This window comes from Phalaenopsis equestris, unplaced genomic scaffold, assembly GCF_001263595.1.
Source record: "Phalaenopsis equestris unplaced genomic scaffold, ASM126359v1 Scaffold000054, whole genome shotgun sequence".
Classification (NCBI taxonomy): Eukaryota; Viridiplantae; Streptophyta; class Magnoliopsida; order Asparagales; family Orchidaceae; genus Phalaenopsis; species Phalaenopsis equestris.
This window is the reverse complement of record NW_018164496.1, coordinates 1,938,114-2,000,995: the sequence shown is the minus strand read 5'-3', so window position 1 is coordinate 2,000,995 and position 62,882 is coordinate 1,938,114. Positions and strand designations below refer to the sequence as shown.

General features: G+C 35.3%; 2 protein-coding genes across 3 annotated transcripts; both read left to right on the top strand.

The window, feature by feature from the left end:
- Nucleotides 1–3,128: 3,128 nt before the first annotated feature.
- Nucleotides 3,129–29,969, top strand: LOC110019232. Its single transcript, XM_020716819.1, has 4 exons — nt 3,129–3,476; nt 28,999–29,079; nt 29,419–29,814; nt 29,894–29,969. Exons 1-3 carry the CDS (start codon nt 3,318–3,320, stop codon nt 29,803–29,805), a joined length of 627 nt encoding a protein of 208 aa, XP_020572478.1. The 5' UTR covers nt 3,129–3,317; the 3' UTR covers nt 29,806–29,814; nt 29,894–29,969.
- Nucleotides 29,970–39,949: 9,980 nt separating this feature from the next.
- Nucleotides 39,950–60,554, top strand: LOC110019219 (protein GIGANTEA). Of its 2 annotated transcripts, none has more exons than XM_020716802.1 (15): nt 39,950–40,231; nt 40,684–40,806; nt 43,467–43,538; nt 43,699–43,753; nt 43,878–44,020; nt 44,174–44,436; nt 46,714–46,772; nt 47,568–47,808; nt 47,918–48,068; nt 56,103–56,309; nt 56,420–57,934; nt 59,096–59,164; nt 59,280–59,498; nt 59,647–59,739; nt 60,037–60,554. In XM_020716802.1, exons 2-15 carry the CDS (start codon nt 40,720–40,722, stop codon nt 60,331–60,333), a joined length of 3,471 nt encoding a protein of 1,156 aa, XP_020572461.1. In that variant the 5' UTR covers nt 39,950–40,231; nt 40,684–40,719; the 3' UTR covers nt 60,334–60,554. The 2 variants fall into 2 exon arrangements, with proteins under 2 accessions (XP_020572461.1, XP_020572459.1); XM_020716800.1 differs by having other exon boundaries at nt 40,616–40,806.
- Nucleotides 60,555–62,882: the final 2,328 nt, after the last annotated feature.

The window sequence follows — 62,882 nt, the reverse complement described above, 5'->3', positions numbered from 1 at the left end:
ACTTATCGAACGAAATTAACGAGCCAAACACGAGCTTCTTAACAAGCCGAATACGAGCTGTTCGCGAACAACGAGCCGTTTTGACAGCCCTATCTATGTGTTACATCTCCAAACCTCCACTAAAATTTGGAAAGCACTTGGGAAATACCTTCAAGTTACAAATCGATCAAGGGTAATTCAACTTAAGAATGAATTACATCATATCTCACTAAAGAAAAATACAATGACATGATACCTATTGGAGGTTAAGGCATTGAATGAGAACATTAGAGCAGTTGGCTCCTCTATTAATCACGAGGATGTCATTCTCCACAATTTTAATGGATTTCTATCCACATATTAAGCCTTTAATGTAGTTATTTACACTAAACTTCATCCTATCCGTGTGTGATCTCTATTTACTTCTTTGTAGTGAACAAATCAATTTAGAGCTACAACATAATATATCAAAAAATACAAAGATTATCATGTAAAAGAACTTATGAAAATCATACAAATTTAATGAGTAGATAGAATAAAAACATTAAATAATCCAAAATGTCAATTATAAAGGGTAAATTAAGTATGACTTGATCTATGAACACTATCTTAGAAAAGAAAAGAATTGGTAGTCAAGCATCTACCTTATACAACCTAACATAATTCAATACAAAAAAAATTTAGGCATGTAGTATGGGTATTCAAGTTTGGCCTTTAGAGTCCTCCTCCTTTTAAAGATTATAGTTATCATGTTTAAGTTTCATCCTAATTTCTTTTATTATCTCTTGTTTTAATCCTATAATCCTTTCATATCCTTACAAAATAACAAATTATACTATACAAATATCCTTATAAAATAGTGATTAGCATAATAATTTATATTTAAAGTGCATTTAACAAACATAGTCCAACACATAATAAAGTGCTAAAGCTATTTTCACTATTGTTTATAATTAAGGGCTTTAACATTATTAAACAAGCACATGAAAGAAAATATTATTAGTTTAAGCAAATTCAATGATTTAATTTTAGCCCATTTTTAAGCATGATCACCTAGAAGAAAATAAGTATTATATACTTATTTAAATTCATTCATAAACAAAATTTTTTGCAAGCCATATATTACATCACAACCAAAGCAATCACCATGTTAAAATATCCAAACAAGAAAAACCTAACTTGTAGGTTCTAAGGCTTGTGTCATGTCCAACATCTAGTATGTGTTAAGCAGTGTCGGTTTCTCCCTATTAATTTTCCTTCTTTTTGTTTTTCTAAATTATTATAAATATTTAATTTGTCTAGGTGTGATTTAAATTTGAGAGGTTAACATGTTAAGCATTTGGTTTTGATTTTAGTGTTTGATTGTTCCATTTAATTTTAAGATTTTATTTAAAGAAATGGAATAAATGCAAAATTCATTAGGTAATGAATCTCCTCTCCACCCTCGTACCCTTTTTGTTGAATGTTTCCAAAATATTAAGAGATATATATTTTAGAAATAAGAAAATAATATCTCAAATTAATCTTGAACTTATAATTAATATTTTAATGACTTAACTTATTTAAGTCTTTTACATCTGGTTTTTGAAACTCATATAGCTGACACACCAATTAAAATCCAAACTTAAAAAAATTTGGTCCAATAATTAGGAGTAATTAGTGGACCAATCTCTAATGATTTAATGTCAATTTGGTATCAATAGAATTTATTTAAGTATAAATACTTATTTAAAAATTAATTTAGGGTAAGATAAGCTATTAATTTCTAATTTTTTTAAGTAGTTTTCATAATTTTTGGTTTCATTAGGAGTTTGCTTTATGCTCGTTAAACTTCGATTTCATTTGAAAATTGGATAAGAATTATAAAATTATAGTTTAATTAAGGTTACCTAGTTTACTTAGAGTTTGGATTTTCTAATTTTTTTTTATCAAATTGGTACCAATTGAAATAAAACTTGGACCATAAGTTAATGCTAACCCAATGTCCACTCATTACAAACTTGGGGCAAATTGGCATTAATTAGAGCTATTATTTACATTATGCTTAATTCAAGAAGGTTAATTAAGCAAATAACATTAAATTTATAAACCTTAATTACTCTAGATGTACATAAAAATAAGGTTATGTTTCTTAATTTCATTGAAAACCTATATATTCATTAATTTCAAGGAGGGTTCATTTGAATATTTTTATTTTTGTTAATATATTTAAAAAAATTGATTATTTTTCTACGTTTATAAATTCCTGTTAATCTCAAATTTCCATTAAACTAGTCTTTCTTGTGGGACATAGGATTTGGTTTTATGGTGTGGGATTTGTACTCACGGGACATCAATCATAGAAATTCCATAGACTTATTAGTTTCATGGCCTTGTGTTTGTGGAGTTAGGTTTATAATTGATATCCTAAGCTAATAATCATTTATGAAGTGATCTCACTGATTGATTGTGCAATGATATAGAGCTTGTCAATATGATGTGTTATAACTATTAGTTTACACTTGCAACAATAGTTTTATTCATAATTATTTCAATAATTTTTTATTATGCTATAACTATTGGATCACATGTTGAATATGTACTACATTATATAGATTATCTTTTAGTTATTGTAGTATAAATTTATTAGAATGAGTTTTGTTGCATTTATTAAGAGTAATATTTTTTAATCCTTTAAGAACAATTTTTAAAAGGTCTATTCAAATACAATTTTAACCTCATTATTTTTTAGAATTTATTTTGGATCAAATTAATACTATTTTTAACATTGAACAAAACTCAATATGGTTTAAATCTACACATTTAAAAATATTTTTAAATAAATAGTTTATAATAAAAAGGTCAATTTGGGTTTGCTGCAGAAGAAACTGTTGTTCAAAAAACTAACGGGACCAGGTTGCAAAATATAATTTTCCATTATAGTTTTTGAAAAAAAGATAAAACACAATTTTGTCAAACACAAAAAAGTATGATGCTACACGACATCACACAGCTGCCCAAACAAACCCTAAATTTGAAATTTCCATAAAATTAATTTTTAGCATGTCCTAAAAAAAATAAAAATAAAAATAAAAAAGCTTATCCATACAATAAGGAAAAAAAAAAAAAAGAAAAGAAAATTTTCAACCCCATTTCGGTTGTTGTATGAGAGGCATATAAGCTCTAATTTCATGGGGGTGCGGCTCCTCCGGCTGATTTTTTCCTTGTTCTCGCGTCTCTGTGCCCCTCACCTTTTTGTGCAATCAATCGTCTGAGGGAGGGCGAGAGAGCGTGGACTCCGTTGTAATCGCCCCTTGTTAGACTTTGGTGGATCGGCGAGTAGCGGCGGTGCGGTGGCGATGGCTAAGAAGAGGAAATCGGACGCGTCGAGATTGGATGAGGTTGATCGGACCATGTACTCGACCTTCTGCAGCGCTGCGAACTCTCTTTCGCAGATTTACACGCAGGCGATGAGCCAGCAGAAGCTCGCTTTCCAGGCCGGCGAGCGCCACGGCTTGGTCCGTATTTTCACATTTTAATCACACTCTCATCCCTATTCGGTAATCTCCCGTGAGTTTGCTTGGATTGATTGGTTATTCGGTTTATTCGCATCAGATTTTACTAGGAATTAGCTTGATGGTTTAAAAAGGTTTCTTCTCGTTGTATTTCTACGGCCTGCGCAGATTTGGTCGATGATGCTGCTTCCGGTTGCGTTGCATCTGTTGGTGTTACTGTGGGTTTGATTAGGTTGATTATCTTGTTGGCGATAATGGTGAGATATTTTGGCAGTACTGAAAGCCAGAAGTTACCTGCCTCAATACGTTAAAAAAGTTTATTTGCAAGAATCCATGAAGGAAAAAGATGAAAAATTGGGAATATAAGATTGTATTCCATGGGCGCTTATTGGCTTATGTTGCTCATCCGTGCAACATCTTTCTCGTGACTACCATGATCTATTTGACAGGAGTTCCTTAGATGGCTTGAACCAATGATGTTAAGCCATGTGTAGCAGAAGTGCTCAAAACAACTCATCAAGATGAACAAAGATTATTAGGATCATCCCCCCCAAAAAAAATAATAAATAAAGAAGACTAAGACAATTTACAAGTACTATGGAGAATAATAGAAGATGACCACACAAGTAGGAATAGTAGCATTTTTGTGGTTTAGTCAATAATGAATTACATTCATGGCCATAGAGCTAGATAAGCTCTAATATGGGAGTAGACTTGGGCATGTAGGTGCTCATGAGGGCACCTAAGAGCCAACTTTGCTGGCAAAAAACAAAAAATGAATCCTTGATTTTGCCACCTAGATGCCCATCATTGTTTTCTACTATCATTGTCCTTGTATTGGGCACAAGGTAATGTTGTCACCAAAGCTCATCTGGGCTCCTACAACTAGAATTTCTTCATAATTCATAACTTACTAGTGCGAAGGCCTGTTGTATTAGCTTTTAATGTCATAATTATTTTCCTATATTTTATAGTATCCAATTTTGTATGGATTGATGAATGATTCCATTTGTGTTGTTTAAAATTGAGAGCACTTTTTTGTTGTTATAGTGGAGCTTTTTAACTTTACCAAGATTGATTCTTATTTGCTGTTATGGCGAAGTTTATAACTTGCCATGATCAACTTTTTTCTACCTTATTCTTTTATAATCCTAGATCTGCTCTATCTCTTGGTTTTCTTTCATTTCAGTTTAATATAGAGTATAGGATTGAAGATGTCGCTCTGAGTGAGTTTTCATGCAAGAACTTATCATAAATAAGATGCAATGTGAGATCCAATTGCTTCAGTAATGCCTCCCAGTCTGTGAGCATAACCGTGTAGAATGGGCATAAAAGTTTGAGGAGGATGAAGGGAGTAGGATATTTGTTTCACCAAACGGTTTATGAAGAAGAGGAAGTACCTTATCATCACTACAAACCAAGGATAAATCCATGATTTCAGCATTAAGGTGGGTATTTCAAATTATAAAGGGAAATCGACCTTGATGATTTGTTTAACTGGATGCATGATATCAAAAGTGCCTTGTAATATAGAAAAGGTTCCCCATGAGTGCAAGGTGAAGCTTTTCACTATCAAACTTTAAAAGTGCATCTATATGGTAGGAGAAATTTGAAGCAACAACGCCTATGAAAAAGGACATGCAATAATAGATGAAGAAAATATTTCACTGAATGTATCAATTGTATTATTATCAACATTTGGTGTTCTTTGACTTTCATATCATTTACCATAAGGAAACGCTCTTGGAGAAATGCCGTTGCTTTTGAGCAACTCTTGATCAAATGCTATGATTCTGATTTGGAAGACCATATAGTTGGGCTATTCCTTTGAGGATTGCACTAAGTCAAGAATGTTACCCAATTAAAGACATTCATAATACAGTTAAGTTGGCAATCAAGGTAAAGCGTTTCAATAAATCTCTAGATTTTATGTCTCAAGATCCAACAACGAGGGCAATGGCTTCAAGTTTGGGCCAATAAAACTGGCATCAATGTTTGTGAAATTAAAGTTCAACGTTAACAACTAGAACAACGCATCATAAGTGTTGTGCCATGGATTTGGGCACATCGCCCTTAGTTGTTCCAATTAGCATGTAATTGCAATGAATTAATTATTAGTAAAAAACAAAACATGATGCTTGTGCTTTGGCATCCAAGCAATTGATAATCTTACATAATTTACTAGTTTCCAATTCCTCATTTGAATTTCCCGTTCAACCAATTGAACACATCATCTATCTTTTCGAAGATTGATTTCAAGGGTTGATATCACTAGATTCACATAAGATTTGGCGATAAATGGAAAGCAAAAATCAAAGTAAGAGATGAGTTTAAGGAGTAGAAGGTTATGCTTTCAGATTCTCCAATCCACCCCAATATTATGTGGCTCATGAATTAAATTTTCTTACATTTAGCTATAAGTTTATTGTTTTCTACTTTGAGAATATTGTATCTTATAGTCATGACCTGTATTAACATCTATTACAACAATAAATTTATGGAACCTATGAAAACAGATTCCAAGTGTCATTTTCCTACAAACAATGTAAATTTTATGGGCTATGCCATTTCATATGCTGATATCGAGAAGTCATCATTGATTGGCCAATTCTTGGGTCTTTAATCTAATTGAGGAGTTTTATGGTTTATTGTCTTTTTACCGATGGTTCAAAAAGTTTTGCAGCTCTATAACTATTTTGATAATTGAGCTATTTAGTATGACATTTTTGATTGGTCATCAATTACATGGTTAAGTTCAGAAATTCTAAATTAGTGGATTACCTAAGCCAAATGTTGGCCCTACTTGATTTCAGCAAAGCTTCTATGGTGGATTGTGATGCTTTTAAGTGATAGTGACATGTGAAATGTATTTGCTCCTAAGCCCAAGATTTCATGGCTTATTTTAGTAAGCTTGGCTGATGTATTTGCTCACAGTACTATTGACATTGTGTTAAAATGTGTGTATACCATAAAATATATAATTCTTTTATTTGTACTGGCATAAGACACTCTAGTCATATATTTCTCTTTTTGTGGCTAAGGTGAAGTTTCTGACAAATAAAAATGACTAGCAAGTGGTGATGTGATGGGCTTTGTATCCAGTTAGTCAGGTCCTTGTAACAGTTTTTCAACATATCTCTATTGTCATACCAAAAATATACCCATCTTTTGATTTCAGCTTATCTTCATTCCCAGAATCTGTTTAGTAGCGCCATGTTCTTTCATTTTAAAAGTTCACTCAATTGATTTTCTTAAATTTTTAAATATATAAGGACTTCGGTTATAGTGCATGCATGCGTTCATGCATTGACTACCATTGGCTATATATACTTTGTCAGTTGCACACACATGATACTCTTTTCTTATAATTTCAAATCTTGCTGCTTATTTCATGTCAATTTGTTGATTCAAACCATCCTAGCGAAAAGTTAGAGGCTATTCCAACTCGCATGTCTTGTATTGCATAATAATGATGAAAGTATGTATCAATGGCTAACATGTGAGAAAATCTCCATGAAATATACACCTTATTTCTAAATAATGCCTTCGTAATCAATCATGCTTTACACATGAAATTGTTATGTCCTTTCATTGCGCTGAAGACCCATTTGTAGTCAACAATTCTTGTTGTTTTAGAGAGTTAAATTAAGTTCACTTCACATTGTTTTGCAAATTCTTCAACTCATTTGACGTATTGGTGGTTTAATTTTCTTATTTCCTTCCACCGCTCCCTTAAAATTGATGGCTCTTAGTTTAAAGCAAAAATTGCAACAACTTAAGAGCATATGAGACTATAAGGAACTCTTATAATCAGATGTTTGAGACTGTAATATGTATTTTGTTTTGGGTTTATGAGAAGCAATAATTTTTCCTCTTTTATTACAACTTTTTTGTGTGTGTTGTGCCATCTTTCTCCTGAAGTCCAAGCATAAAATGTTGTTGTGTGAGCTATTGTCTAACTTTTTGCACTCAACATCAGATTAAACATGCTTTCTATAATTTGTTCCCCTCCAAATCATCAATCTGTACTAACTTATACTAAACTATGGCTGACAGTGAACTTTGCATATTTGTTGATCAAGATTAGGGCGACTTGGCATTAGCCTACTAAAGCATATATCCCTTCACTCCATTTGCATACCCAAAAAATATACAGTTCTTCTCTAGTGTTTAGAATTTTCTATTTGACATGAACAAAAGCATGACATAAAGACCCTTAAAACTGAATAACTTATAGGGTAAATTGATCACAACTCTTGAGGAGTCCTCAACTTCATAATAGTACTCGGAGGTCTATTTACCTAATATAATGCAAATTAACTCCTGTCCTCAGACCATCTTTAAATAACATAAATTTGACCCTCTTTAACATTATGTTCATTTTTTTTTTGTCACTTCCTTTTGATGTGGTGGACTTGTTATAGTCTTGTGTTTCATAATACATTTCTTTTGACAATAGTCTAATAGTTAAGCGAACAAAATTCCAATCTATTGCTAGGCTCAACCTTCCAAATTATTTTTTTTATTTTCATCAATGGCATACATGTTGTTCGAATGGTAGAGGTTTTAGAATTATTCATGGGGCTATGGTTTTTTAGTGACTAATGAAGAAGATAGAGTCATATTAGATTTTGCTTTAGCTTATGATTTTGTTATCAGTAATACTTTATTTAAGAAAATAGATGAGCATATTATCAGTTTTAAATGTAGATCTAATAATTCTTATGAGAAAAATTGATCGTCGAGATTGTAAGGATTGAAAGGTCATTCCAAGTGAAAATTTTTTGGATTTTAAGATGAAGGATTGAAAGATATAAATATATGAAATATTATCATAAATTTGATGGGGCCACTTAAAAATACAAATAAAATTAATTTTGAGTAAACTACAAGAACTCAAGACCTAAGATTTTCATGAAGAAGCTAATACTATGTGAAATAAAATAAAAAGTATTATTAAACAAGTTGCAAAAAATGTGTTTATAAAACCAAAAAGAAAAACTCTTATGAATAAAAATAGTTGGTGGTGAAATCATAATGTGCAAGAAAAGATATAAAATAAGAAATTTTGTTGTTAAAATTTGTTTAAATATAAAAGCTTAGAGAATTGGAAAAATTTTTAGTTGACTTGTAGGGAGTCTATGTGATAAATATGTGAAGCTAAGAATTCTGCTTTTAATTATATTTATAATATATTAAATACTAAAGTTTTAATTCAAATAAAGTGTATTAAAGATGAAAATTAGAAAAATATTTTTCTTAGATGTGGATATTCAACATAGGTGGGTAAGATATTTAGATAAAATTTTTAAGGATGATTGTGAAAATTTATTTCCCTCGCATTAGTAAAATAGAAGTTATTGAGGGTTAAAAAAAATAAAGTGTGAAAAAGCAGTGAGACCTGATAATATTGCAATAGAAAGTGTGAAATTGTTTAGGAGATTTGAGAATTTTTTGGATTACTAAACTTTCTAATATTATTTTAAAAACTAAAAAAAGATATCTGATGAGTGGAGAAAGAGTCTATTGATTCTTATTTTTAAGAATAAAAAACATGCACAAAAGTGTGTAAATTATAGTAGAATTAAGTTAATGTGTCATACATTAAAGTTATAGTAGAGAGTAACTGAAAATAAGTTATGACGCGAAACAAAAATTTCTTAAAATCACTTTGGATTCATGCCGAGCAGTCTACTATGGAAGCTATGCATTTATTGAGAATTTTGGTGGAAAATTATAGAGAGAATAAGGACTACATATGATTTTTGTTGATCTAAAAAAATTTACGATAAAGTTCCAAGAGAAGTATTTTAGAGAGTTCTAAAAAATAATTATTTTGATTTTGCTAGATCTGTTACTTTCAAAGTTGTAATAATGGGTGATCAAGTTATTAAAAGGAGTGAATGTTTAAATGAGTCTATTGTTCAAAGTGATGGTGATATAGATGGGGATGTATTAGTAGAATTTGAGTTGGATGTTCGAAGTGAAGGGATGCATCGGGCCTATTCTATGATAGAAAGTACCGTTTAGACCTAAAGGAAAATTCTATAAGATGACAATGTGACCTGTAATGCCCTATGAGACAGAATGTTGGCCTGTAAAAGAGAAACATAAAATTAAGTGTTGCTGAGACGAGTGCTCAAGTGGATGAGTGGTTTTATAGTAAGAGACAAAATGCGAAATGAATATATTTTTGAAGGGTTGTGTAGCTCCAGTGTTAGACATGATTAGGGAGAGCCGCCTTAGATGGTTTGCTCACATTAAACATCGATCATTTAACTGTCAACCAGGAAGGACGAAAATTAGACAGCTAAATTATGAGTTTTCTATAATTATGAGCTTCCTTATTTAAATTATTTTCAATATCTTTATTATGATTTATTTCCCTTTTAGCTGAATATTTAGATTAATAATATGTATTATTAAGTTATCTAAAATAGATTATGCACTTTATTATGTACCTAAAATAGATTGTACATACTATTATTTATAGCAATGAAAGCTAAGGAAAAATGACATTCAACATATTTTTCTCAAAATTTTGACATGGTATCAAAGCCAAATTTTTTCCCTAACCACCGGTAGTCTTTGAAGGACCGTCAAGTCTCCCTTCCCGCCGGCCTTCTTGCGGGAGGCGGGAAGGAAGTAACTATTTCTTTGCCTTGATTCTTGCTTGTCTGATTATTTCTTCGCCTACGTTGACTTTATTACGCCTTTGAATGCTTGCTCCGAGCTGTCGGCGTTTGGCCTATGATTTTTACACAGTTGATGCTGCTAATTCGAACTCTGATTGATCAGCGTCTTCAATCTCGAATTATTAAGGTTTGAGAACTACAGCTTGTCACGGAACAAAGGATTAGCCTCTATCAGCTTCTTAAGCTCGGAGAGCATTACGACCCTTGTTGATTTGGTATCTCCATATTTGGATAGCTGCTCATTTTCCCTAAAATTTTCGAGGGTCAGGAGCTGGGTGATCTCCTTAAAGAGATCCTCGTTAAAAGCAGCGAAGTCCTTGAGATCCTTAACCAGTATATCCACAGCCTTCGACCGTTCTTTCTTATCCAAAGCCTCGAGATACTTCTGCTTCCGACTCTAAAAAAAAAAAACTTCATCGAATATCAGTTATCGTCCACTTTGGTAAACCCCGAGAGATACCTCTCTACCTCCTCCCAGTCCCCGCCAAGCACTGTCTCCTCAAAGTGCTTTATATTGAAGAAAAAGCCCGACTCCTGCTCCAACTTATGAGCTGTCTCCTTGAACTTCTCGTCCAAGAACTACAGCAGGAACACGAGCTCCCTGTTGAGAGAACTCATGGCCAGTAGTAAACTGCGAGATCAGGTCCACTTCGGATCGTAGATCCTGTAGTGGTGGTGGTTGAATCCTACCTGGCCGATTCGGAACTAGTGGTGGGTTGAGCAAAACCCTCCGTATAGATCGCAAGAAACTTTTCCGATTAAGGTTTAAGAGACGGAAAACATGGTGGAGGAAAAAAGAGGAAATTGCAGGTGAAAATCGCAAGAAGAAGTGAGAACAATAAGAGAGTTGTTATGTTTGTATTATCATTTGTCCGATTCAGATCTTTTTCGCTAGGCATCGCTGCTTCTGCGACATCTTCCACCGCTTTGTCGGCTTCAGCTTTGGCTTCGGCTTCGACACTTCTTTCTAGACCGACGACTTCGGCTTTGACAAACCCTAGATCTTCGGTTTCGACACTCACGGTTTCAACATCTCGGCTTCAACACTTTTGGCGTGAAGATCAGGGAACAAATCGTCCTCATCGTCGCAGGAAGAATCAATAGTATTTAGGTCGTATAACAAGACGTGGATCTTACTTGTGAACTATGATCGGTAGCATTTGGATTGTGTGACAGGATGCGGATCTTACTTGTAGGTTATGATCTGTAGCATTTGGATCGTGTGACTGGATCCTATTTGTGGGCTATGGTCGACAACATTTGGATCGTGTAACTGGATTCTTTTTGTGGGATATGATCGGTAGCATTTGGATTGTGTAACTGGACGTGAATTCTTCTTGTGGCTATGATTCGAATTTATGGACGACAACGATAGAGGATTTCTTTTTTTTCTTTGCTCAAATCATATTAGGTTCAGGATTTGTCTCTGAGGCCTCAACACTCTTGGCTTCGGCACTCACGGTTTGGGGATTGTTGGTCCCGACAAAGTTTCTATTTGGCAAATTGATGTTTCCTAATCAGTCAGTATCAATTTGAGGGGGATGTCAATCAGGAATGACGGAAATCAGACAGCTAAATTAGGAGCTTTCTTATTTAAATATTTTCAATATCTTTATTCTGATTTATTTCCCTTTTAGCTGAATATTTAGATTAGTAATATGTATTATTAAGTTACCTAAAATAAATTATGCACTTTATTACTTATCTAAAATAAATTGTACAGACTATTATTTATAGCAATGAAAGCTAATGAAAAAGACATTCAAACTATTTTTCTCAAAACTTTGACACTGACGACCTTATTAGGAGAGTAAATTTTTAAATTTAACTTATGCTAAGAATGGTAGATGTAGACCTAAAAAGACTCGGGCATGTTGTATAGTATTTGATATTAATTTATTAGAATTAAATGAAAATATGCATTCAACAGGACACAATAGAGAAGAAAGAACCATGTAGCCGACTGCACTTAGTGGGATAAAGGCTTGTTGTTATTGCCGTTTCATCCATGGCATACCTTTTTCTTTTTAATGCTTCAAATATATATTTCTTTTGCTTGAATAAATTTCGATTTCTTTCTGACAAATCGTCTATAAAACTAAGCATTTCATTGGATTGACCTTTAGATCCAACACCTAGATTTATGTGTGAATAATCATGGTCCAATACATCTTTGGTCCTATGAATGCTAATAGAAAAATTTAAGCTATGATGCTTTTTCGGGTCATAATACTTAAAAAGCTTTAAATGTTCAGATTTTTTTATCATAAATTAAACCTCTCTTACTTGACTCAAATAAGCTCCGTTTTCTTATATGCCTATGTCTCATGTTATAGTCTAATCAAATTATATGAGAAAGAAATGATGCTATTATATCATTTTTGTTGTAATAGGGGAAGCAGAGATTGCTATATTTAAAAATTTAAGCCTTTAAAAGTATATAATACTCCACTTTCAGTATTGTATCTGCACCCAATGGAGTCCAAATAACATAAAGATCTAATATTCTTTCCTAAAGATGGCACATATTAACCTATCTCAAACTCTGTCATGTTTCTTGATTTTTTATTATTCCTATCTTAATAATTTTACAAGTCATATCATTTCTGATAATAACATTTTACACATTGGAAAACCATAAAAAGAAATCAAACCATATTTTGGATCATATGATATAGACCTTAAAATTCAATTTTTGAATCTTCAGCTGAAGAGACAAAAATATCAGGCTCATCTTTGTCCACCCCAGCAACAAATGCTACTCTAAAACTTTAATTGCTTTTCTTCACATTTTCCATTGAGCTTTCCTCGCAATAGCCTACAACAAAATATTTATTGTACAACCTTCTTGCAGTAGTGGCATAGTTCTTCCTTTTTAACTTTGACTTACATCATTCTCATTATTTGTTAGTTGCTTCCATTATGCTTCTACTTGTCCTCACAAAATTATTCTAAGTTGAGCCTTCACCTTATTTATCTCTTCTCATTGATTGAACCTTAGAATTTAGCTCGATCATGGAAATTTTTACTTACCCATACAATAATTGTGTTGATAAAGCTCTTATAAGAGAGTGGTATGCAACAAATCAAAATCGCAATTTATTAAAATTTTATTTGACTCTTCAGCTTGTATATCCAATTTTCTAAAATTCAACATAATTTATTATAGGCATCTAAATGCTTTTATTGTTTTGTATCTTTCTTCATACATAATGAGACCAATTGTTTCAAATAAAGAAGGTTGGCAGGTGACTTCATCTTGTAGATAGATTTTAACATTTTATGTTGATGTAATTTTCAAAGAACCTTTTCTCCAAATTGAGGATGGACAAAGTGACTGCTTTTTTGTCTAACTTCTTATTTATGCAAGTTCAGAAATCATTCCCCTTAAATTTTCGAGCAAACCCATTTTTCAAAAGAAAATGCCCTCATTTGCATGTTTCAATTGTTTAAATCATTATTACTATTAACTTTTTAAACTCATGTTAGATAGAGTTGGCGAGAGATTTTGACCTTGGATAGAAAGGAAAACATGTTGGGTTTGTAAATGGATGTATAGTAGAAATAAATAAATAAAAGAATCATAAGAAATTCCTGTATTCAGAGTCCTACGTAATATGCTAATGCCACCCCTTATGCTGTAGCGTATGTATCTATTAGTTTTATATTGTCATATAAACATTGACAAAGTGGTTCCTTAGAGCTTTGGTGATGATATTATTTACTTCTTTTTAATTGGAGAGGGGAGTAGCAATTTTTATGCTAAGCAACTAGGAAACCATACTCTCTTTAAAAACAAATAACCCGCATAAATTATAATGCAGAATTAATTATAGCTCTATATGATCTTCAATGTTAATCTAGTAAGAACAATCTATTTTTTTCTTTTATCGTATTCCTCCTACAAAAATTCCTCGTGTTAATGTCAACTTCTTACCTTCAATTATGCTAACATAATCAACATTGCATAATGTTTTAATATTCAAATGCTTAGATTTATGTAACTTGCTTTTTTCTAGAGACTTCAGTATATTTGAGAATTCATAAAATATCTTCCAATGCTTTTTTTTTTCTTTTGTGTGTTGATTCACCACTCCAAGGACAGATGAACTGTTTGCTCGTTAACAATAAAATATTGTTAGCTTACTAGCTATCCTTTGATATTGGTATGATGTAGTAATACAAATTATCTGAATTTCCATAGAGAGATGCCTGTTTTTTTCAAGGAGGTTTGTATGGTGGTTTTTTTTTTTTTAATTTTATTTATTTTTATTATTTTATTTATGTGAAAGTGATATTTCTTTTTTAGCAAATGCAAATTTTATCTAAGAAAGTGCCTGGGTTTTTTCATATCTTAATAAAGCAACTTTCTAGATAGTGTTTTTCCTCAATGATGTCATGATGGTTACTTTCAGTAAAAAGATGTTATTAACTTGAATAACTAGTATGATGCCTATAAGGAGTTTTATGCCTACTAAAGCCAGAGTAGTTTGTCTTGCTTTCAGAAAGGCTATTCTCATCTAGTATTTTGCAAATTTTTTTATGCCCGTGGACTCTATTTGAGGGCATAGATATCTTTTTTCAGAAGATATTTTGGGTTCTACATTTTAGCAACCCACCTAAGATGACTTTATTTACTTTATCAAACCAGGCTTGGGACTCCATTTGAGGCCATGTATACCGTCCAAACTACATAGTCAATAAATTATTTCATACGAAGAGCTAGTTGTTTGTCACCATAGGAATATACTACTTCTATGCTTTTGTAGATAATTCAATTTTAATTATTGCTACAACTAAAAGAATTTTTATGAAGTCCAGGCTTAAAACTAAGAATGCATTAAAATAATCTCCCTTGGAACTTGGTGAATCATTTAGCAACCAATTGAGCTTTATAGCGGTCAATCAATCCATCTCGATAAATTTGAAGTGAACAAACACCTTCAAGCTTTCAGTTTTAATTTGAGAAAAAGAGAACTAAATCCTAGATATGTCTGTTTTCTTTCCAAAATGTGTTTCATAAGGGAGTTGCAATGCATTTTAATGTCTTGGATTTAGGTGCAATGGCTGAAGGTAAGACACATTCAAAATGAAATGCATATTTGATTAAACGATACTATTGAATTGGGAGAGCAATGTTATCCCTTTTGTTTCTTTGAAGGGAAATAAGTATATGCAGGCTGGGGGAGTCTTTCATGGGGGATGCTTAGATGAATATAATAGTTGGGAGATTTTGTCATTGATGGAGCTTGAGGATGATGATAGTTTACTTAGGAGATGTAAAGTTAAAGAGTAGCCAATGCAAGGATTGATGCATATTTAAGAGTTTGTGGCCGTACAAGTAATAAAATTGTTAGTAAGAATATGTTCCCACAGTGATTGCACATAAATACTAAAATCGAATCTATTAGTTATTATTGAATTTTTAAAACAAGGTTATAAGCAAAGGAAATCTAATCCTATACCTAATAAAGATAAAACTAACTACAACTATTATGCTAATCTTGTTTGGAGGAAATCAATATAGTAAAGGCTTAGGGGTTGGGTTTCAACTATAATGATTTAATTATATAGTTTCACTTCAATCAAAGAAGTGTATCTTGGGTTATTGTCGTCAAACAAATGTGGCCGCTACCTTACTCTCAAAGTTAAAGTTTTTGTATTTTATTGCATAACTTACATATCTCTCGATTCAATATATGGATATGTCATCGACACTTTTTAGAGTTCAATAGGGACTACATGGGTTCATCGTAGTTATCTCTTATATAAGATTCATCACTATCATATTTGGTTCACAATAAGTTTATTTTTCACCTTATTTTTAGATAGAATTCATAATCTACTAACTACTGGCCAAACAATTAATAGAACAATTACGATTTAAAAAAATTACATAGAACATGCAAGATAAAAGGAACTCCAATACTTAAATTAAAATCATGATTAAATCAATACATCATAGGCTAAATTGAACCCCTAAAGATTGGATTAGCTCATATTCTAAAGAAAAATTACAAGTTTTACAATCTTAAACATGATTTTAGTAAAAATAAAATAGAAAGATGAGAAATATCCAAGAGTTAGTTTTGTGTAGGCATGAAACCTGTAGCGATTCTCTAATTTGCCGTGCCCTTAGCCTAAAAATTTCTTCCAGTGGCTTTCATTGGGGCACCCCAAAAAATCCCTAGAGATGACCCTTACAACCACTTGCTTTGAATCCATCAAAAAGTCTTTTTGATCATGCAAACAACTCCTTTAAATATAGCTGCTATGAATTCTCTCAATATGACAAGTATTTTTGTGGAAATTAAGGTCGATTCATAATATGTGCTTCATGATTCTTAGGCATTGAGGGTTTGGTACCTAGGCACTTGGCTCTCCTTTTCCCTGAAACTTCCAGACTGCATTTTATATCAGAAGTGCGGGACTAAAAAATATGCAACTATGCATATATAAATGGACTTTATTCTCCCTAACAAAGCAAAACAAACGTGTTACCCCCATCTATATGATTCCCAATAACAAATACACTGCAAAATATTTTCTGCACAAAATGAGTAGATTTTTTGAATCTTTGGAGTTAAAATGGAAAAAGCACCCATCTAAACTAAGGAAATCAGGTTCTAGGCCGCCTGTTATTAGGTTGGTTAGGCTCTATCATCCATGGTTTGATGGAGCAAATTGATGGCATTGATGTTATGATCTTCAATACAGATCTCTTTCCCTTCAATCCTCCATGGGTTAATGATGTCTTTGATGGAGAGAATAACCATAAGTTCAACCATTTAGTTGTAACTAGGCATTCTCTTTGCTCTTCCTGAATAGTAACCCCTCTTTTTTGGCCATGTGAGAGTGTAGTTGTGCCTCATCGACTTTTTCCTTAATCCACCCAGGAGGTAGAGTAATACAAATAAAGGTAATGAGATTGCATGGATGGCTAACTAGTGTCTCAGTGCTCTAATAGATAATATGCATACATCCAAGTAAGCTACCAAAGTATAATAGTCGCCAAAATGGTGGGTATTCTAAAAGAACTTTTGTGCCTGGTTAAGGAAACAACCAAGGCAGTACGCGTGGTCGTGGTAAGACTCTTGGATAGTAGTTGTTTGCTTCATGGGGAGTGTTTGCTTACTCTTATAAATTTTCCTTGTCATTTTTTATAGTGGCTCATAAGCCATATCTTGCATCTTACTCATGAAAATACATCCTGCTATTTCATTGATAAATATTCAAGTTGACCTAGCTAAGTTATTATAATAGGTCTAGCCTGCATCCACTTTAGCATACATGGTGCCGACGTGTTCACAAAAGGTCTTTAAACCTCTCCCAAGCTTTGTCCAAAGTCTCGTCCTCCATTAGCACAAACTTGGATATTTCTATTCTCATGTGTGTGGGCTTTGCCAACAAAATATGTTTGGATAGGAAATTCTGGGCAAGGTTGTCCCAGCTAGTAATGGATTCGCTTGATAGTGAGTTAAACCAACTTTTGGCTTGATCCCATGATGAAAATGGGAGTGGCCTCAATTTTATTGCATGATTTGATAATCCATGTACTTGAAAGCATAGTTGATCTCCAAAAATTTTGAAATGTCATCATTTCGGTTCTCAGTTGCTAAGCCTCTACATCGAGAGCTTTGGATCATCAACAATATCACTGTTTGTTTTTTCAAAAGTACTTGGTTGGACACTCAGTTTTATGATGGCTTGGGGGATTCTATATACTGTATGCAATGTATAGTCTCGCAAGGTCCTTGCCCCTATGATCAAATCTTCTATTTCATTATGGAAAGTATGATAAAATTTGTTATTAGGTCAGCTGTAAAATAACTCTTCTTGCATACTCTACAGGATATTATAAGAATCCTAGATGCTTAAGGGATGGATGAAGGCCAAAGGGACATATCGAAACCAAGAATTTTTCACTTTGTTGCCGTTGAAACTTAGGATTATAGGCAAAAGGTCTTAAGTAACTCATCTCTTCTACTCTGCATGATGGATAAATTCTTATGCTATGGAGAAAATAGGTGAAAGTAAAATGTATAAACCTTGCTTGCCTTTCTGTTAGTAGATTTGAGAGAATCTCGCATTGTCTTAGTAGTCTCATATATAATGATTATGGAGGCTATAGAATGTTCGGGACTATTTCTCAATTAAGTGGGAATAATATAATTAGAGGTTTACACTTAGAGAAGCTGACGTTATCATTTTCAGTGGGAGGCATCAAAGAAAGTTTGTAATGAAAACTAACGAGAAATCCGTAGAACTTATCATTGAGTGTGATGCGCGTATTATATTGGAATATGACTTTAAATCATGAAGAGTAATCATAAAGGACGTGATAACGTAGGAGCAAGAAGAAAAAATACTGATCTTTGAGTGTAGATCATTTTAGGTGTAGTTGCAAAAGTTGGACAAACATTAAACAAAGGTGGCATGCAAGGCTGCAAATTGATGGTAGACATAAATGAAGGTGCAAGGTTTGTGATTAGTTTCTTGCTTGTAAAGTGTGAGGAGCCAATTAGTCGGAGCAATAGTGTGCATTTGGGTTCTCACATGCAAGTATGAAAGAGTGCTCATGCAACATACATGTGTATTAGTGCATAACATGATGTGAATCGATGCTAGTTGCATAGACAAAATGTAGACAATGGGCATTCACGTTATAGTTTAAATAAAGGTTGTGATCGTGCGAGGGCAGGAGTTGCGCAAATTATAGTATAATTAGTGCTTGAATGTAAGGTTTGGTTTTATATATGATCAAAATGAAATAAAAAGGTTGTACATGATGAATTGAGAGAATGCTTAGGGTTTTCATGCCATGATACTATGTCGGGAGAAAAGGAGGGATTTCTTATATAATCACATTCCAATGTTACAAACTCTATTTAATATGCTAAGATTTTTTCATATCAGGTGTAGTGCTTTGATATGCTAATTTGGGATGAACCTCACCTCCCAGTTTGAGGGTGGGTTGAATTGAGTGCTTTTAGATGCATCACCTCCAAATTTGTGCCAATTAAAAAATCATTCTCCTTTAATGTCATAACTAAGCCCTCTTTACACAAAGATTCTCTCATACTTGGTAATGCTAGCGGTTTTGATTCTAGTTTGCCGCCAATTAAAAAATCATTCTCCTTTAATGTCATAACTAAGCCCTCTTTACACAAAGATTCTCTCATACTTGGTAATGCTAGCGGTTTTGATTCTAGTTTGCTGCAATAGAAGGGGCTCAAAACAAATTTATTGGAGAGTGCTTAATAGAGTAATAGGATTTACCTAGATGAACAAAATTAGCACTGCACATAAATATGATGGAGAATGATTAAAGGCAAACATAGTTAGGAACGATAGATTTACGTGGTTCAATAAAAAACGGCTTACATCTATAAGGTAAAGTATCGAAGAAATCTATCAAATATAAGCACTGAAAAATTATGGGAGTAATAAGTTAGATCGAATTGACTTTAGGTTAATAAGGTCGATGGAGGATATCAAACTATACTTGGAAAAAAAAAATTCTCACTAGAAAGCTGAAGTGAGATGAAGAGTTTCTCTCTTCAAATGCACACGGCAGATAAACCCTAGAAAAAGCCATATATAGTCTCTCCTGATCTCTCTCTTTCATTTGCTTACCTTATGGAAAAAAAAACTTGTTCTCGGATGTGATTTGTAATGATCACCTGTTATGCCCATTAATATTGCATTATTTCTTCAGTCTTCTCCAAAATCTATGTTGCTTTTTAAAAATCTATTGTTCTAATTTTTGTTTGTTAGCAGGTATGGATGTAACACCAAAAATAAACAATTGATTTTTTGCTTTTATTCAATTTGTTAAGTTTTTTCACTTCTCTTCTTTAATTTGTTTTCATTTTTGTTTGATTTTTCTTTGTTTTTGTTCCATTTATTCTTCTTTGACATAATTAGGAACATAAACATACAAATTAATTAGAAGAGAGCTTGTCGTTTTTTGAATAAAAAAGACAGAAAAAATAATTCAAATTAAGACCTCACCATGTAATGTAAATACTGACACCATTTACAACCACTTCATGTGTTGGATCCAAAATACTATGTTGATAACATCTAAATCTTATCAACAATATTTGTGTGGTTAAACCAGTGAAGAGAATGAAAAAATAGGAAAAGTCCAAAGATTGATGATCTAAGAATTCTATTAGCCAAAGCTTATTGCTCAGAGTACTTGATTCAGAGTACTAGATGCCCTTACATGCTCCCTTTGATCTTTTATTATAAGGATTTGGTTCTATAATAAAAGCTATGAAAGAATAATAACTGAATAAATATATGATTGGCCTGTTCAAACACATGAACAAAGTAATCAAGGCTTTGGACCAAACGTGTAGATGAATATTTGGATGAGTGTTTCATAGGCTTTTACTGCCGAGCTTGTGATTTAGTGAGGAAAATAGGCAAGTGTGAGGACAAATGTGTGAAATTACTAAGGCTTATTTACTTCGGACTAGTGTTTTCATATGTTCTGGCAAGTAACTCCTTTTCTAGGATGATTGCTCTTTGGTGTGTGAGTTCGTCCTTGTTGGGCCAATCTTCTTGAGCTGGGCCAGTGCCTTTATAAAAGGCATGTTTCCTTAATTTTGATGAGTTTTCTTGAACTGGGAAGTGTTCTTTTGGGCCTAGCTGATGGTTCTTTGGTCTAAGCTTGTTACTTCTCATCATGTTGAGGAGCACATTTTAGGTATACAATGTTAAAGCATTGAAGAGGTTCTTTGGTCATCCCTACCACGATGTTTATGGTTCAATTTTTTATTTAATGAATCAGTCAAATATGAGCAATTAAACAAGCTGAATTCTAGTTGCTCACAAACATCGAGCTGGATATGCATCCATAATGGGAGAAACGTGTGTTGACAGTTCTTGACTATGCATTCCACCTTTTATGTCTTTACAATCATTATCCATGTTCATCGTGGTAGGGATGACTCTCTTACAACACAATAAAACATTACCGAACCTTGACTAAAATTCCTGTGAAGGTACCTGCAACAGAGAAGCATTTAGTAATGTAAGCGATACCTCATCTTGTTATCTTAGCTTTTTTAGTTTTATGGAAATAGTTTCAAAACGAGCTATATTTCGATGTGTCAATGTCTATTGAAAATGTGTCAATGTATATTGCAAAGACACCTTGTGGACAACGGAAGCGGTGATGCGGCCCCGTGGGGTCTACTAAGGATGATTTCGAAATGCACGCTTAGCCGGCCAACCCATGTGCATCTAAAAGACGAAGCACCTCAGAAAGATGTAAGAGTAACTCATCCTTGAGGAGTCCATCGAATTAGATCTATTCGGATGAACCTGACGCTTCTCGACCTGGCCTGATGGCCGCTCGGACTAGCGAATACCCGACTTGATAGTTGCCTGGCCTGGCAACCGCTCGGACTAATGGCCATCCAGTCCAATAGTCGACCAGATTAATGGCCACCCGGTTCAATAGTCGCCCGACCATATCCATGAGCCCCACTAGTTACATCCATGTATAATACTGAAATATCCCCACCATACCTACGTACTCTAAGGGTACATCATGTAATAGCACCTTGGCCCATTTCGTAGTTCATATCATGAATGAAGGTTACATGAATTTATTGCTTATTTATTACTATGCTACTGCTCCCTATTGCTTATTACTATGCTACTGCTCCCTCTCTCTCTCTCTCTTCCTCCCTCCCATCCTCAAACGCTCTATTACTTATGCAATTCTCTCTGATGATTTGGAATCAATATCCTAAAATGTGCGGTGAACGTGAAACCATGTCGTCAACAAGAAGAGGAGCACAACTATCACAAAGAGAATGGAGTGACCAAAAAGCAGTGGCCAAAGTGGATCCCCCACGAGATGACATTGGGGAATGCACGCAGAAAGAAAGACATGAGATGAGAGCCTAAATTACGAAGTAGGTTTCGAATCAAGTTTAGTGCAGGATCCACACAGGTGAAAAGGCAACATGTAGAGTGCATTTAGGCGCCAACGCTACAGTCCATGCTCGGGCTTGTCCTGACGAATGTCGTCCATACTGTCGGGATAGTCCCGACTATCCTCGGAGGAACAAACACCCCTTGACGAAGCTCCCACCAGGACGGGTGAGTTGTGCAACCTTGCATCCATACAAAGAAGAGGAGGTTGTACCCCTATCACATTCACATACAACAATCTTCCCCTACGGGGAAACCCTTATGACGAGCCTGTGACCATTCGTCGTCTGGGTTTGGGCATTTTTGGACCATTCCCTCCTTTCAAAGGACATCATCACTATCTTCTAGTGCCAGTGGATTACTTTTCAAAGTGGATTGAGGCAAAAGCCCTCGTCTGGATGACAATAGACATCGTCCATAACTTCATATGGACCGACTTGATCTGCCGCTATTGCCTATCACTAATTATCATCACAAATAACGGGGCGCAGTTCGCGGACAAGAAAGTTCAAAACTTTCGCTAAAACCAATGAATAAACCTAAAATTTACGCCAGTTCATCGTCTGCGAGCCAATGGCCAGGCTTTGGCGGAATAAAATCATCCTTAACTTGTTGAGGAAAAAGTGGAGGTGCAAAAGATAGTTGAGCGGAGGCCCTCCTGTCTATTTTGTGGGCTGTTCGCACAACTCTGTCAACTACAATCGACCAAACTCTGTTCATGTTCTCGCATGGGATGAAGGCCATGTTGCTTGTCGAGCACAACCATAACAACCAGAGAGTCCTTGCGGCAATGACGTTCAATGAGGAAAATCTCCGAGAATGGCTGGAAGCAAACAAGAGAACGATACTCACAGTCGACCTTGTAGAAGAAGCCCAGTCACAATGGGCTCTACGACAAAAAGTGGTCAAGAGGAGAGTCGACTGATACTACAACCGATACTTTCAAGAAAGGGTCTTTTCCCCTGGAGACCTAGTGCTAAAAGAGGTCGACCCCGCGGTGCGAATGTAGACAATAAGAAATCTGGACCAAACGTGGAGCGGACCTTAGATCATCTACTGCTAGGCGAGGCCTGGGGCATACAAGCTAAAAACTTACACTGAGAATGAGGTCCCCTGGACTTGGAGTGGGGATGATCTTAAGAAATTCTTCCCATAAATTCCACTCTGTATTCCATAAGGCAATCATAAATAAAAAATATTTCCTCTCCTTGTTTTGCATACTGAGATTCTCTTCAACTAAAAATGTGTATGAAATTATTGAACTCCACACTAACTGAAGGTGCAACACTTTAAGGTTAGAAAAGTGCACGGGTAATTGGGAAAAATTAGGAAGTCAACAATATGACTGACGAGAGGCTTGAGAAGTGAAGACTGATGGACCGTGGAGTCAAGATTGCCCGATACAATCTGGGACATGAAGATAACAAGTTGTAGCACCAAGATCATCCGGCTGAGTGTCAAATGAAGACAACCACCCGTGGCGCCAAGATCGTCCGGCTGAGCACCAAATGAAGACAACCACCCGTGGCGCTAAGATCACCCGACTGAGCCCTAATATAAAGACAACCAGCCGTGGCGCCAAGATCGCCCCACTGAGCGCCAAAGGTAAATGGTCAGTCGTGGCTCCAAATGAAGACACCAGTGTGACGCCAAGATTGCTAGGCTGAGCTCCAAATGAAGACGACCACCCGTGATGCCAAGATTGCCCCACTGAGCCCTCATATGAAGATAGTCGTGGCTCCTAGATCGTCCAACTGAGCGTCAAATGAAGATAGTTAGCCTTGGAGCCATGATCGCTCGACTGAACCTTAAAATGTAGACAGCCAACCGTGGCACCAAGATCACCCAACTAAGCGCCACATGGAGACAGTCACAACCAGCCGTGAGCCAAGATCACTCGACTTAGCCCTAATATAAAGACTGCCAACCGCAGTGATCTTCCAGTTGAGCTCCAACCGAAAATCGATAAACAGCAACAACATGGTAACTCAGCTTAGCCTCAATCTAGAAACCTTGATCTATAGGCAAGATTGATCGATTGAGTGCGCAGTTAATGGATTATTAAGCGTGATGCTAGACTTATGACCTATCCAAACTATTCATTCACACACCCATGAGCTCTCTCAGTTAAAGAAATATAACCCATAAAAAGAAGAATATGATGCGAGAAATCTTTCTATCAATCACTTTAAAAATATATACAAAACTATTCTGAATACATGGTGCGCGTCGGCCCAGCATGACCGAACGGTATAAAAAATGCGTCCAAAAAAAAGAAAAAAAGAAAAAAAGTAGAGGAAGCATATACAAAAATCTAAACAAACACAGGTTCGCCACCACTGTCGGCCTCATACCATTGTCATCAGAATCGGCAAAGAGGGAGGCCAAGTTGTCCATGTCGCCCCACTTCGGGTCAACTAGTCCATCCTTTACAAAGCGCTTAGCAGTGATGGTGAGATCCATCTGGATCTGGTCCGAGAGTGCCACCACGCGGTCATCTCTCATAATTATCTCCAACAATTTGGCTTCCAACTCCTTGTTCTTGGCATCTAGGGCAACAATGGCCTGTTCATATTTCTCGACCCTAGCCTCCCATGTTTAAGTTGAATTTCTTAACTTCATATACAGGCGCAGGAGCTTCAGTTATGTCTGCCTTATGCCCTCTGATGTCTCGATCACCATTTGATTGGCAGTCTTCTTCTTCTCCTCGTGAACCAAGGCTTTTAGCCTGGTAGTGAGAGACGAAGATAGCCAGAGCCTGCATAACGTTGCTCGAACCGTCTATCCAGGCAATCCACCTCGGAGGCGATTCCTCAGTTTTCGATGGAGGGGGAGGAGTTGATTCCTCTTCCACGGTCCTTTTCCCCTTCGAGTCCCGGTCGGCTCTCTCCAAGAGTTCAACCTCAGAATCAACATCGTTTTCAGAAGCAAAAATAGCCCGCAAGGGCGACACACATTGTGCAGAGGTCCTCTCCCACGAGTCGATGAAAGTAATGTCTGTACCCCTATCCTTCCTCTCGGTCATTTGGACCGGAGAAGACTCCTCCCTAGAGCTCGACTCCATAGATCCTGATGTTTCAGATGGAGTCTCCCGACGCACACTCAAGGTCCCTGCATCTTCTTTCGACGAATCAAGAAAAAGAAGAAAAATGAGAAATAGAAATCATTTTTCTTACCGACTTTAGGCTTTTCAAATGGCCTCCTCAGCCGAGCGGTGGAGTCCTCCCTCTCCAGAGGCTTTTTCACCCTTGGTCTTTTCTCCTCGGCTTTCGCCGCTAATGCGCCAATCCTTTTCTTGTTTTTCTCGTCTAATTCTTCCCATAAGCTCTCGGTCATGTCACCGGAAATCCTGGGCCACAAGACCCTGTTGACAACATCTCGCTCGGTAAATTGAAAAGTAGAGAGCTCGCTCTCCTCATTGATGACAACGTAGTTATGGGTATGCTTTGGCAACATCTTCGGCTTTACCACCTCCTTGGTAATAGGTCGGTAAATTGAAAAGTAGAGAGCTCGCTCTCCTCATTGATGACAACGTAGTTATGGGTATGCTTTGGCAACATCTTCGGCTTTACCACCTCCTTGGTAATAGGTCGGTAAATTGAAAAGTAGAGAGCTCGCTCTCCTCATTGATGACAACGTAGTTATGGGTATGCTTTGGCAACATCTTCGGCTTTACCACCTCCTTGGTAATAGGTCGAACAGAAATCCCCAGCTTCGTCAGCATGTGGAGATCACGAACTTGAGCCGCCTGTCCTTTATTTTAGTCTCGACCCCTATTACCCGGAGTCTACGGCCAGAGGAAAAAAAAACAGCATAGCCATCTCAATCGACCATGAAGCCGAAAAAGTACACGAACAGTTCAATCGACCACGGGATCGCTACCCATCGAAGGTAGATGACGAAGGTCATTATTATAGAGATCGAGTTTGGCGTGTCTAGTGTGAGAATGATATCGTAGCTATTGAGGATAGACTTCATCTTGTTGCAAAATGGCAACCTCAGTCCATATTTGAATTGGTCAACATACACAACTAGGCCATCACCATGCTTGCCTATGGATGATCCGGCCTGTAGGCAAACGACTTGGACACTGTCGTTGTTTGCCCCTCTTAAATGTTTGACACTCCCGACGAGTTTATGCCGAAAAGCTCTGTGGAAAACTTAGGAGCTATGTCGCTAATGGAAAGGGAGAGGAGGAAGTTCACGCAAAGAGTAAAGAGAGTGTGCGAATCCGGACATTCATCCCGTAAAACTTGTAACGTACTGTAGAAGCAGGGGCAATACGGTACTTTCTGCCATATCAAAGCGCGAGAAAGGGACTAAATCAAGCACATACCAAAAAAGAGGTTTATTTATATAATAATATACTAAGTAATAATAATAAACAACAAACATGAAATCTAACAAATATCATAGATATAAAGACATATACACTAACGAAAGAAAGTGTATTCATATTCGTTTTCATCTGTATACAATCACTCACTCGGAGAGAAAAAACTATTAGCCACTGCCTCAGCTGGAACATACCCCGGCTGAGACAACTGCTTGAACATTAATTCACGCCCTGCCCTAACCTTATCTACTTTGTTCATTTCAACACACAAACGGGGAGACCAATACCTCCCGGACCGTAGCTAACTCTGCCTTCAAGGACATCAACTCCTCTCAGAGAGCAGCTCCATGAGTCTGGACCGCGGCTCGCTCCTCTTCCAATCGCTCCAGCCGGACCTCATGAGGGAGATCGACCTCCTGAGGCAATGAAATCGAGGCCAAACCAAGCAATCCAGGAACGTCAGTCGCTCACGCTGAGCTCCATGATACATTGTCAGGCGGCTCTTTAGAGACCATGGGATCCTCAACTGATCTGAAATCCACCGCAATGCCAACATCAGGAGCTCCTCGCTCAACAGGAGGCAGAGTCTTAGTACCCTCACCAGAAGACTGATCCAACATTCAGTCTAAGTCAAAAGTAGCAAAGGAGATTGTTTCTCCCCCGACCTCTTTCCCCGCCGGCGGGGGTGAGAGGCAAGCTATGAGGCAGTAACCACCCTAGGATCAGGAGTAACTCGTTGCTCCTTCGTCACCCGTATCTCCGGAGGTAGGAGATCAACAGAGGGTTTTTGGCTCTGACCTTCACGCAACTCTAGAAAGATTGGAGAATGAGCGGTTTTGCCCGCTTGGTCATCGTCCAAATGGTTTCTTCCCATCACGCACCATTTCTTTACTGGGAAGCCACACTCCGCTGTCAAAGAGCCATTTGCGAAGCGGTTGTTGTTCGAGTCAGAAGACCCTACTTCAGCCACAGGGTCGGGGACCCTCATCTCGGGCACAACATGCCTCCCAAGCCGCTAAATCTTAGAGCTGGACTTCGCCTTCTCTTTCATGACCTGGAACACTAAAGCCCAGACCTCTTTGCTAACAGATTTCAGAAACTTCCCATCCTTCATGCTCAACACTGCTAAGAAACCAAGGAGGAATCCAAAAGAGCGCTTGGAAGATAAGTTTCCATACCACATTCATAATGGTTTTGCCACAGAAGTCAAGAAATAGTTAATTTGTGTATTAAATAGTCATGAATATCATAAACTTGTTTCAAAACCTAGATTCTCTTGTTTTTATCTCAGTTATTGCATTCAAGGAGCAAGAGAATCGAGGAACTTTAATGTACATCAAAATGTGTTAACAGTAGTTGCAAAGACTTCTTATGGACAGCGAAAGAGGTGATGTGGCTGCGTAGGGTCTACCACGGACAATTTTGAACCGAGTGCTTAGCCCGCCAATCTACGCACATCAGAAAGACAGAACACCTTAGAAAGATATAAGAGTAGCTCATCCTTGAAGAGTCCATCGAACCAAATCTATTTGGATGAACCTGTCTCTTCCCGGCCTGGCCTGATGGCTGCCCGGACGATCAATTACCCGGTTTGACAGTCGCTTGCACTAACGGCAGCCCGACCTAATAGTCACCTGGCCTGATAGCTTTTCGGGATAACGACCACCCGAACTAATGGCCGCTTAATCCAATAGTTATATGGCCATAAGCATGGGCCCCACAGATTAAATCTATGTATAAGACTAAAATATCCCATCGTACCTATGTACTCTAGGGGTACAACATGTAATAGCACCTTGACTCGTTCCTATAAATAGGGAGTATCATAAATAATGGTTATGCGAATTTACTATTCATTATTGTGCTACTACTCTCTCTCTCTCTCTCTCTCTCTCCCTCTCTCTCCCATCCTCAAGTGCTCTATTCCTTAGGTAGGTCTCCTGAACTGATTTGGATTCAGCACTTAAATTATTATTTTATAATATTCTGGATAGTTTCTTGGGACTTTCTTATTGATATTTCCCACATTTGCACATGCCTGTTCTTCATCTTATTAATACTCCATGATCATTTGTAGCTTATATTGCATTTCAATAGTCCTTTCAATTAAATATTTTCTATTAAAGGTCCCACGTAGCAGCTAATTTTTTTCTGAAGGGTCCACCATGGTTCTTTTCTTTTTTCCTGAGCTATACATGAATAAGTTTGACTTTCCTAGTTTGAATCAAATCATTGTAGTCGGCCAGTTTGTTTCAGATCTCCATAGAAATCATTTGAAACTAATCAAATGATGAGTTAAACCACATCTGAAAATCAAGCTATGTACATTTGCACGGTTTGTTTGAAGGTATCTGCAGTCCTGCAAAACTTGTTTTATTTCATATACCAAGTATAATAATTTGTATAACTTGCACTAATTTCCATACTACCTACTCCTGATGTTTTTAAGTTTATTATTTTAAAGTTTTCTACTATTTTTCAGAGCACAAGTCTATAGTGGTTTTAAGAATACACATTTGATTTTCGTTTTTCTATTCAGGAGAAAATCTACCAGTGGATTGTAAGGCAACATGAAGAAGGTTCCAGAATTACATTAGCTGATATAGTTGGCTATTTGCAGGTTCCACCATTCAATATGACATCAATTTGTAAACATGGTTTTGTTTGATTCTCTGCATTTTATTTATTTTTGGTATCAACAACAACAACAACAATAACAACAAGCCTTTATTCCACCAAGTGGGGTTGGCTACTTCTCTATTGCATCCTTTTGAGTGTGAAATGTTCACTTAATTCTAATAAATTAAGATCATTTTTTATACAATATGCAGGTCTACCCCTTCCTTAACATAAATCGAATCATTATTTTTGGTATCAGATGATCATAAATTATAATTTATTCTTAACTCTTGTATTCGTTCCTTCTTGTTAAAGCTCCAAGATTTTTGGCTTCTCACAGAATGAGATTGATGATGGTGGACATGATACATCAGCATCTCCAAGAGTGCATTACGCTGGCCAGCAACCCCAAGCTGCCTCTCCCCTATTAACCCTAAACATGCAGACCCCTAATGGCCTACATGGTTCTTCAACCGTCGGGTTTCCAACTCGATCATCCAATCAGGCTGAACAATCAAAGAACTCAGTCTTTTCAAATGCTCTTTCAAGCCCTGTTCGTAGGAGTCTCCAACCATTTCAGCTTGCTCAAGCTGATGACTTCTATTTGGCCGGCGGCACCATGCCTTCTGGTGCAGGAGCTCGGACCAACGATGGCAACCGGGAGACCAACTCCCATGATTCATCCATGGACATGCATTCAGATAGTCCAGCCCATGACTCATATTGAGGAAATCAAGTTGGCCATTTGTTCTTTGATTTGCTTTCATTGCCCTCTCTCTCCCTTTAATTTGCTTGCTGTGCTGCATTGGTTTCAGGAAATTAGTTGTGAATAAAATTGCTTGGAGGACATGCTCTGCCTATTGCTGTGATGAATTTCAAGGGAAAAAAAAAGAGAGAGTAGAAATTGTGTCAAGCAAATCAGGTGCAGGTGAAATTTTCTCCAGTTTCTTTCAACTTTTCCTTATCCAATCAACCTTACTCTCTTGTACATATCTTCCATTAGTTAAATATTTATAGCTCCCTTGGGTGAGGATTCTGAAAGTAAAACATTTTGGGACTCTGGATGTCTGTCAATGTTTTATGTTTTGTTATAGTTTTAATTGATGTTTAATGTTTGTGCAATGCTACATTTGTGAAGTAAAACTTGAATTTCAGTTATTATACTATCCCACTAGTCAAATTAGCTTTTTTTTTTCCCTGAAGTTTTGTCGATATATTAAAATTGATGTTAACAATTGATTGCTTGGTCTATAATTTGGGTGGTTAACGATCCGAGTTCGAGCCGAGCTGGGGTTTGTTGCTCGAATAGATTTGGTGTGGTTGGCTCAAATTGAGTTGTTTGGATCTGTTTCAATTTGGACTCAGTTTGATCCGGCTCAAAATTGAAATTAACCGATTCAAATTAAGTTTTTATGATCCGTTCCTACCATATCGTGACACATTATATTCAATTTTACTTAGCATTATATATATAATTTTATAAATAAAAATAACGAGTCAATTTCATGTATGACTCAAAATTGACTTGAAAAAAAACTATATCTAAACTTTTGGCTCATAGCTCGGCTCGTTTACTTCGATCCGTTCTCGATCCGAGTTAAAATTTGAATCGATATTCAAGTTATTAATGATATTCGAGCTAACTTCATAGCCCTTTTTTCTTGATGAAGCTTATATTAATTGGAGAAGCGAAATGCCCTAGCACCTGCTGGCAGTAGCAGCGGTAAGGCAGTGAAAATATTAGGTGGGCTTACAAGAATCTCAATTTAACCTTCTAAAAATTTGAGGAATTTCAAAATTTTTAAGGGTTTTACTTTACTGGGTTAAAGCTCCAAACAAAAAAATATTTTGTTCGGACGGTCTACCATTGATGATCCGTTGTCACAGATGGGGTGTATGAGGATGTGGCCACTGGTGGTTGGCCGTCCGGACGTGCGATATTCAGACAGAATATTTTCTCGTTCCAAACAGTCTACTTTTAGTGGCCTTAGTGATTGCTCATAAGGGCTCTTTTATCATTTAAAAGCTTCATTGTGATGCTTGTCAAAGGACTTTAAATTAAAATTAAAACAGTTATAGTTATTTTTATTTAAAATTTCTTATAATAAAACTAAGGGGCTGTTTATGATCCTTTTTTATCTTAATTTTATTTTATATGTATTTTTACTTGAAATAAAATATATTATGTTATAGCTTTTTTAGGCCTATTATGCTCTAGATTTTTAGGCTTAGATATTTATATTCTGGAAGAAGTCAACTCTCGATTGGATCGTTGAGATACGAAGAAGGGATTTACGGGCTCTTATGCATATTTAGTACTCTGATTCTCTCGCATCTTATGTAGCTATGTTGTGATAAGAATAAGAAAATTAAGTTTTTTAAAATTAATCTTAGAAATAGAAATAAATGCTCATAATACAATTACTCCCTTAAATTTTGAACTTTTGGCTTTTAGATAGGGCGGTGAGGTTTTCATGAATCTCATTTGATTTTGCCCTCAGTCGTCTCTGATTTGCTTTACTGACAGTTTTCTACAATTGCGAATCGCACCTAATTGCAAACCGACATGTCGAAGATGAGGAGATGAAAAAAAAGCAGAGGCGCTTAGGAAAAAAAAGGGAAAGTCGGACTTTCAAATGAGAAGGCTTGTCTGGAACAACTTTGAGGGACATGCCCGCATCTTCCCAGCTAACTTAGGTGGCCATTGGCCTAGAAGATGAAGTGTTGCAAGGAGGTTCAATCCTTCATACTTCTTATTCGAAGGTCTAGCCATTTGTAGTTGTGACAGTTAGCAATACATCCGAGCCAACTTTTTTGTAGGTTCTCGTGCGATTGAATTTGATGGGTGAGTGTTTTTTTTTTTTTACATTTTCTGTCTTAGTCTCGCGTAACAGATTCGACCCTGTTAAACTTGAATATGAAGTCCCAAGTGCTGACATAAGAGGTGATAAATGGTGAGAACTTGGACGGAGTTGAACGTGCTAGTGGTAGAGAGGACCATCGAACAATGAGTGAGAGACATGGCGGGAGAAGAGAGTTTGAGACAAGTCGTGGGATAACCGATCTCCCATCTAATGATGCTCCAATTCATGCAACAAATGTCAACATTGCTATTTGGCATTGGGGCTTCCAACCCTCTTATAGGTCTTATTTTCTTCGGGGCTTCTTGGGCTACTCCCATAATGTTTTTTTTCCTGAAGGTCTTGAACTTTCCCCTTGGGAGTAGTTTTCTTACTTTTTAACTTTAAAATCTCACCCTATTATATTTTTCCAAGGATATTATAATAGAGTTATCGAAATGGAATTGTAGTAGAGTTATCGAAATAGAGCATAACCTTAAATAATGATAATAATAATAATAATAATAATAATTAGTTTTATAGTTGATTTTGCTTAAGCAAGTTCCCCAATTATATCTATGTTCTCAATAAAATATTGCTTTATGGGTAAAAGAGTTTGAGATTATCTTTGCTCTATGTTCTAGATATTTTTTTCGTATATATTGTCAATTTATAAGGTCCTAAACTGACATGCTCTTGTGTGATGTATGACCCAATCCAACTTTGATCCAACTTCCTAACTTGTTGCATGTCGTGTGATCCTTATGATTTCAGTGGTGAGTTCTCTCTTACCTCATCTAAAGCTTTTGGATGAGGTGGTGGGGCCCATTCCGCTGATGATTGTGCTAGTGTTTCTCTTTTTATAATTGTCATTTGTTCTTTCAACTCAATAATCTAATGAGTCACAAGTTTTCAAATATATTCCCTGTTCCTAGTTTTTCTCCTTGCCTATCTTTTCTTCTTGTCTTTACCATGATTCATGCATTTCGCACCTTAAAATGATGTTGAATGTTACTCCGTTCGTGGACTCATACTTTAAGAAAAGGGCGAGGGAAAAAGGAAATAGCAAGTTGAAGATAGAAGATTATTGTGTCCACTAAGAAATGATCAAGATACAGTGCATATTGATCAATTATCCATCCTTGTTTCATATATTTTTCACAATTTATTGAGGTTTTTCTTACGTTTAACAAAACTAGGTGATTCTTACACAGATCTCTATTGACCTCTGGCTTATCCTCTTTTGTCTTTTTCTGATGTTATATTATTTTAATCAACATTATATATATCACTTTTTGTTCGCCGCACATTTGTCGATTTACATTTTTGTTAGTCAGTTCGAAACTTTGAATTCAAAGATAACTCATCACTTAGTCCAATCGACCTTGATACAAATGAGGCATTCCTTGATTAAGCAAACACAAAGATCATGAAAGGACATAATCGCTTCTTCAGATGGGCAACTTGAGTTCAGCTGATGAAAGAATAATGTTTGTTCGATGACCTTCCTTGTTTCACATAGCGGCTCATGCCCGACATCTCCTACTCAGCAGCTTGTACTCTACAATTCATCAATCCCAACTTGGTTGATTGAGTCTAATGATAAATGTGATTATTTTCTTACATTAGCTTCCAAAACAACTTCTAGATTGGATTGTTCTCTCCAGATTAATTTTACTTAGGGCCGCTACCATATAATAACTAATAACTAATAGGAGATTTTTTTAGGGGCATTTACATAAATAACACACAATTCTTATGTATTTATACAGACAACCAATTCTTATGTATTTATACTGGAATCTTTCATATCACATTAAAAATAGTGCTAGTCACTTTTTAAAAGCCAAATAAATATTTTTATATGTAAATTTAAAACATCAAAATTATATATATAGATATATATATATATGAAAGTTAAGATATGAGATATGTAAATATATTAAAATTAGGTGTCATGTATGTAAATTTTTCTCTTCTTTATATTCCACGTACATTTCTTTTATATTTTATTATGTTGGAATTTATTTTTATCGCAATTTACTCAATAAAAAATTTGAATATTTAAAAATCCAAGATTAATTAATTTAGGGTGGTGGGCCCAAAGATGCAGAAGCCAGCCCGAGGGCATTTCCGTCTTTTGACTAGGCCATGCCATCATGTGCGATGGCTCATGCGGTGTGGAGCGTGGGTCCCACTTTACGGACCGAGTCTCTGGAGATATATTCCTCGCTCCCGGGCGCGCCACGTCGGACGGGTGAGATCGAAGGCGGTATGATATCCCGATCTTGTTACCGATTGGTCCGGCGACTGGGTCAGTCTGTAATTTGCGTGAATTTAAATTGTCAATTTTGGGTTTTTGATGGGTGTTTTTGTAAAACTGCGTGCAACTTGGCCTGCGAGATAGGAAAATATCTCGCGCTGGCCGAATCTATTTCCACCACTCGTCATTGGGACGTGTCAATTTGTCAGCCCAGTAAATTTCGGGGGGCGATCCGAAATTTATTTTTGTTTGTTTTAATTACTGAGGATTAGTATCGTGCGGTGTTCGATCTGAATAACTTAAATATTTTTTTTTTCGTTAGAGCGGGGATCACTCTAAAATTTTTAACGGTCTTGATCGGACACCGCATGTAAATTTTGCGTGCGGTATCCGCACAGCATAATTTTTTGTTAAATAGCCCTTGAATAGTTTGTATTCGATTGGAATTCGTGCTCGATTAGTTCGCTAAGCAAACAAGCGAAATCAAAATTGATTTAATAGCTGACTAACAAGAATACATATCCTCTACTAAATCCTAAGAGAATAAGGGATGTGAAATGCAAAGACAAAAGATGTGTGATGCAAAAATAAAGGATATAAAGTACATAATACAAAATATAGACTCTGATATCACTCTGTCACACAGGATATGATGAAAATAATTGAGCTTATTTTTTATTCATAAAAGAAAAGAATATACAAATAATAAAAAGAAATAAGAAAAAAACACAAATAATTGAGCTTATTTTTTATTCATAAAAGAAAAAGAATATACAAATAATAATAAAAAGAAATAAGAAAAAAACACTCAAATGTTTATTCCACAAATAAAAGGTAAAAGAACTAAAATGAAAATAATAAAACAACTATTCAATCCCAGAAAGAAAATACGATAGCTTATACGAAACTGAAAAATATTAATAGAAAGTCTGCTCCGATGAAGAAGAGTTGGTAAGTGGTTAGGTGAAAACTTTTATATAGAAATATCAATTTGTGAGTTTGAATATCAAACTCAATAAATAACTACTATTTATTAAAGCATAAGCTATAATGAAATTGGGGCATGAAGTATGATCAATAAATATTGACAATTTATTATGTGTGAAAGAGTTTTCAATAACTATCATACGCTTATGATCATCAATAAAAATTACTTGAATATTTACACGTTATCATATCAAGTGTTGAAGTACAGAAATGAATAATCAAACATTTCACACTACTGATAATAAATAATTTAAGTATATACACCTAATTATATTTATATAGTCGATTTGTTACTACACCATGAAATAATGAAAGACAAACATCAATCCTATGGAAATCCACAGATTTCTCTGAAGAACCTGTCGATTCGATTAGCCATAACAAAATGGTTTGATATCGACATAATAATACTGTGATATTAGTTATATTTCATTCATTACAATCAAAAAAATAATAAGAAAATTACAATGTCCACCAATATTTATGAAAATTATGAAATTAAATTAATGAAATTTGCTACATCTAATATATGAAATGAATAATGAATATTGCAATCATGAAGGGTGAACAATAAAACAAGAGATTGAGCTGGAATAAAATAAGGCCAATTCCTCATTAATTCTATTAAGAGCAAAGATTAAAAACTACTGGAACTATGGGAACAAGACTTGAAATGCACTAATCACAAGTCTAAAATTTACTAGAAATCTAATGTCATTAACAAGGTCAACAATCATAACTAGAGAAGGTATGTTTATCTCATAATAAAGAGTAGTTATTTACCTCTGAGGCAACAAATGTGATGCTCTTACGAATTCGACGGTTTGATTATTGATCTCACACCAATTAAAAAATAAGATAAAATATTTATCAAATTAAAATTATTTATTTATTAAATTAGGCATATTTTAATAAACCTACAAAATTTTACTATGTAGATGTATATATAATAACTCATTATATTCTTAGAAAGGAGGAACTTAATTAACTTAAATTAATGTAATCAAAATAGTATTTTATTCTATTTCTATTTTATTATCATGTATGAGAAATTAGAACTTCTTATTTTATAATAAGATTTTGAATGATTTACTTAACACCTTTCTATTTAATAAATAGTAAAAGAAAAATAATAAAAAAAAGTCATTTAATCATAGACGCCCTTAAATCCTCTTTCTTCAAGTTTGTCTTAAATCATGATTTAGCAAATCCATTTGAAGATGGATTTGTGATCCCATTCGCAGTTACGCAGTTATTTAGCTTCCTGGCAAAAAACTTGACCCAATTTCTTTAGGGGACTAGTGTATAAAATAGATATGTTGTAGAGTTTAGAATTTGATTAATAATTTACACACTATGGGCTCTACGCAAGTACACATATCGTTCAAATAAAATAGGGCTCTAATATAGTCCTGATTATCGATCTCACAGGGAAGCAAGGTAAGAAATCCCTTAGGCTAAGTTCTAGCTTACTACTATCAGGTTTTAATTTGGAATGTCAATTAAGGGTATTTTTCTAACAACTACTCATAAATACAAACCTAAATCTAAAGTTAAATCTAACTAGATAAATTGGTTTGGTGAATTTTGAGTTGTAAAAAATACCTTTCTCTTGTGGTGACCTAGATAATGTGCAGGAATGGGATGCTTAGAATATAATGTGGCCAGTGACAATAGGAGCAAAAATCTAAGTTACCCTCTTCTGAGTGTATAACGTAGCTTAGTTAACCTAAGGTCGATTCATTAAAATAATTAGATTACCACAGCGAAACTTCTAGCCTGTCACCCTAGAGTCTCCTTCTTCTAATAGCCCTCTAATTGACTTAATTTAGATTTAAGGTATGAAGTCCTATATCAAAATGGTTAGGAATCTTGCCTGTCGCCCTAGAAACACCAATTTGCACTCATCAGCAAATATCTCCCTTATATTGCAGTGAATCTTATGACTACTTTCCTTCACCCATAAGTTCAATGTGGTTCCTCCAAGTTGTTAAAACCATAGTCCTCCCAGAACTTATAGGTTTATAATAAATTTTAATATGTTAATTGGTTAGATTGATTAATAAATGATACATGAAGTAAGAACCATCATTATAATATGAAAAGCCTATTCTAACATGCATCCTAACATCCTAAACATTCATCCATTTCATTGCAAAAGAAAAATACAAGAATTCTGCTTCACAAACATGTGTCATACACAACAGAAACCTTCATTAAATCAAAGGAAATCCACTAGAGAAGTGTTTACAACAAGTTCAGGATAATGAAGAACACAATACTTAGTTCACAATACTTAGTTTTTTTTTCTTTTTTTTTTCTTTGAAAGAAAGATGAAAATTCCTTCAACAAAGTCTCATGCTAATCCATGCAATGTTAATACAATCCCTCACAAGTAGCTCTCAAAATCCCCTCACCAATCTCTCCAGAAAAGGTAAGAATCTACATTTCATACTCCTATAAACGACCTCTCGGCCTTCCTGGAGAATACCAAGACTTAAAAATGCCAAAAAGTATTTTTCCAAATGTTTAGATCCGTCAAATAATTGTTTGGGTCGTGTTGAAACTGCCCCTGGACAACTCAAACACATAGGCCCCAATCAGCGGTGCCTAGTGGTTGTCTTCTTTATTTTATGGGCAGAGACTAGCGCCTAGGCGCCACCATGTTGGCAGCACCCCAATTTTCTCCCGTTTGCCTATGTTTGGCTCCGTTTCAGCCGAAATCAGCCCAAATCAACTCCAAGTGTTATATATGTAAGATAAACATGAAAATAACATTTATTTAAGGTACGGTTTCATTCAAAAACATGTGATAAATGTAAAAGAAATTAAGCATAAAAAAGGCATCAATTTGCGATATTTATAGAAGCTGGAGTGTGCGAGAGGAGGAAGGTGAGGGTTACCTTCCTCGATGGTTTCGGGTAGGCTCTGCGGAAGGAGGAGAAAGGTAGGAGCTTATGTGGCCTTGCTATGCCACAATCCTGTTGTTGCCTTCCTAGCTAGCTCCAATCACAGTAGTATCCCAAGCATTTCGGGCACGAAGATAATGGGTTCGAGCAAAATCAGGAGTGACAAAGATCAGAAGATGAGGGAGAGCAAGCGGAAGGGGTATTTGTAAATGCTACCCCTTCGGCCTTGATTTATAGAGAGCAAAGTCGGTGTGATCGAGGAAATAGGGAAGGCGACAACGATGCATCAATAGAAAATGGAAGGAGGTCGTGAGCAATGGAAAAATGAAAGAAAAAAAATCACGATAAGAAAATTTTCGGTTCTTTACATCTCTTCTCCCTAAAAAATGACCACTTGACCTAGTATTTATAAAATTTTTTAGGCATCTCTAGTATTCATCTCAAATTTAATGAATATATGTATCTAAAATGTGTATTGCAAGTATGTGGATATAGTGATAAGAATATTGGCGGGTCGTTACTTTGAAAAAGTGCTTCGAAGGTCTTCCCAACTAAAGAAGCCATCACCCCTGAATAGGAGAATTTCTTTTGAGCCCCAAACAATTGGCTTTGAGAAAAGCAAGCATCTTTTGGATTGGATGAGCATCTTTCTAGCTCGAGTCTTCTGATCTGCACGAGATTCATCTATGTTCCAGTTTTCTAAGCAATGTGAGTGTTCTTTGCGTTTAAGTTTTCTAAACTGAATGAGTGCATTTCAATCCGAGCTATCCAAATTGGATGACTGTTATTTAAGCTTGACTGAGTGACTTTGAGAACCTTGTATCTCTCGTTCCATCGAGTTTGCCTTATCTGCACGTCCTTATCTCAAATTATATATTTCGATACACACTAAAAGGTTCAGACGGTGTTTGATAGCAATAATAAATCCAACGCTCTGTCAAATCCAATTTTCCCTCGTTCTATTTTTATCTCCTCACACTCCATTATTTTTACGACCTAAATCCAAATTTAATAAACCCGATTACAAGATAAATTTATTTCGGTAGTCGCTCTTGAGCTTTTTCATGTAGGGGTGTAAACGAGCTGAAGTGAGCCATGCTCAGCTCGTGTTCGACTCTTTTATATTTCGAGCTCAAAAAGTGTGTTCGTGTTCGACTCGTTTGCTTAACGAGCAGAACACGAGCTATTCACGAATAAAGAGTTCTTTTAACCACCCTAATCATGTAGCCACAAGACAATAAATGTTTGAGCAAGATTTAAAAATTATTATTTATATAAAAACATCATTTGAATCTAATTTAATAATTTTTATTATATTTTCTTAATCAATATTTTAATTGATTATAAATCTTTGTAGCCTTATAGTCAATTAGATTTTTTTTTAATTTTTTTAAAATACTACTTAATATATATATATATATATATATAAACTTGATGATTCGTATTTCGAGCCAAAATAAGCCGAACACGAACGAACACATCTTACTTCGTGTTCGGCTTGTTAACTTATCGAACGAAATTAACGAGCCGAGCATGAGCTTCTTAAAGAAGTCGAACATGAACTGTTCGTGAACAACGAACCATTTTGACAGCCCTATTTTCATGGCAGTATAGATGAGATAAATCAAAATAAAATTCATAATTTTTTTAACATTCTCAAATACTCCATTTAAATTGTCAACATCAGCGACAAATTATTTCCAAAATTTACGAAACAAAATAACAAAATAAAATATTTCCGTTCCAGCGCGAATCTGACCGTTGCCCGCACTCCCAACGGCTCCGATCAGTCGGCGTCTGAAGGAAACCCCAACCTCGCTTCCTCCTCAAGGGCAATCAAGTCAATGCAGAGAGTGCGGAGCTTAATGGCATCATGCCATGGCATGTCATGTGCATCCATGGATGGAAGGATGGGTGGGTGGATCAGCGAAAATATCATCGCCACGTAGGTACGGGACGAAGCTGGGGAGAGCAAAGTACCGCCTTCAAGGTGTATTGAGTGCCCTCGATGCCAAACCATCTTTCATTCAGAATTTTCATCGGAAGATAAAATCTCCACCCTCCACCCTTCTTTTTCCTCAGCGACGTTTATCCCATCGGCACAAACTCGCCGAAGTTCGGATAGCATAGCTTCAGCAGTAGCTGCTACACGAGGTACTGCTCTCTCTTCACTTCTCCAAGTTGGGATTTTTCTGTACTATCTCTCTCTCTCTTTATGTTTGTGTGTGGTGAAATTATTCGATCTACTTTTTTCCTCTTGTTTTGGAGGTAGGAGTTTGTGGTCGTCGATTTTGTTGAAGAATTTGGGAAGTGAAATTGTTTAATTTTTTGGAGGTGTTCTGGTGATGTTACGGTGAGTTAGTTTTCTATCGATTGGTAGATGCGGTTTAGTAGACGATGATGATTTTGGTGTCAGGAGGAAAGTTAAGTCTGGGAGATGATTGAGGATGGTTTGCTTTTTTGAGAGACAGGGAGAGCCAAGCGGGTTTTGGGTTTTGGTTGAATTTTCATTTTTTTCTTTTGGTTTTCTGGGCGCAGTTCTACGCCTGTTCTGGTGCGCCGGGCGTGGTGGATGCTGTTTTGATTGGGTCTTTTGGTTCCCATAGACAGAGATAAGAAGGGATTCAAGCAAGGGGCATAAGATGTCTTCATCGTCTCAGAAGTGGATCGATGGCCTTCAGTTTTCCTCCTTGTTGTGGCCGCCACCTCAAGATGAGCAACAGAGACAGGTACTGAGAATAGATTTTTAAAAGTTTTCACCTTTCAAAATTTGAGTCTGCCATATAGCTATTAACTTCACATCTGCATGCTGTTGAATTTTGCACAATAATAATTCTAAATTTGGTATGCTAATCATTTTGCTCGCTGTCAGATGTTGTGTAATGTTTTTTTATTAACAGATGTAAACTGTTTAGTATGATTACAAGTTTACATAATTAGTTATTGGAATCTACAAGAGTGAACATAGTTCCTCATAAAAAATTAAATAAGAGTAGAGTTTTTAATATGGTTGCAGTTGCTTAAGTTTTTTTATTTGATGGGTGTTTATTTTTCAATGTTTTAGCACAATTTAAACCTTTGGTGTTCCACCCTTTAATAAATGATACCATATCTTTTTTGTTCGATTGAGATCAAAATTTGCATACAGCTTGCGCCTGTCATTGCTTTTAACGGCCTCTAACATGGTCAAGCAAGTACAAAATTGGAAGACTCTCATAAAGGCTCCATGAGATTAAATGGGTTTTTGGAACATGACACTTTGGGTATTGAAAAGATCCCATTTGATGGGGGAATGTTTATCAATATTGAGGATGTTATGGGGAGATTGTTGAGGTTCATTTGAGAGTAGAGATACACATCAACCATGCAATAAGAGTTAAGTTTTTAATATTCAGTAGTGATAAGGAATCATTAACTTAAGCTTTTAGGGTTGGTGGATGTCCATCAATAATTGTATTGGACTCAATTTGGTTCCTTATTGTTCTAGCCTCTTAATAATTTTATCATTAGATTTTAGGAATTTGATTTAGCAACATCGTTAAATAATAAATTCATAAATAAAATAAAAGTATTATTTTAATGGCATCTACTTGTTGACCAAATATGTTGTCATTTATTTCATGTTATCTGATTAATAGAATGTAAATGGAAAGAAAAAAAAAAAATCAGTCACCTTTGATCATTTTAAACAATATTATATTGCCCTAGTTAGATGGTTCCTTCTATTATATGCATATAACTGTTATTTTGATGACAATTGTTGAACTGGTTATAGAATTTGTATTGTTGGTTTTATTTTAAATATAAAAAAAGCTTCATTTATGCTTAGCATGAACTGGAAAATCTTAACTTGGAATCAAGAATGTATACTTACCTGAAGCAGAGTAAGTAAATATTTTAAGCTCCTTCAATTTTTGTGAATAAGTTCAATACTTGATGGAATTATGAAAGATATTTGCTACGTTTTTATTAATCCAGTACAATATGAGAAATTATTCTGCCAATTTTGGAGTATGGGCTGGCATTATTACGTGAGACCATTGTACAACATAACTGCTTCAAAAGAAAGAGCCATACATTTTACTCAATTGTTAGCCCATGGGCTAGGTTTCCTGGGTGCCTATTCATGGAATGTAAAAGGATAGGAGAAACTTTTTATTTTGTCATATATCAACTTTTAAACATGCCTTAAAAGAACATAACAATTACAGTTTATCTTGATGGTGGGCTTGTGGTATTTTAGGGATGGTGATTGTTTTCAATGGTTCAACAAAGTGTAAGTTAGATAACAAGTTACAATAAGTAACATAAGTTTATGTTATGTCATGCCTTTTTTCATATATCAGGTCATGATTGTTATTATTGTATTTTCTTTTCTAATTTTGGTCTTTCCATTATGATCCCACATCTATATAATGGTTTTATTAGTCTTGTTATCCTTCAAACTATTGTCTTGTTATCCTAAAATAAATATTTGCTCAAATCGGCTTTTCATGAGGCGTCTCTCGAAGCTACGAGTATGGTAGCATATATAATGGATATGAGAACCCTATTCTGCTGTGGATCTTTCTAGCAAGTGCTAGTAACCTTTTATATTCGACTGGCCCTAATTGCCATCTTGCCCGTTCTGATGAGTTCAGTTGAGTCATATATGTTAAAGGATAAGAGTAAGTGAGGAGAAAATAACAAAACTGATTTTATGTTAGAGATAAAGACTTATTTGTTGTTTTTTATGGTATAATTTGCAAGATATCGTAGATTTGAATGGTCGCTCAATATATACTTGTAGCTTAGCTATTTTAGAAGAAACTATGTTAAGGTTTAGGCTAAGTGGATTAAAATAACTCTTTGTAATGTACATTTTTTTCCCGTTTGGGAAATGCAATGGAGTAGTTTAAGATATACACCGCCCATGGTTAGAATGATACAGTTTAAGAGAGCAATATGTAAGAAGGATTAAGAAAGAAAAAAAGTTATCAAATCCCGTATCATGGACCAAACTTTGTGTGTGCTAGTTTTAGTTACTGAGATTTGAACTACACTCTAAAAATAAAGCAGTAGGATAAGAAAATTTTGCAGTTGCTGATAGTATAACATACAAGATGAGTTTCATTCAACAATTTTTCTAGTCGGCTTATATAAGATTTGTTATACTATTGCTATGGTGCTTGTTGATGTACTTCTTCTATCGGTTTAAGTTGCATAATAGTATTTTTCCTCGCAATAATTTACTGCTTTTCCTTTCCTAGTGTGGGAAAAAGAGTGAAGGAGATCCATTTTTATTGTAATGTTATTGTCTATTATTTGCGTTAAACTGGAATTTTAATGTTTCTGCTGGTTACTTTTTATTTAGATTTTGACGAGTCTGGTGTGTATGAATTTTCTTTAGGTACAAATTATGGCCTATGTTGAGTATTTTGCTCAATTTACTTCGGAACAATTCCCCGAAGACATATCTCAGGTATGATCATTTTCTCTTAGTTCATTGACAAAATTCGTTCCAATAATTCTTCATAATGGGAGAGCATGATTCTAAATTTGGTTTAAGCTAACAGAGACTGTGTAATTCATGGAAGGCTTGAAGGTTGAATCTTACATAGATTTAATATTTCTTTGTGCAGCTAATCCAGAGACATTATCCTGTTAAGGAAAAACGTGTTCTGGATGATGTATTGGGTATTGTAAACTTAATCCTATAAATTTTTTATCAATTATGTTAAGACATGCTAGTAATATTAATATATCATTTTTTCCTTCTGCATTGATGAATACGCCTAACCTTTTTATTCGATAATTTCAGCAATATTCGTCCTCCATCATCCAGAGCATGGGCATGCCATTGTGCATCCAATTCTTTCATGTATAATTGATGGGACCTTGGTGTATGGCAAGAATAATCCGCCATTTAGTTCTTTCATATCTTTAATCAGCCAGACTACTGAGGTAAAGATGTTCAAAATATAATGTCAATGCATGCTTTCACCAATCAACAATCAGATAGTTTAACGCTTAAATCTTTTTTTAAATATGTATTGGGTTACTGAGTGTGAAAGAATGTTCCCAGCTCCTTACTCAAAGTTGTCTCTTTCCTTGCAGAAAGAATATTCTGAACAGTGGGCTCTAGCCTGTGGGGAGATTTTGCGGGTCTTGACTCTCTACAATCGACCAATTTACAAATCTGAACACCACAATATTGAAGCAGAAAGAAGCAGTAGCGGCAGCCATGCTACAACGAGTGAATCTATTGGAGGGGAATCCAGTAATAGTCCTGAGCGGAAGCCATCGCGTCCTTTGACTCCATGGATTACCGATATACTGCTTGCTGCACCTGTGGGAATACGGAGTGATTATTTTCGATGGTAGGCTATCTCTTTTGCTTTGATTTGATGCCTTCAGTTGCAAAGTCAGCAATGCAGGATCTGTTTGTTCCCCCACCACCAAAAAAAGGAAAAAAAAGAAATTCTCCAGCTTATTAGATAATGAGAAATTGAAGGATCATTTATAATTTAAAAGCTGTAGAATTGTCAACGTGATGTAGGCTATCTAGAACTTGGACCTTTATTTCTTCAGTATTGGCTAGTCATCTTAGGGTCCCTTGAGTCTTGATCTTGAAACTTCCTATTATCTTTGATAACTTAATTGTCGTGGAAGCTTGATTGTGCATCATATTTTGTGAGCTGAAGCCGGCTTTGCTGAAGTAAATCTAATGCTAATGAAATCAGTATAACTATCATGTATATATGACAGTCTATTATATTTTCATTTGAAAAAAGAAAGCATTTTCCATGTAGTTTGTTTGCAATATTACTATTTTCAAACACAAGCAAGATTACAAATGTCAATTTCAATCTACATCTTAGAACCATTTCTATGATCTAATTTAATTTGTAACCATAAATATTTGACCATTGATCAAACTTGAAGAGGAATTAGATTGTTTATGATGCTCCTCACTAATGTACCACTTATGCATAATTTTTCAATGCAAATTCATTGAAACTGCTCTGATGTCATTTTTATATGCTAAAAAAAGTTCATTTGATTACAGTGCTCCAACCATTCAAAATTAAAATGTTTTCACACTCTCTAGACCATCCTGTAGGTGCATTATTGAATCATGTTAAAAATGTATAAAATTGAGCACCTTACTACTTTGTGTGGTGAAGTTTATGGTGCATGGCCTTGATTTGCCTTTTTTTTTTTTTTGCATGATTGTCAATTGGGTGTTGCCTGATTGAAAATTTTACCAAAATAAAATCATATTGAAAAAATGTCTTTATCAATGTCTTCATAGAGGGCAAGAATTTTGATAGTTATATGTTGATTCAGGCATTCACCATGGACTAATGAATTCACTGTCCTGCAGGACAGCTGGAGGACACCCATTTTTTTGCCCCCCCTCCTAAAAAAAAAAAAAAAGTAATTTTTTAGAATTAGCTAGTCAGTTTTTTTAATAGAGATATTTATTTTTTTCTTTAAACCTTTATTTACGGAATATACGTTCTAAATACCAACTCATGACTCTATGAAGCTGAAAACTCTGTATCCTTAATATGTTGAACCCACCTGTTGATGAAGTTGTGAAAGATCTTTTAATGATGAGCATCTTCCATGAAAATAGGCTGCTTTAGATGTCATTATCTAAGAGCCGTAAGGTTATGAAAATCATAAATTGTTTCTCTTAATTGACACCCTGTTATTATTAAGCATTGCTAATTAAGATAAAGAGCTAAATTTTGATGTTTCTCTAGATTTTGTCCTGATCATTTTCATTATGGAAGAATTGATTCCATAATTATTGTTCTTGATGAAATATAGGCTGCATAAAGCAGTGTTCTATTAGATATAGCGATATTAATATTTGAGATATTCCTAGATTATGGAAATATTGTTGATGACAATGCAATGGGAGCTTCCCTTTATTTTATTGGCTCAATTTAGGAAGTATGCACATGACAAGCTGGTTATCGAATTGCGGGTTAGCAAGCAGGCTTTTGTTGATTTCATAGAAGGTTTTTGAAAGGGTGGAACTGAAACCTAGCTCAAGATGAACCCTGAGCTTTTATCATAGATCATCTTGTACCTTATTCTTTGAATGAACTTGTTGCAGATATTGAATAAGAATTGTATGCCCACAGCGTTTTAAGGTTATTCCATGAGCAACTGCCACCAAAAATATAAATACTTCCATCAAAATAACGATTTATTAAACTTATCCATCTTTTTTTGTTTGAAAGAATAAAATGATCAAATTGTTCAATAGACTATTTCTGGTATTTTTATTTTGAACCCAGATTTTTTATTTTTATCTAATTTTGTCTCTCAACTTAACCAAAAAAGTTAAGTTGAGAGAGCAATATAGTAATTTTGCAAGACCAAAAGAGTCATATTTTGATAAATTGAAGGGTCATATTAAAGAATAAGAAAAATCTGGGGGTCAAATGAAAACATCCTAACTAATATGGGAATCAATTTGGCTATTTTTTGTGTTTGAAAGCAGGTATATTAGGGAAATTCAACGGTGATGAATTATTTTCCCTTCAACTGTACAAATTTTGCATTTATGTGAACATATGTTGAGCTAAATGATTAAGATAACTGGCAATAATGCTTCTTTGGTTGATGTGATGTATCAGGTGTGGTGGAGTCATGGGGAAGTATGCTGCTGCTGGAGAACTAAAACCTCCAACAACTGGTTAGTGATTACTCGTATTCACAATATATGTTAATTATGCTGAATTTTCTCGCCAAACTTCCAGTTTGGTTTTGAAATTTCACTTCATTATCTTTTATGCGCTTCACCTGCCTAATGGAAACATATTTAATTTCTCGAAACAGGCAACATACATGCTTAATGGAGGGCAACATAAACTATAAAAAAATCATTTCTAAGAACTGATTGATGATGTTTCTAATGACATGTAAAATGGACATTTTACTTAATTCTTTTTGCTTCAGAAAGCTATTATGGCATGAAAATTAATAAAATTGGCTGAATGGTTTTGCTTAGGACAAGGCATAGTCCCAGCGGCCTACCTGGCTACTTTTACTTGACCAAACCAATTTTTTAGACTCCTATGTAGTGTACAGTATTTTTCATGTGAGAACATTGGACGTTTGTCATTTATCACACCAAGTAGAAATGCTTTTCAAGCCTGATTTACTAAGTTTAATATTAAAAGTCATGATACCAGCTATTAGAGTTTATCAGGGTCTAGTGTTTTTATGATGCCATTTTTTTGGTTTCCTTCTATTCTAAGTTTTAGTATTCATGTATTTATTTTTGTTGCATGTTATGTTCTCAAAATCCTTTTAACGGATGTTGTATATTAATGGTGTATACTGGTGAATATCTTTTCCTTTTTAATTTATATTGTATATTCTAAGAAACTTCTAAGTCAATATTCAATTTATCTTAAACTTAGCTATTGTATGATTGATATTTGGTATAATTCAAAACTATTCAACCTAATAATTCTATGAAATATAGCTTGTAGTCGACGGTCTGGTAAGCATCCTCAGCTTATGCCATCAACGCCGAGGTGGGCTGTCGCTAATGGTGCTGGTGTCATATTAAGCGTTTGTGATGATGAAGTTGCTCGTTATGAGACTGCAAATTTAACAGCAGCTGCTGTCCCTGCACTTTTATTACCTCCCCCTACAACTCCTTTAGATGAGCACCTAGTAGCAGGACTTCCAGCACTTGAGCCATATGCTCGTTTGTTTCACAGGTGTATATTGATACTTATTCCATTTGTTTCTCAACACAATTCCAGTCATTTTGCAAATATATTTGGTATTCTCAAAATAAACTTAAATTTAATTGCATCATTTTGTCAGGTACTATTCCATTGCTACTCCAAGTGCAACACAGAGGCTTCTTCTTGGACTTCTTGAAGCACCTCCATCATGGGCTCCTGATGCACTTGATGCAGCTGTCCAACTTGTAGAACTTCTCAGGGCGGCTGAGGATTATGAGTCTGGAATGAGGGTATGGGACTATAAGGCTGTTATTATCAATAATAATTTTCATAAGAATTTAATCAGTTTAGTAGTGCTTCTTGGCAGTTTTAATTTATTGGTTTACATACTGTCTTGAACTTCTCTGAGGTTTAAATGTCAGTTTCTTGATTGATCCTATCTTCAAAGAAATCTGTGCGAATTGATAACTATTTTATCACAAAAAATAATCTTGGTAAATGTTGGGGATTCATATGTAATGTATATTTTCTTACTTCCAGTGATCATGGAAAGATGTTTTTAATATCTAGTGCATGGGGTTCTCGTTAATTTACTGGGGTGATTAGCATAATGTTGGGCATCGGATGGGTGCTTATATGCAACTTTACCTTTATTTTACACCCATAATTGCTAGGGCATGTCAATTTAGTCATTATGAGGTCCTACATTGAATTCAAAAAGTTGCTGTTTGAGAGACGGTTTAAAAATTTTCCAAGTTTAAAGTCACCAAATGGCTTGTGTCATGCGGAATTCGTTCTTAGATAAGTTGACTAAGAGTTAGCTCAAATCCAACCCTCAGTAATAAGTTGCTTAGTATTAATTTATTGAATTCGTTTAAGAGACTCACAAAGATGTCAATTCATCTAGGCTATTTGGCCAAATAAACTTTATAAGGGTACTTTCCTATAATTTGGAACTCCTCCTACTAGCAACTAATTGTACATCTAACTTGTTTTGCTTCACAATTGTCCACATCAAGTTAAACCTATAGATTCTATATGAAGTTTTACTATGTAGTAAATTTTATAAAACACTTATATAACTTTGTATATAAATAGGTGGTCATTGGTTAAGCTGAGACAAATAAAAAAAAGCATACAGAGAAATTTGGTTGGAAAAATCAGAGGACAGAATTATTTTAAACTTGTTAGAATTCAACAGAATCTCTCTTTCTTTTATATTTATCATAGCTTGGTTTGAATTGCTTTTCTTCACTCAAAGAACTATTGGGTGCCTTGTAAACTTTTTTTTTAAATTACTTCTGAGACATATTTCCTCAATCCTTCTCACTATTTCATTTTGATTCTTTTTTTTTTTAATGAAGTTTTGATATCTTTTTATGGATAATTTTAGATCCAATGTTGATACTAATACATTATTTTTTGTGACTCTAACTGCCTCTATTTCTACGATTTTAGTGATCTTAATGACATTAATAATAATAAAATCTTTTATTTTTATAGTCGCATTAATAAAATGAAAATTGAGGAAGCTCTAAAAAAATGAAGGGCGGAAGGCTAGTAGGACTAGATAGTATCCCAATAGAAGTGTGAAAATGCTTCGTAGATTTGAGAATTTCTTGGCTTACAGTAGCAACAACAATAAATCTTTATCCCACTAAGCGGGGTCGGCAAATTTTAAGTATTATTTTAAAAACTAAAAAGATGACTGTGGAGTGGAAGAAGAATATTATAGTCCTTATTTTTAAGAATAAAGGGGATGCACAAGAGTGTGCAAATTATAGATTAAATAAGTTAATGTTTCATGCATTAAAATCATGGGAGAGAGTAAGTGAACATAGGTTAAGATGTGATACAATGATTTTTTAAAATCAGTTTTGATTTATGTCCAACAAATCGACAATGGAAGCCATACATTTATTAAGAGGTCTAATGGATAAGTAGAGTAAAGAGTATCTACGTATGATTTTTTGTTGATTTAGAAAAAAAGCTTATGAGAAGCTTCCGAGAGAAGTTCTTTGGAGACTTATAGAAAAAGAAGGTGTTGATATGACATATAATCAAAGGGATGCACAAGAGTGTGCAAAGTGCAAATTATATGTGCAAATTATATAGGAATTAAGTTAATGTGTCATGCATTAAAATTATGGGAGAGATTAATTGAACATAGATAAAAACATGATACAAAAATTTCTCAAAATCAGTTTGGATTTGTCTAATAAGTCTACTATGGAAGCTATACATTTATCAAGAGGTCTGATGGAGAAGTACAGAGAGTAAAGAGTATTTATGTATAATTTTTGTTGATTTAGAAAAAACTTATAAGAAGGTTCCAAGACAGGTTCTTTAGAGAGTTCTAGAAAAAAAAGGTGTTGATACGACTTATATTCAAGTCATTAAAGATATATATACTAGAGTTGTTACTTGTGCTCTAACAGGAGGATTGACTAAATATTTTCCTATTTCAACTGGTTACATTTGGGATCGGCTTGAAGCCTATATTATTTTTGCTTTAGTTATGGTTGTTCTTATTGGATATTTACAAGAGAATGTACCTTGGTGTATTTTTTCGCTGTTTATATCCTTCTTGTGGATAAGTTTAGAAAAAAGTTCAGGAAAAACTTGAATTTTGGAGGTCAATGTTAGAGTTTAAAGGTTTTTGCTTGAATAGATCTAAAATTGAATACATTGAATGTAATTTTAGTTGTAGTATATTACGTCTATGCTTAGTCTAAGGGCAAGTTTGTTTTTTGTATGCCTAAGAGAAATTTAGTCTTTTATTATTATAATTGTTGGGTATAAATAGGCTTATTATGTTTAGGGTTAAGTTTTATGCAGGAGATTGAGTTGTGAGTCTTAGGTATTGAGTTTGGGAGAGATTTTCTACCTCTCGAATTGTCGGAATTACAAGAGAATGTAACTTGGTGTATGTTTTTCGTTGTTTATATCCTTCTTGTGGATAAGTTTAGAAAAAAGTTCAGGAAAAACTTGAATTATGGAGGTCAACGTTAGAGTTTAAAGGTTTTTGCTTGAATAGATCTAAAATTGAATACATGGAATGTAATTTTAGTTGTAATATGTTACGTCTATGCTTAGTTTAAAGGCAAGTTTGTTTTTTGTATGCCTAAGAGCAACTTAGTCTTTTATTATTATAATTGTTGGTTATATAGGCTTATTATGTTTAGGGTTAAGTTTTATGCAGGAGATTGAGTTGTGAGTCTTAGGTATTGAGTTTGGGAGATATTTCCTACCTCTCGAATTGTAGAAATTGGGAGAGATCGCATACCTCTCAAATTGTAGGTGCTTATATTTTGTATTTGTGTGAGCTGTTTGAATTATTGAAATAAGAAATCTGTTTTGCCATAATTTCTACGAAAATTTTTTATCCTTTTCTAAGTCGAATCATATCAAATTGATATCAGAGCTCAAAATTTTGAGAATTGGATCAACAGAAGAGAGGATCGATCAGCGGTTGGCTTACAAGGCGAAGATTTTAGTGTACAGAGCCAATCAATTTGACGTCTTTTCGTATAGTCTCGGGCAACGCGACGAAGGGATTACGGCTTATCGAGACCCGACGCTCCATCTGCTGCGCATTGGGAAGGCTTCGAAGCCATGATCCCGTGTGGTTTAAATCGGCGTACAGAGACCCGGTAGAGTCGCGATCAGAGCTACCTGGGAGGGCAGTGCTGGGATCGTAGATGGTCAGAGCTCGCTGGGAAGGAGACAAGGCGAAGTGATTGCGACGTGGGATGGATCGTGCATGGGGACGATTCGTGACTTTACCTCACGAAACAGTTGCAATTTGAGCTAACTGGGAAGAATCACGGCATACGTAGAGGACAAGGGATCATGTATTTCTCCTCCTGCTTTAGATCGTCACATGGGAAAGTATCGTGCTATTCAGTCGCGTCCCTATGATCGCAGCGCTCGGCTTCGACACCAAGGAAAGCGTCGAACTGCGTGAATCATGTTTTGCAAGGTGCTGAGGGCGGGATTGCGGCGTGCCTCGTGCGATACGACCGCAGTTCATGTAGCTGGTAAGCAACGACGGGAACGTGGCCTATGGAGTGACTGAACCCGCCATTTTAGAACTCGAAAATTCTGGATTTTTTAATGGTTTGCCTCAGAACACAATTTCTTCAGATTCCCTTGCTAGATAGCAGTTTTGCAGCACTCACGTTGTGAATTAGACTATTTGGAAATTCGACGATATTTGATCGAAAATTTTTTTAGGAGTAATGACAGAAAATAGATGATTTGGAGAAGAAATTGGAGGAAGATGTGTCAGATTGGGAGTGGAATAAAAATTATCAGCCATGGAAGGTAGGTCTTCTTTCATAGAGAACCGAATGGAGCAAATTCGATAGTATAGAAGAAATGCGAGATATGATGAAGCGACTCATAGAGACGTGGTCCAAGGCCTTGCCGACTGCTTAATTTGCAAAACCTAAATGGAAAGAGATTGAATTTGGGGAACATGAGCGGGAAAACATTCACATCCCCCCCCCCCCCCCCCCCCCCCCAGGCTCTGATTGGGGGGGATTAGAAATTTCTGATGAAGGCAGGTGGCTCGAAATGTGGATAAGATATTATGCAAATAGAAGAAGTGATGAAGAAGATAATTGAGTTTGACACAAAACTGATTCCTTCCGCTGCGAGGTCGAGCGATAGCAGCGGGAACAAACTCCAACAGCAACAACTAGAATGATTCGCGCAACATTAGGACAACATCATTACTTTATGCGTATCGAGAGTTGCAGTATCGAGCGAAGAAATCATGAGTGGAATTGGGCGTCAACACTTGGGAGAAATAATACAATAATCTGACGGCTTTAACAAACAGAAACAAGCATGAGTAAAGTTGACAAACAGGGAAGAGACATCTGATACAAAGTTGACAAAGATTTTGGTGATCGATAAGCTACGTGATGAGTCGTTTGGGGTTGCTATATTCTCTAAGCTTGACTGGAAATTAGTCCACCAACCTATTCAGATGCGGCCGAAGGATGTGCACAAGACAACATTTCGAACTACTCTGGGCCACTATAAATTTCTGATTAAATGGAAAGGATTGGTGAAAGTCGCCTGACTTGATCGAGCAACAGTTTACTTTGGGGTGGTGGGGTGGGGGGTATTGTAAAATCTATGCCTAATCTAAGGGCAAGTTTGTCTTTTGTATGCCTAAGGGCAATTTAGTCTTTTATTATTGTTGTTGTTGGGTATAAATAAGTTTATTATGTTTAGGGTTAGGTTTTATGCAAGGAATTGAGTTGTGAGTCTTAGGTCTAGAATTTGGGAAAGCTTTTCTACCTCTAAATTGTAGGAATTTGGAGAGATCGCCTACCTCTCGAATTGTTACCTCTCGAATTGTAGTTACCTCTCGAATTGTAGTTGCTTATCTTTTGTATTTGTGTGAGTTGTTTGGATTATTGAAATAAAAAATATGTTTTGCTCTATGAAATTTGTGTTGATTTCTATGTCAAATCATATCATAGTAGATCTAGTGGTGGGGTTGTAATAATAGACGATCAAGTCATTAAAAGGAGTGAATGTTTTAGATATCTCGGTTCTGTTGTTCAATGTGCTGGTAATATTGATGATGATGTTATTAGTATAATTTAGGTTAGATGGTTGAAGTGGAGGAATGCATCAGACCTATTGTGTGATAGAAAGTACTAAGTAAACTTAAATTGAAAATTTTATAAGATGGTCGTAAGAGCTGCATGCTTTATGAAGAATGTTGGCCTATAAAAGAGAAGTATAAAACTAAGTGTTGTTGAGATGAGAGTGCTTAGGTGGATGAGTGGCTTTACACTTATGTGCAAAATTGGAAAGAATATATCCTTGAAAGGGTTGATGTTGCTCTAGTGGCAGACAAGATTAGATAAAATCATCTTAGATGGTTTGGTCACAGTAAATGTCTGTCATCCGATGATCCAGTTAGAGGAGTTGGTGTGTTAGGTTCGACTTATGTTAAAAAAGGTTGAGGTCAACCTAAAAGATTTGGGCATGTTGTAAAAAAATGATCTGAATTTATTAGAATTAAATGGAAATATGACACTCAATAGGATTCAATGGAGAAAAAGGCCGACACCCCATAGTGGGATAAAGACTTGTTGTTGACAGAAAATACACTAGATGCAATTAACCATTGCTTTAGACCAACCCTCCATGCAGAGACATAATTCTTTGAATTTTTCAAATTTTATTTTAAATTTTTATTTGTGTTAATTATCTTATTCGAAAGAGTATCATATGTTAATATATTTCTATATGAAATGCAGGAAAAAAAAATCTTATAGAAAGATACAATACATTTAATTACTTTGTATTAGAAATAACTCACTCTTCGAATTGTGTTCATCTTTTGATTTCATCTCCTATACTTGATATGTGGTGCAAGTTCCACTTGCTTTTCGTCCAACTTCTTACATTGCTTGTGCCTTTTGCAATCCTCAGTGCTCCTTCATGCTGCACCCTACTCAGATCATACCTTCTGCTTTGACTTGCAACATTTCTTAATCACTGCAATCCTTAGTGCACCATTGTCTCACTTGTGGTGCATCTTCTCAGCTCGTGATAATCTGCTGCCATTGCTTCAAACCGCTTGTCGCATGTGCAAACATACCCTTGACTATTTCCTTTATCCTTTCATCTATAAACTTTGCCCACTCTTATCTTTGAAGGTGTGCATGTTGCATGTTGCATTAAAAACTAAAAAAAGTTATAAAACACAATGCTATCAAGCATTTACAAAGTGATCTCTACACTCTCTAAAAAAAACAAAAAGTGACTATAATTTATATTTCTTGTTAGAAGTTATATTAGAAAATAATTTATTATTGTTAGTAGTTATGAGGATTATATTTAATTTCTAATATAACTTTATTTCATTTCCTATTTTAGATTTATTTTTTTGGATTGGATTTATTTCATTTTCTATTTTAGGTTTTCCTATTTTATGTTATTTTTTTATCTTCAAATAATTAATATGAATTATTAATTAGAGATATTAGGTGTTATATGTTTCCTTTCCTTTTATTTCTTTTTTATTGTTTTTCCTGTTGTAGGATTTATGTAAAGGCTATTTATAATATCTTTTCATATCAATAATATAATACTGCATTATTTTGAATTTCAACATTTCTTATAACGAGACTATCTTGTAGTGCTAACTGTGCACACTTGTGGGCTGCTTTGTTGTTCTAATGGATCAAATTTGTTTGCTCTTCTAACCTAACAGTGTTTGCTTTTGCCCTCATAACTATGTTCTCTACTTGTTGTATTCTTCCTCACTAACCACGAACTATACGAAACTCCACATCATGCATGTCTTAGCGCGAGCTTTGTTCCCACTATTTGCTCATATGGCTTTTACTTGCAACCCTACCTTTTTTATCCTCCCGGATAAATGATCTGCTCTACTCGCTCCCAACCCTACCTTTTTTATCCTCCCGGATAAATGATCTTCTGCTCTACTCGCTCCTTTCAGTCCACCAAGCTTTTCAGGTCGCAAAACTCACCCCCTTTTTGCTTAAGATGCACACACCTATTGCTCTTGTGCAACCTTGAAACCCCTGCTTGCGTGTCTTGCTTGATGGGCTACCCAGCTGATTTTCTTTAGCAGTCAACTTCAAATCCTTTTTACTTTGATAGAAAAGAATCCAGATCAACTTTATTTGATTTTGGCCAACCAATTTGACCAGCCCAATCATTATGAATCTATAAAGAAAAAAAAAATGAAAAAAATGACTTCATTCAATTTTATGAGGTGTCGTGAGTTTGTATTTCAATAATTTCAAGTTAGTTTTTTGCATAAAGATTTCAAAAGGATTATAGATATCTTTTCGGAGTTGATCATGTTCTTCAACATGGATAAAGATATTATTTTGCTAATATTGTGAATTTAATAATTTTCTTCCCACACTGTTCATCTTTTTCTTGATGATTTTTTTGTCTTTATGTTGATGAAGCCTTCAATTGTCATCTTGTCCTTGCGACGTACTTCACATTTGTTTCTCATCCTTCGGCTAGATTCTGTTAGTCTACTAAACCGTCACACTAAAAGAAAATTTTTGTCAGCTTTCATATAAATAATCTCTCATAATTGTTTGCACGCATGCTTTTAAATAAGCAGAAGCAAGCTGCCATTGCTATGCATAATTGTGCCTCACACTGATATTTTTAGCACCGACATTTCAGTATTTTCTTTAATATTTTGGACAAACCTTATAGCAGTTTTTTGCCATTTAGATTGCTCTTTAAGTTATCCTTTTTATGAATGACTTGTATATGCTAACTGTTTCATTTTCTGTCTATAGCTTCCACGAAACTGGATGCATTTACATTTTTTACGTGCAATTGGGACTGCAATGTCAATGAGGACGGGTATTGCTGCAGATGCTGCAGCGGCTTTGCTCTTTCGAATACTTTCGCAACCCATGCTACTTTTCCCACCATTGAGGCACACGGAAGGAGTTGAAGTCCAGCATGAACCCTTGGCTGGCTACATATCATATAAGAAACAGGTAAAGCAAAATTTTGAAATAGTGATTCAAGTGAAGGATTCATTTTCTGCAGTTTTAATGATATCATTTTTCTATTCATTTAAATTTGAATAAAAATTATTTATGTTCAGCTGGAAGTACCTGCTGCTGAGGCCACTATTGAGGCAACTGCTCAAGGAATTGCCTCAATGCTATGTGCTCATGGCCCTGACGTGGAATGGAGGATCTGTACTATTTGGGAGGCGGCTTATGGCTTGCTTCCCCTGAGTTCATCAGCAGTTGATTTGCCTGAGATAGTAGTGGCAGCACCATTGCAACCTCCTGTATTGTCTTGGGGCTTGTACTTGCCTCTGCTAAAAGTGCTGGAGTACCTACCTCAAGGAAGTCCATCAGAGGCATGTCTTATGAGAATATTTGTTGCTATTGTTGAAGCGATACTTAGAAGAACATTCCCACATGTTACATCTATTGAGCAGTCCAAAAAGTCAAGAAATCATGGCGGTGTGCTGTCCAACAGTAAGAACCTTGCAGTAGCTGAGCTCCGCACAATGATTCATTCTTTATTCCTAGAGTCATGTGCATCTGAGGACCTTGCCTCTCGCCTATTGTTTGTAGTTCTAACTGTGTGTATCAGCCATGAAGCTTTACCGAGTGGAACCAAGAGGTCTATTGGCACGGCACCTTCTTCTGGTGAGGTTGCTGATGAACTGCAGATACTTAATTTTAAAAGTTCTGGGAGGAGTAGAAACCGACGAAAACAAGGTCCTGCTGCAACGTTTGATTCATATGTTTTGGCTGCTATATGTGCATTGTCTTGTGAACTTCAATTGTTTCCTTTGATCACAAAAAATGGCTTTCATCTAGATTTTGAAACTCCTGTTGCAAAGGCAGCGAAAACAAATGGATTTTCTCAAAAGATATATGATGGTATGAGTTCGGCAGTTCAACACACTCGAAGGTTTCTTAAAATTTTAGAAGCTCTTTTCTCATTGAAGCCATCATCGGTTGGCACCTCATGGAGTTATAGTTCCAATGAGATTGTGGCTGCAGCTATGGTTGCTGCCCATGTTTCTGAGTTATTTGGAAGATCAAAGGCCTGCATGAATTCCCTCTCTATTTTGATGAGTTGCAAATGGGATAGTGAGATATGTGCAAGAGCTGCTTCCCTTTATCATCTGATTGACTTGCATGGTAAAACGGTTGCCTCTATAGTTGACAAGGCAGAGCCACTTGAAGCACATTTAGTACTTGTACCACTGAAAAAACAGAGCTCATTGTGTTCAACCGGTGAACATCCAGAAAGTATTTCAAGCACTATCAGCTCAAGGTTGGAGGATAATGGATCCATGCAGTCTAAGGACTCTATAAAATGTGAGGAGGCAAAGTTGATAAATTCTATGGCTATGGAAACGTCAGAGAAGAGCATGGAACGTTTTTCTGAGGATGCATCTAACCTAGCAAACTTTCTTACTATGGATAGGAATGGGGGATTCAATTGCACTTCGCAAGCTTTTCTGAGATCTGTACTCACTAAGAAGCAGGAGATATGTTTTTCTGTTGTCTCTTTGTTATGGCACAGGTTAATTGCTGCGCCAGAAACAGAAATGAGTGCAGAAAGTACATCTGCTCAGCAAGGGTGGAGGCAGGTATAGTTCTCTCATGTTATCATCAATAATAGATTCAGTCTGATTGCATGCGGTCTTAACAAGCTTTAAAATGTCTTGGTCAAGGATGATAGTTTGTTTCCCTTCAGTCTTTAAAGCAAAGCCTTTCTTTGCTACTAGTAAATTCTCAATGCTGATTTATTTTAAGGAAGTTCAAAAGCTTTGATAGTTTAATGGATATGGCATTTCACCACTTTCTCCTGCATTGTGAATTTTTTATTTTATTCGGTTGAGGGGGGCGGTCGCCATGATGGATTTTAGATGAGTACAACATAGCAGCAAAAATTTTGAAGATTCATCATTATAAACCACCTTCATTAATTTGTGGCAATTTTGTTAGCTAGCTAAAAATGTTTGTTTTGATCCATTTCATTGAACCACTATAATGCTCTTGTTTCTCATCTGCCACATGGTTACCTCATCTTGCTTTGGTCATTAATTGATAACTGTTCATCCTCTTCGGCTTTGATTATAAAGCCTGGGTTTATTGGAAAGAACTTGATGCTGTTACCGATCTAATATTTACAAAATATGGCTCTGCATCTTCATTATAGCCTTATGTCTCGGGAGCGAAGCATACATTTTATAGGACCTTTGTTGATTAGGAGTTTTGTTCATCTCATCTCCTTTAATTAATGCATTGATTATACCTCTAAGATTTATAACCGTGCTTTTGCTCACAGTTTATTATAGTTTTATCGCCAAAACACTAGTACAATTAGCTCTTTTTATTGTTTTAAGGAGCAAAAGTCATGGAGATGGATTCACTTCAGCCGCAACTTTTGATCTCCAGTGTTGCAAATAATTACTTGTTTATAGATAAACTATATTATCAAATGGATGAAATGAGATGCAAATCCTTAGCATTTCATTTTGTTACATGAAAAATGGTTATTGACAATGTTTATCTTTTGTTATTACTGAATTTTTGCAACATCTAGAATCTGTTAACTATGGAAAGAATTGAGCAGTCACTTGCGTCTTCTGTGGATGCATGTAAAAGTGTCATTAATTTATCATCTTTGGCATAGTTTTATCAGTGACAATAACTTTGTAGCATCTATTCTATTTTCCCCTTATACTTTTATTTCATTGATTTAATTCTGATTTGGTTTGAATTTTGATGATTTCTTTCATGTGTAGGTTATTGATGCCCTCTGCGATGTCGTGTCAGCTTCTCCCACAAAAGCATCAACTGCCATTGTTCTTCAGGTTTAATGCCCATTCCCTGCTGTTCTCTAGAGCTGTTAATTAAAGGCAGTACCAGAATTTTCCATTGTCAAGACTATTTTTCTGTCTCTGTCTTATGATTGTCTATTATCCACAGGCAGAACGAGATTTGCAGCCATGGATTGCAAGAGATGATGAGCAAGGTCAAAGAATGTGGAGGATCAACCAGCGAATCGTGAAGTTGATTGTCGAGCTCATGAGAAGTCAGGGAAGCCCCGAGACACTAATAGTTATTGCAAGTGCCTCCGATCTTCTCCTTCGTGCCACGGATGGGATGCTTGTTGATGGTGAAGCTTGCACTCTACCACAGCTAGAGGTAAACGTTAAGGAGCCTGATGCCATATTGACTGTTAAAAGTTGATTTTGTTTAAAGACATGTCATCTTGCATATTATGCCTCATCTTTGTTCCCATGGATCATGTCTTAGTTCCAACTCAAATTTCTCTTGTATACAAAATATGCAGCTCCTGGAAGTGACAGCTAGAGCAGTCCACTTAGTAGCAAATTGGGGAGAAACCGGTTTTGCAGTAGCTGATGGCCTTACAAATCTTCTCAAAGTATTTCTCATGCTGCTATTGAAATCATCATTCTTATTCATTAATGCATTTTAATTACATGCCATCGACTTTGATATTTTATATTTATACCATCCAAATCTTTCATATCAAATAAATAATTTATATTTATATCATCCAAATCTTTCATATCAAATAAATAATATCACTATGTTAACTTTTAAAAAGTGAGCATATGTGTAGTTATTACAGTTTAGGCCTTAGATATTGTATGCATGCAAATCTTCGTGCATTGTTTTTTAATGTTCTTAAACTTGACAAGCCAACATTTACATGCAGTGCCGACTGTCCGCTACCGTTCGCTGTCTTTCTCATCCCAGCGCTCTTGTGAGAGCTCTAAGCATATCTGTTCTTCGAGATATTATGAATACCGGCCCCATCAATTCATCTAATTATACGAATACGGAGACGCTACATTTGTACGATCCCTCATACCGAAGCCTGGGCATGACCAACTGGCATGCAAACATTGAGAAGTGCATCAAATGGGAAGCTCGCAGCCGGCGAGCAACTGGCTTGGCTCTCTCCTTCCTTGGTTCTGCTTCAAAGGAGTTGGGCTGTCCTCTTCCTAGTTGACAGGCAATTGACATATTTTACGGCTTTTTACTTTTTTGTTTTCTTTCTGACATTATGTACCGTTGTCATTTGGTTGTATTTAATGTTGTAATGACCCCAGTTTGCTCATGTAGATATGAACAACAAACATTATTGGTTTTACATCAAATGACAACCTGCAATGTTAATGTAAGTCATCATTGCCCTCCTAAACATGTTCTACTACCAGGATTGAACTATGAGATCATGATCTGTGGCTTGCTGTGGTTTTGAGCTTGGCTTAGCTATATGTTAAGTTGATATGATCTCTGGTTTAGAGAAGAAACTTAGGTCCTGTTTGGCATCACTTATTAACTTTAGATGTATTAGTTTTAAACTCAGAGTTGTTTTTCTCGATGTGGGATTAAAATTATTCAATTAAATTGTGTTTAAGTGGAATTTGTATTAGTTTTAACCTTAGATGTGTTTAAATTATTTATTCAAGTAATTTGGCTTTAAGCTTGATTTTAGCTTGACTTTGATTTTTGACTTTATGTTGACTTTAGGTAATGAATAATCATATGAGGCCTAGGCTGCCACCTATGATGGTACATACATGGTGAAAAAGAATAAACTAGAAACAAAAAGCAAAATTATAAAGTAACAAAAATTTGAGCTAATAATATGCTCTTAAAATTTGGTCCAAGCATGGTAAGAATTCTTTTTAAAATCATGTAATTGTACAAGTTGTCAATAATTCTCAATAACAAAACTAAAAGTTTGATTTGATGATTGGTGCAAATGCAAAAGTATGTAATTGTAGTAGTAATAAAGTGGTTGGTAATGGTATCATCTCATGGTTACTATGACAAGAAATGTAGATCTATTTCATGATTAAAGTAAGGAAGTGAGATAAATAATAAAACAAAGAAAATAATTAAAGAAACATAGTCCTGAGGGTTTGCGCTCTACACTCGTCCTCCTTCACTTGCTTATCACTTCGTATTGTCTTGGTTCATGATAAACTCTATATGGAAAAATATGGAGCATTTTAAGAGTTATCAGGGTTTGTTTGGGATAGTTGTAGCTTATTAAAAAATAATTGTGAAACTGCTGAAAAATAATATGCTGTTTAAAAAATTGTGGTGGTCGAAAAAGTAAGACCGTATCTAGATGTTATCATCGCACCTAGTGAGGATCGGTGCGAAAATGAAGATTTTAGCAGCAATTTTTTTAAAAAAGCCGTCAAAACGTAGTTTGTTCAAACTGAAAAAAACTGTGGTGTGGTGCCACACCGCGTCCCAAAACGTATCCTGAATCTTAAATTTTTCTTTGTTTGTTGATGTTTTTTATATCTATATCTTATTTATCTTTTAATAATTTCTAATGTACAAGAGAATTGAATCAAATATTATTCTTTATTTACAATATTTAGGTATTGAATTTACTAAATCTTATTTAACCTTAAATGTTATAGACACCCAAAGTGTACCACTAACCAACTAAAGGATATCAAGCAGGCCGACTTCAGCTACTTCGGTCGGCCCAAAACCAAGCTCTTAAGTTTGGGGTTGACAAACGGTCCAAAAGTGTCGAGTCCATTTCACATTATTTCACACAGCAACCAAAAAGGGTCTTGGTGTAATAATGGCAGAAGGAATGGGCCCACCCGCTTTTGACGCCTTCTTAGGAGAGGGTGCGGTCCAGCGTGAGCCGAAAGCGACGTCAGATACCTTATTTTTTTTAAGGGGCATTTACATGCATACCCCTCAATTCTTATGTATTTACTATCTAAAATCAAAACTTTGCTCGAATCTTTCATATTATATCATGTCAAAAGTATCATTATTTTAGTTTTTTAAAAATAAAAAAAAATATATATATATTTTATATGCATAAGTAAGGTGACACATAGGTCTGTCAAACCGATTTGTTGCTCGCGAATTCATTAAAAAGCTCGTGTTCGATTCGTTCGGTAAATTAATAAGCCGAACACGAACACTTTTTTTGTAATCGATATATGAGCGAGCCGAACACGAACAAGGATTTGTTCGTTCGTGTTCATGTTTGGCTCGTTTTGGCTCGAAATACTATTCGTCAATTATTTATATATATATATATATATATATATATATATATATATATACATAGATGAGTAGTTTTTTTAAAAATTTTATTTGACTAAAGGTCATAAAGATGTATAAATAATTAAAATTATTAATTTAAAAAATAGAATAAAAATATATTAAATTATGTTTAAATGATGTTTTGACATTAACAATAAGATTTAGATCTTGCCCCAACCCTTAACATCTTACGGTTGCGTGATTAAGGTTGTCAAAATGATTCTTTGTTTGCGAACAGCTTGTGTTCGGCTCGCTAAACAAGCGAGCCGAGCACAAACACACTTTTTGTATTCGAAATATAAAATAGCCAAACACGTACAATGATATTTTTTTTTAACAAGTTGAACACGAGCTAAGTCAGGGCTTGTTCGTGTTTGGCTCGTTTACACCCCTAGTGGCACACATGGAAAAATTGAAGCTAAGATATTTGTTATGTAAATACATGATTATTGAGGGGCATGCATG

Excerpts from the sequence above, each read along its gene's own strand:
- LOC110019232 (XM_020716819.1), top strand. The coding sequence starts at position 3,318 with ATGGCTAAGAAGAGGAAATCGGACGCGTCGAGATTGGATGAGGTTGAT. Across the intron at positions 3,477-28,998 it reads CCGGCGAGCGCCACGGCTTG|GAGAAAATCTACCAGTGGAT; the intron begins GTCCGTATTTTC and ends TTTTCTATTCAG. Across the intron at positions 29,080-29,418 it reads ATATAGTTGGCTATTTGCAG|AATGAGATTGATGATGGTGG; the intron begins GTTCCACCATTC and ends GGCTTCTCACAG.
- LOC110019219 (XM_020716802.1), top strand. The coding sequence starts at position 40,720 with ATGTCTTCATCGTCTCAGAAGTGGATCGATGGCCTTCAGTTTTCCTCC. Across the intron at positions 40,807-43,466 it reads AAGATGAGCAACAGAGACAG|GTACAAATTATGGCCTATGT; the intron begins GTACTGAGAATA and ends AATTTTCTTTAG. Across the intron at positions 46,773-47,567 it reads ACTAAAACCTCCAACAACTG|CTTGTAGTCGACGGTCTGGT; the intron begins GTTAGTGATTAC and ends TATGAAATATAG.